Source organism: Puma concolor, chromosome A1 (assembly GCF_028749965.1).
Source record: "Puma concolor isolate L17-30 chromosome A1, mPumCon1.1.hap2, whole genome shotgun sequence".
NCBI classification, from domain to species: domain Eukaryota; kingdom Metazoa; phylum Chordata; class Mammalia; order Carnivora; family Felidae; genus Puma; species Puma concolor.
This window is the reverse complement of record NC_141667.1, coordinates 175,212,593-175,282,760: the sequence shown is the minus strand read 5'-3', so window position 1 is coordinate 175,282,760 and position 70,168 is coordinate 175,212,593. Positions and strand designations below refer to the sequence as shown.

The 70,168-nt window shown below is 41.1% G+C and overlaps 1 protein-coding gene across 1 annotated transcript; it reads right to left on the bottom strand.

Moving 5' to 3' along the window:
- Positions 1 to 28,556: 28,556 nt before the first annotated feature.
- Positions 28,557 to 64,188, bottom strand: DCT (dopachrome tautomerase). The gene is made up of 8 exons (XM_025924362.2): positions 63,356 to 64,188; positions 54,062 to 54,361; positions 52,120 to 52,220; positions 51,820 to 51,986; positions 49,404 to 49,583; positions 47,603 to 47,738; positions 34,600 to 34,801; positions 28,557 to 31,166 (listed from the first exon to the last, which is right to left on the bottom strand). The coding sequence occupies exons 1-8, from the start codon at positions 63,744 to 63,746 to the stop codon at positions 30,994 to 30,996; spliced, it is 1,650 nt and encodes a 549-aa protein (XP_025780147.2). The 5' UTR covers positions 63,747 to 64,188; the 3' UTR covers positions 28,557 to 30,993.
- Between the last annotated feature and the right edge of the window lie 5,980 nt (positions 64,189 to 70,168).

Sequence of the window (70,168 nt, the reverse complement as noted above, 5' to 3'; positions counted from 1 at the left end):
TTTCCAGCTCGAGAGCCACCAAGATGCACCCACGTGTTTGTCTATTCAAACAGACATTCACCCTTCATTTAGTACAGATGCATTTCCATTCCGTAGACACATTTACTTGTTTACGTAAACAGAGAGCCAAATGCATTTTGTTGGCTCATCAATGCGGCACACGGTGAAGCCAGGAGGGATTAGACGCCTGCCTTTACAGTTTGCTTAAGGAGTTCGTCCACTTGCCTACCTCGAAACATAGAGTAGAGCAAGGAAATGGAAATGTACCCTGTGAGCGCTCATGTTCAGACAGAAGCAGGAAGACAGACAGACTGATTCAAGGCAAGCGTTAGAATATTTACCTTGGATGAAGCCATCTGCTTTTCAATAGGAAAAAGCATCCGTGGGTTTTTTTTTAAAAAAGGGGAAAAATGACTTAGAAAGTCGTAGTCATCCGTTCTTTCAAAAGATACGTAATGAGCAATCCATTGTGTGCCACAGCAAGCCACCAAGACTTCTGCTCCCACACAACTTACATCCTAGTGGGGGAGAGACATATAACACGTAAGCGAAAACAAACAAGATGGCATCAGGAAGTGAATTAGAATGGGAAACGGGACAGTGACTAGGAGGAGACTCTCCTGCAGCCTAGCGGTCCAGGAGAGGGTCCCCAGGTGATACTCATGCTGCGATCTCATGACAGGAGGCAGACAGCCACGTGCAGACCTGGGTACAGAGAGTTCCAGGCAGAGAACTATCAAAGGCAAACATCTCTGCCCGGAATGATCTTTGGGTACTTCCGCGTGGCCGGGGACTAGGAAGTGAGCTGTCGGGTGGTGGGAAATGGTTGAAAAGCTAAATAGCAGCCATATTAAGCTGAATGGCCAAAGTCACGGCCCTTTACCACCTGGTAAAGCCAAAACCCTACAAGGATCCATCCCTGCAAGAGCAGGCCTGCTGGTGGCACTCACGAGTATTTCAAGGCACATTTTAGCAAGGAACTATGCTAAGATCTTTATGTACTTGATCTTGATAGGATCTCTATGAAGTAGGAATAGTAATGCCCATTTTATACTGAGTAAAATGAAGCACAGTGAGCTTGCCTAGTCACAAAGGTGAGGCCATATGAACCGAGATCTGTAATAACTAGGGAGAAAAATAGCAGTATGTGAGGACAATTTGGGTTTTTTATTGTAAGTGCAAGAAAATTATCCAAGGGTATTCTGAGAATTGGCAACAAGTGTGTAAACAGGAATCCATAGATGTTGACTTGCTCGGAGGGCATATATTAAAAATTTTGCGCTGAGATGCGGTGCCACTGAGTTGCATTCTGTCTTCTATTTTTTCAAAATTAAAGTCCAAGTTAATAAACTACTGATTCAGAGTTCTTGTGAACTTAAGGCCACGTGAACCAAAGTGTGATGCCAAGGGCAGGAACGCGTGTATCAAATCTGCTTTCGCTCTGTCAGTGTGGCTTACACATCATATTCACAAACAGCAAACCATCCACAGTGCTTAGCCCAGTTCTCAGGGCCTCCTCCCATACATTAGCCTTGTCTACCATTTATTTATCTGTGTAGGCGGTCAAGTAAACCCTAAACATAAATCAAAACAATCTAACAATTAGTTCAAACAGTTTGGCTGCTTTGTTCACTAAACTGACTGTTAATAGATCTTGCAAAGTTTATGACATGAAAGATCCAGCCAAATCAAAGTCCTGGCAATCATTTTCACAGGTAAAATGAAGACCAGGTCTCCGGGGTGTCTCAGTCGGGTAAGCCTCTGACTTCAGCTCCGGTCATGATCTCAGGATTCATGAGTTTGGGCTCTGCATCGGCTCGCTGCTCTCAGCACAGAGATCCCACTTCAGATCCTCTGTCCCCCCTTCTCTCTCTGCCCCTCCCCTGCTGGTTCTCTCTCTCTCTCACTCTCTCTCTCTCTCTCAGTAAATAAATAAATAAATAAATAAACTTTAAAAAAGAAAGAAAGAAATACCCATGGACAAGATACCCTTGTGCCTTTCTTCTTCATAGAACTGAAGCTCCTTTTATCGTGGGATCCCACCACTTCCCACTGCCCTCCTTATGAGAGAACTGGGGTTATTGATTACAGATTTTTATGCCTCTTAAAAAGGTACTTTTTCGACATCTCATAATGCTAAGCGAATGTCAAATCAGAGGGTGTTGTCTACAAACACTGTTTCTCTTTCAAGATATAAAATACCTTACTTTTACATAAAGCATTTCACCCAAAAGACAGCTTTAATCTTTTCCATGCCTCCATGAAGTAGACAGGAATTACTACCCTTATTTTATAGATCAGAGAAGCTACCTTGGTCTTCTCAGTAGGTCTACTCTGTCCCTTTTTTCTTTTACTTTGTCCCACACCTAGTCTACCCAAATCTTAAAGGATCTGATGTAAATCATTTGAGCTTTTATCAACCTCTTGCTAATTTATAGAACCAGCCCAGTAGCTCAGCCACAGGAACCTGAGTCTGGTAGAATGATACCCTAACAGTTTTTTAATTCATCTCTGGTCCTGAGTCACATATTGTGAATTGGTACATACTGAGTCCCTGCACGTGAAAAATTAGATGTCCCCAAATTATGTCAAGCCAAAGAAATGTCACCGGAACGGCTTTATTAAAAGCTTGTTAGTGACATAGTACTGATTTTATTGGGTTTTGTTTGTATGAACCACTGCACGTGAATAAGCATGTTAAGGCTACTTTTCTATGCCAAAGATAAGCCCAGGTTCTATGCATTTGTTTGTTTTTGAGCGTGAGGGGCTTTGTTTTAATTTTAAAAAGACTATATTTTACATTGAGTGTTGTGTCCATAGATGGAGAGCAGAGCCATGAGAAATGTGCAAGCAAAATGATTTCTCTAGAAAAGAAATAAAAAAGACTTTCTTACATCCAAAATCTTTCTTCCCTTAAAGCAGTCTTATTATCTTTCCCCTCCTTGTGCCTCACGAGCAGGGAGGGTGGTGTAGCTTGGTGGAGGAGGTAAAATGAAGAAAGAGAAAAGAATAGAAATCTAGTACCCTTGAAACACATGATGCTTCCTACATTTATCTGACCATTTCTGAACCTTCACTATGAGTGTACTCTCAAAAGGAAGACTCCCTACAGACAATATAAGATAATGACACTTAATGGAAAACTTGAAAAGAAATCACAGAGAAAAGGGCCAACAAACATATGAAGAGGAACTCAACATCACTAATCAACAGGGAAATGAAAAAACCACAATGAGCTGCCACCTCACACACGGGAGGATGGCCACTATCCAAAAAAAATGAAATGAAATGAAGTGAAATAAAATAAAATAACAATGTTGGTGATGATGCAGGGAAATTGGAATCTTTGTGCACTGTTGGTGGGAATGGAAAATGATGCAGCCACCATAGAAAACAGTATGGGAAAAAAGTATGGTTTTTTTCTCCCCTCAAAAAACAAAACATGGTAATTCTAGCAACACCACTCAAAATTGAAAACAAGATCTTGAAGAGATATTAACTGTCTCATGTCCATTGCAGCGTTATTGACTATAGCCAAGAGTAACTGCAACCTCAATGCTCATCAATGGGTGGACAGATTAAAAAAATGCGTTACATCCATACAGCAGGATACTAGTCAGCCTTAAAAAAGAAGGAAATCCCATCGCACATACAACACGGATGAACCTTGAGGACAGTACGCTAGGTGAAATAAGCCAGTCACAATAAGATGAATACCACACGATTCTACTTTTAGGAGGCATCTAACTCTGTCCAGCTCTTACAAACAGGAAATTGAATACTGGGTGCCTGGGGCTGGGGAAAGGGCAAAGGAGAGTTGTTATCCAATGAACACAGACTTTAAGTCCTGCAGTATGAAAAGGTTCTAAGGGTCTGTTGCACAACGATGTCCTTATAGTTAACACTACTGCATACTTAAAAATTAAGATGATAAACTTTATGTTGTGTATTTTTTACCACAATAAAGATAAATAAGTAAATAAATCAGAATACACGTGCCCTGTTCCCCCAAAGCCCAGGGTTTGGTGTAAGGGTGGGAACACCAAGCAAACTCATACCAGCTGACTGTACAACCACTATGATAAGTGTTGTGATGAAGGCTTCCAGCAAGCACCATGCAAGTGAGGAGAAAGGCAAAGGGGTACAGTGGAAAGAGAACTGGTTAACAAAGGAGAAAAGAAATCACAGAGGAGCTACAGTACATTGAATGAATAAATACCCTTCTCCAGTCACGAGACATAAATAAATAAATAATTGTCCAAGATGATCTTGTTGTCTCAGTATAATAATTAACAGCACCCTTTTTACCAGAGTTGCCATGGTTTGAATGATAAATTATATGGTCACCCCATGTATGAATACTGGCTATTCACAAGATCACTTTACATGGAAACATATATGACACCTTATAATTTTTCAAAATACCCACCTGGCTGAAGAAGTCCTAGGTAATGCTATTCACGACCAAACTTCTGATTTAAATCCACCCTGCCTACTTGTATTGAAAAACATCTGGAATCAGAATGAAGAATCCAAAAATGACTCTGACATTGTCAACTACACTGTATAATCCCACTCACAAGTGTCCAGCTCTAAACATTGGCCAGTTTTCGTCTCAGAACGGACCACGCTTGGAAGTTGATTCCGGGTGACCTCTCTTGCTTCTTAGCAGTTTTGCCAGATACATCAGTTGGTGCTGCCCCAGAAGTTGTGTTTTCGTTCCATTTGCTGCTGCTGGAAAGCTATGATTTGAGGCATGTTTTCTTTACCTGCCAGTCTTAGCTGCCCCGTAACAACTATAATCATTTTCCTTTGTGTTTTGCGTCACATGCACGGTCAATGTCTTGACTGCTGTTGCTAACGTGGCCTTTCTCTACCAGCTTTCTCAACCTTTCTCCTGCCCTATCATGCAGGACACATGATGTTCACATCAAGTGGTACCAATAATTTCCTGTGCATTCAATGCAACCCCATCCTTTCTCTGCCACTCAAATGAGCATACAAGAACGCAAGGAGGCTGTCATGGAGCTAATGAATTTGTTCCCACTCAGTCATTCACAAGTTTGACTCAACTCATTCAATTCTTATTTCTAACCAACTACTTGTAACCTTTCCAATTAATTTTTACACTGGATTTATAAAACCATGCACTTTTCGATTTAACATCTGAGAGGCCATGTGCCAAAGAGAAAAAAGCATGATATAAAAAGTGCCACCTGTTGACACGCAACATATAAAAAGACACCTCTTAGATTGAAGGCCACTGGCAGAAGGGAACATAATTCTTTAAGTCACTCAGCCCTTCAAATGGTACTTCAAGCTCTGTTTTGCAGAAGCACTTATTCTTTTTTTTTTTTTTAATTTTTTTTCAACGTTTTTATTTATTTTTGGGACAGAGAGAGACAGAGCATGAACGGGGGAGGGGCAGAGAGAGAGGGAGACACAGAATCGGAAACAGGCTCCAGGCTCTGAGCCATCAGCCCAGAGCCTGACGCGGGGCTCGAACTCACGGACCGCGAGATCGTGACCTGGCTGAAGTCGGACGCTTAACCGACTGCGCCACCCAGGCGCCCCAAGAAGCACTTATTCTTAAAGATATTCTTTAAGGAGGAGTTGAGCATAAATGTATAGATTTGCGCTGTCTACCAAACAGAGATGAAGGTTTCTATTGGAATTTAAAATACCATATAAAAATATTATATAAGACTTGCAAACTCTAGCCAGAAATCTAAATTCAGTTCATACATTTATATTATGATATATATTGGGAAGACATATAAGCAACCAAGATCTATTCCCTCTCCTCAAGGAGAAAATAATAGCACCTACTAAAAAATAGTAACAAAAGCAACACCAATGATACCAAGGACTGGTACCAATGATACCAATGATATCTAGGAACTGTCCTAAGCCTTTCCCACATATTAATTCATTTTAATCTAAAAATAAATTATTCTTTAAAAAAGTAGGTACTATACTTGTCCTAATTAGACACATGAGGAAACCAGGGCACAGGTTAGCTAAATGACTACCCAATGTCCCCTATAGCTAGAAATTAGAAGATAGTAAAAAATGCTGAAGTCACTATTCATAATAGCCAAGATACAGAAACAACCTATGCGCCCCTCAACAAATGAATGGATAAAGGTGATGTAGTGTATATTTTATGCAATGGAATATCATTCAGCTGTGAGAAAGGAAGAAATCCTGGCATTTGTGATAATGGGGATGGGCCTTAAGGTCATTATGCTAAGTGACATAAGTCAGAGAAAGACAAATACTGTATGAGATCACATATGTTCAGTCTAAAAAAGTTGAACTGATAGAAACAGAGAGTAGAATGGTGGTTACGAAGGGCTAGGGAATAGGCAAATGGGAAGATGGTCAAAGATACAAGATAAGCCAGTTATAAGATAAATAAATCCTGGGAATCTAATGTTGAGCATGATAATTATAGTTAATACTATATTGTATACTTGAAAGTGCTAAGAGCGTAAATCTTAAATGTTCTCACCACAAAAAAAGAAATGTGACTTGATGGGAAACAAGTAATTATGTGACTTGATGGAGATGTAGGCTAAGGCTATGATGGTAATCATTTTGTAATATACAATTGTATCATATCAACATGTTGTACGTCTTAGACTTATGCAATGTTATGTGTCAATTATATCTCAATAAAGCCAGAATAAAAGGGAGAGAAATGAAAAAAAAAAAAAAAACCTCTGAAATCACCAGAGCTGGAAACTGTGTGGTTTCTGGAAGAGGCACATAGCTCTGAATGAATGGAGGCAACGTTCTGTCTGCTATTCAGTAGCAGAAAGGAAGGAGAAAGGCCACCTTCTGGAAATAATGATCCAGTGGGGGCTCCATTGCAGGCAAAGCACATGAAAAATAGTCAACGATCATCTCATTTCCATATATGCTTTCACTCTGCCAGATTTTAAAAATTGTGTTTCCTGCATATACCCTGGGGTATGGGGAAAATGCATACATAGCTCTGCAAGTATATACTTAAAGCCATATGGACATGCCTATAAATATAGATGGCTTAGAATAATTGATCACATGGAGAGCTGGGTGTTCTCCCCCAATTCCCTATACTCCACAGAAACAAACAAGGCAAGATATTGACTGGCTGAGTTCTCATTCGATCTTAAGGTCTTGGTGACATCAAGATAAACCACAGTGGCTTTGCGCTGTCCATGAGATCATCTAACGTCTTGAATGAATTACAAGTTTACAATCCTCCCCCCTCTATTTATTACCCTACGTACAGCACTCCATTATCTAGAGTGCTGTCGGAAAATGCCTTCCCAGCTGCTGAATTACCCTAATCACACTTCTTTTCTTACCTTGCCTGCCCTGGGCTGTGCGGTGGGGGAAGGAGAGATCTGATGTTTTGGTGACAACTAGAAGAAGGTGCTTGACATTTCTCCCCTGCTGTCAGTCAGCGTGACTGCCCAGTCGCTCGCAGCTTCGCGCAGGCCTGTGTTACCCCAGCGTGGAATATGGCAATTTCCTAAGCCGTGGTCATTAACGTAAATACCATTTCTCCCCATAAGCCTCCCTTGAGCTGCTGTGTTCCTTGTGCTTGTTTAGCTCCTGATATTTCATGCCAGATATTTTAGAGACAGTGCTCAGGTGCACATGGCCAAGCAGCTAGACTGCGAAATGCGGTGCTCTCATCCATCAGGGGAAGGAGTTCGCTGCAGGGGTGTTGTGTTTTGTATTTGCTTTACATTCATTATGTGTTTCTTGCTGAGCCTGTCTTTCCCACAAATATTGACGACTTAGCTAATGACCCTCTATTAACACCAACTCATGTTGGTGATGATTCATCTTCAGAAACCACTTAATGAACACTAGTAAAAGATTTTGCTTTCCGGTGATGGCAATCCTGCCAGATGTGATACTGTGTTGTTAGACAAAGGCAGTCCTGAAAAGGTTTCAAGGTAACATTTAAAAAGTAATCTTTTATTAGGTTGCCTAGCAAGATGCCCCCACAAGCCCTTAAAACACATAAGAGGTTTGAGCTCTGATAAAGAATGTGTTACCAGATGGCAACAGTAATTACCCTGTCCCCAAACTCAAATTGTATTTTCCCTGCCTTTTGCCTACAAAGTTGCCAATACAATACCCAGCTTTTCAACTGGAGCACACCATGCCATAATTCCTGCGGCACATATATTAATGAGCAGGTGCTTTTATTAACAATGTAAGACAAGAATATTTCAATCTTGTTGTTACACCTGCTGCCTGATATAGATCATAAAGGACAAGGATAAAATTTAATTTGCAGTAACTCTTTGGAGCCAGAGTAATGCTTGCCCAGGAGTTCCCTGTCAGAGCATCTTGGCTTTTCATTAAGTACTCAGACACTAAATTCTTTTCAACTCTGGTAGAAGCAGCCAGGGAACACTTTGGGAGCTCTATAAAAGGCATTCTCCTAATCTTCAAACCGTTGGAAAGACGCTTTAGCATCTGTTAAAATATTTTTCTCTTCTAATCTGCCTGAAACTAATAGGGAGAAAATTCTGAGATGTTTCTTAATTAAGCAATAAGAAATGGTGGAGGGTGGTCTATGCTGAGTTAATCACAGTTGCAAAGCATGAAAAAAAGGAAAAGAGTTAAGTATCCCTAAATCCTTAGGCATCTAATTTCCCTCTGAATGTGCCTTATTGCTGTTATTAAGAAGTCTTTTTGTATTTCAGGATAGGAAAATGGGGAAAATCCAAATGGGGAAAAGCCCAAGTGCAAGGAAAGGGGGGGTGGGGGTGGGGAGGGCATGCTGTGAGTGATGCAGAAAAAGACCAACAAAATCCTTTGGCCTGGAGACCAGAGGAGTGAGGAGAAGGGAGAGGGGGCACAGCGCAGGGCTTCAGTCTGTTATCATTTAGCTCCACGGCTGCTGGGAGTCGCAGACACAACTACCTCCTTAACCAAGAAGGAGATAACAACGGGAGGAACTGCAAGGTGCCTGACAACAGGGGATGTGCTGGCTTAGCTGAGGAGCGTGAGCCAGCCTCACCTGAAAAAATTCGCTGTGGGATTCGGAGGTAGCATTCATCAGCGCACAGCTGGTGAAGAACACAGTGTGAGAGCAGAAATCTCCTTCCCCCAAACCAGTTTGCAATGCTCTCTTTAAAAGCACCGGAAAGGTGAGCACCTAAACCTCTTAAACCCACTTCCTAGTCCCTATTTTCAAACCAGGATTCCGAATCCCCACAAAGCCCTTAGCAGCAAATCCGGAGCTTACCAGCGGAGCATCTCAACTCCAACCGGCTATCTCTTCAGGCCATTTAAGCCGGGAGTCCTGCCTCCTGTTTATTCAGGCCTGAAGCCGACCCTAGAGACTAACTCTGGAACAGTCTTCCACATTGTTGCATGCGCTTCTCACCCCTGTGAAAAATCTGCCCGGGCCTCGACAGACCTGACTTTACGGAGCGGCTTGTTACCAAGAGCGACAACAGCAAGGGCAACAGCTAAACCCTTATCTGCTCTGCCTCCGTAACCGTGAACTCCATCGTCACAAGAACTGGATGGAATAAGGGCCGCCCTCACACTGCATGTTGTTTATCTTTTCACTGTCATTTGACACTTTGAGGACGCCGAAGCCTGTCAGCTGGAAATCCTGTATCCAAAACGAGCACTGACTGCGTAACTGGTGTTTCCGTGCTTTCTCCTCGGCACGGCACGATTGATCCCCGCGATGGGCCCATTGCGCATGCGCCACTTTGCCTACTTGCTAAAATTTGTTGGAGCCCCCGAATGAACCCTGAAGTGCTCCAATTGTTTGTAAACGGTTGTTTACAGACGTGCGTGTGCACAAAGCAGTGAAAAAATGGAGTTTGGCACACGCTTCCCAGATGAGGTTGAACAAGGTGACACTCTGCTTTCTCATTTCAGATCTAAAAACAAATATCCTTTTTACAGTCTATTTAGTGCTATGTGTTTCACGTTTTTGTTTTGTTGTTTTTGTCAGTGGTTTTGCTGTTTAAATGGCTCTGCAGCCTCGTGGCCAGTGTTGTGTAGCATTCCTAAACCCAAGGTGTCTATGAGGTGTCTTGCAGAGAAATTACATGTGTTAGGAAAGCTTCATTCAGACACGCTGCAATGTTCTTGACTGTGAGTTCAATGTTAATGAGTCAACAACTTGTATTCAATGAGACGGCTCTACACAGACACACACATGAAACAAAACTGCATATTGGTCAGTTGGTGAAAATGTTGTGGCCAGGGGCTCGTAGGAATCTAACCTTGTATTCCCCCAGAGGCAATAATTCAGTATTCGCTAATTCAGTGTTTGCTGCAACTTTGTAAAACCCAACTACTGTGAATAACAAGAAATGACTGTATCATCAAAATTGCTTACTTCAGCCCAGGACCAGATGGTCTCACTGGCAAATGTTATCAAACATTGAAAGAAAAGTTAACACCCATCCTTCTGAAACTCTTTCAGAAAATCAAAGAAGAGGGATCACTCCCAGATTCATTCTATGATTCTATCATTCTATCATTATCCTGATACCTAAACCAGAAAAAAAAAAAAACCACTACTAGACAGGAAGACTACAGGCCAACATCCCTGATGAATACAGATGCAAAAATTCTCAACACAATACTAGCACACCAAACTCAGCAGCACATTAAAAGGATCATTTGCCGTGATCAAATGAAATTTATCCCTGGCATACAAGGATGGTTCAACATATGCAAATCAATCAATGTGATGCCATATTAATGGAATGAAAGAAAAGAATCATAGGATTATCTCAAAAGATGCAAAAAAAAAAAAAAAACAGGTGACAAAATTCAAACATCCATTTATCCATTCATGATAAAAAATACTCTTCAGAAATTAGGCACAAAAGGCACACATCGCAACATAATAAAGGCCATATATGACAAGCCCGCCGCCAACATCATACTCAATGGTGAAAGGACAAAAGCTTTTCCTCTAAGATCAGGAACAAGACAAGGATGTCTGCACTCACCACTCCTATTCAGCATAGTACTGGAAGTCTTAGGTACGGCAATCAGGCAAGAAAAAAGAAATAAAAAGTATCAGAAAAGAAGAAGTGAAACTCTCTATTTCAGACATGATTTTACACATAGAAACTTCTAAGGACTCAGCCAAAAAAACTGTTAGATCTAATCAATGAATTCAGTAAAATTGCAGGATACAAAATTAACATACACAAATAAGTAGAATTTTTATACATTAGTAATGAAATTTTTGAAAAAGAAATAAATCAACCCCATTTATAAAAGTATAAAAAGCAGGGCGCCTGGGTGGCGCAGTCGGTTAAGCGTCCGACTTCAGCCAGGTCACGATCTTGCGGTCCGTGAGTTCGAGCCCCGCGTCGGGCTCTGGGCTGATGGCTCAGAGCCTGGAGCCTGTTTCCGATTCTGTGTCTCCTTCTCTCTCTCTGCCCCTCCCCCGTTCATGCTCTGTCTCCCTCTGTCCCAAAAATAAATAAACGTTGAAAAAAAAAAATTAAAAAAAAAAAAAGTATAAAAAGCAATAAGTGGGAATAAATTTAACTAAGAAGGTGAAAGAGCTGTATGCTGAAAACTACAAGGCATTGATGAAAGAAATCAAAGAAGACAAAATAAATGGAAAGATATCTGGTGTTCAGGGATTGAAAGAATTAATATTATTAAAATGTCAATACTACTGAAAGCCATCTATAGATTCAATGCATCTCTATCAAGATTCCAATGGCATTTTTTACAGAAGTAGAAAAATACTCCTAAGACTTATATAGAACTTTAAAAAACCCCAAATAGCCAAAGAAATCCCAAGAAAGAAGAACAAATCAGGAGGCAACACACTTCATGATTTTAAGCTATCCTATAAAGCTATAGTCATCAAAACAGTATGGCACTGGCATAAAAACAGACAAATAGATCAATGGAACAGTACTGAGAGCCCAGAAATAAATCTAAACATATACAGTGAACTAATATTTTTAAAGGGAACCAGGAACACGCAATGGAGAAAAGAGAGTTTCTTCTTTAATAAATAGTGGTGGGATAATTGGATATTCACATGTAAAACAATTAAACTGGACCCATTATCTTGCAACGTACACAAAAATTAACTCAAAATGGATTAAAGACTTACTGTAAGGGGTGCCTGGGTGGCTCAGTCGGTTGAGCATCCAACTTCGGCTCAGGTCATGATCTCATGGTTCATGAGTTCAAGCCCCACATCGGGCTCTGTGCTGACCACTGGGAGCCTGGAGTCTGATTCGGATTCTGTGTCTCCCTCCCTCTCTGCCACTCCCTCACTTGCACTCTGTCTCTCTCTCCAAAATAAATAAACATTAAAAAAAAAAAAAAGACAATGTAAAACATGAAACCGTGAAACTCCAAAAAGAAAACATGGGAATAAAATTCCTTGACATGGGTCTTGGGGATGATTTTTTGGACATGACACCTAAAACACAAGCAACAAGATCAAAAATAAACAAGTGAGACTATATTAAACTAAAAAGTTTCTACACAGCAAAAGGAACCATTAACAAAGTTAAAAGACAACTTAGCTTACAGAATGGGAAAAAAAATACTTGCGAACTGTTTAGCTGATAATGGATTAGTATCCAAAACATATAAAGAACACATACAACTCAATAACACACACACACACACATACACACACACACACACACAATTCAATTTAAAAATGGTAAAAGACCTGTTTCTCCAAAAAAGATATACAAAAAACCAACAGGTACTTGGAAAGATGCTCAGCATCACTAGTTATTAGGGAAATATAAATTAAAGTCACAATGAAATATCACTTCATACCTGCTGAAATGATTATCATCAAAAAGACAAGACATACCAGATGCTGGCATGGATGTGGAGAAAAGGAAACCTTTGTGCACTGTTGGTGGAACTATAAATTGGTACAGCCACCATGAAAAACAGCATGAAGCATCCTCAAAAAAATGAAAAATGAAACAACCATATAACCCAGCAATTCCACTTCTAGGAATATATCCAAAGGCAACAGAAACACTAACTCAAAGAGATATCTGCACCCACATGTTCATAGCAACATTATTTATAATAGCCAAGACATAAAAATAATCTAAGTGTCCACTGATGGATAAATGCATAAAGAAGTTGTGATACACACACACACACACACACACACACACACACACACACACACTGGGATATAGTTCAGCCATAAAAAAAAGAAAAAGGAAATCCTACCATTTGCAACAACATGGATGGATCTCAAAGGCATGAGGCTAAGTGAAATAAGTCAGGCAAAGACAAATACTGTATGATCTCACTTGTATATGGAATCTAAAACAAAACAAAACAAAACACCAAAAACAAACTCATAGAAAAAGAGCTCAGACTTGTGGTTAGCAGAGGGGATGCAGAATCGGGGGAAAGTGGTCAAAAGGTCTAACCTTCCAGTTATAAGGACAAGGGACAGAATGGACAACTTGACTAGAGCTACCACGGCTCCATGGGATATAGCCTGGTGGTTAAGAGATCAAATCCTACGAGTTCTCATCATAAGGAGAAAACAATGTTTCCTTTATCCTTTTCTTTTTACTGTGTCTATGTGACAAGATGGGTGTTAGCTGTACATATTATGGTAGTCAGTTCACAATACATGTAAATCAAACCAAAAAAGAATTGCTTACTTTGTATTCTCCCTCTTAGCTGAATCTAACCAAACCTGATAACACTGCAGTGGTCCTACGGTTAAATCACATCCATTTTGGGGACGGCTGGGTGGCTCAGTCCGTTAAGCATCTGACTCTTGGTTTCAACTCAGGTCATGATCTCATGGTTCGTGGGCTTGAGTTCCGCACTGTCAGTGCAGAGCCTGCTTGGGATTCTATCTCCCTCTCTCTGCCTCTCTCCTGCATGTGTTCTCTCTCTCAGAATAAATAAATACACTTTTAAAAAAATCACATCCATTTTAGAGAAAAGGTATTCTTCTAGCCTCCTCTCTAGCATCTGAGATTATATAGACTTTTTAAAAAATCTTTTGATCTGGCCCACAACTGCACTCCTCTAAAGTAACTTTCCCTCCATACGTGTGGCATTCTGATGTCAATACATGAGACCACTTGAGGGCAGAGGCGCCCTGCCTGGAGCTTTTGACAAGTTTGGCTGAGCCCACAGCCCTGAGGGTGGAGAAAAGTCAATATCTTGGCCAGCCTATAACTCTGCTCTGACATAAGAGAGTCTGAAGTGAGCTATCATAAGGAATATGCGAATGCATTCGTCTAGAGTCTTGCTGGCCTGCAGATTCCAAAGATGCCCTGCAGGCCTTTGAAGAAGATGGGGAATCCCTCTCTGACCTCAGCCAGCATCCCCAGCAGGCACAGCTACATAATTTACCAGATCCCCTGCACAATGAAAAAGTGTGATGGCCTGTCCAGGAAAAAGGTATAGTGCGAGGTGCTAAAATATAAACTGTTTTCCTTTCTTCCATGATCTCTCTCCCAACTTGTCATGGTATTTTTTTAATTTGCTATTTAACACCGCACTTAAGAAATTAAGCTATAACATGAATTTTATTGCTCATCTTTATACTGTGCATTGACAGTTTTAAATGGAAATATAAGTGCTTTGAACTCTTATGCAGAAACCATTGAAATTACACAATCTGTATTTCCTAGCTTATGCATTTGGGTTTTGTTCTTACCAGAACAGTGAAAACACTGCGCCAAACTAACACTAACTGAATTGTTTTCATTTCGCTTCTCACACATTCTATCAACACTCTGTACCTTCAGCTTACTGACAAGTAAGGAAGGCCGGGAAGGAAAAGGAGCGGTGGGTTGCTCGGGTTTTCTTTTTCTTTCTGTGTCATATTGTCAGAGGGAGTGGTTGACTAATAGAGAAAAGCTATGATGAGGTTCCCTGGCCATTTGTGTTACTTGGAACACCATCCACCCCTTTCTGCATTCAATGAGAGTTCTCATTCAAATGAAAGTGTGGCCCTTAGGCTCATCCGTGTTCCTACTCACCTGTCACAGGTGCAACATGCTTGCTGGTACCCACCTTGTGTCCTGCTGAACTCCCTCCCACACCATGGGTCCACAGGAGGTTTGTGTTCATGGGGCATCCCCAGTGCTATATGCAAAAGCAGTGGTGGCTCATTCGGTTAAGTGTCTGAATCTTGATTTCGGCTCGGGTCATGATCTCACGGTTCATGAGTTCAAGCCCCGTGTTGGGCTCTGTGCACTGACAGTGTGGAGCCTGCTTGGGATTCTTTCTCTCCCTCTCTCTCTGCCCCTCCCCCACTCATGTGCACATGCACACATGCTCTTTCTCTCTCTCTCAGAATAAATAAATAAACTTTAAAAAGAAAAAAAAGCAGTAGCAAGGAACAGCAGGCACATATTATGTGTATCTTCTCCTCTCACATATATGTTGCACTGTCTCAACAGACGTTACGTACAAAGTGCAGGTTCAAAGATAAAACTACTAGGAATTTCAAGATGGTGACAACAGAGCACTATAGTGAGCACGAGGCCCTTCTGAGCACAGGACCCCGTGCAACAGTACAGGTCACAGACCCACGATGCACCCCTAGCACCCAGCCTGGTGTGAGCCATACACCTGGATCCCATGTGTGGCTTCTAGAGTAATATATGGAAAGCATGCACTACCCAGACAAGGAAGTCTTGAAAATAAGGACTCATTTCCTGGAGAATAATGAACCCTTGAAATAGTGAATGTGGTCGTTCATCTGGGGTGGGTGCTGACTATCAAATCAGGGGTCTTAACTTATAGTTCATTGGGCAAATTGCGAGCTGTTACTTTAAGAGGCTCTGAGATGATCTCCTCTATAAAAAAAAAAAAAAAAAAAGAAAAGAGAAAGAAAAAAACTGAAAGAAAATCTGAGGTCTGGGTCTGGGTGAGGAACCACACAGATGAGTTCAGCTCTGGAAATACTTTAGAAAGAGATGAGCACGCTCCTGGATGGGAAGAACGAATATTGTTAAAATGTCAACACTACCCAAAGCAATTGACACATTCAATGTAATCCCTATCAAAATAACACCAGCATTCTTCACAGAGCTAGAACAAACAATCCTAAAATGTGTATGGAACCAGAGAATATACCAAATAGACAAAGAAACCCTGAAAAAGAAAACCAAAGCTGGAGGCATCACCATTCCAGACTTCAAGCTGTATTACAAAGCTGTAACCATCAAGACAATATGGAACTGGCACAAAAACAGACATTCAGATCAATGGAACAGTATAGAGAACCCAGAAATGGACCCACAAACATATGGCCAACTCATCTTTGACAAAGCAGGAAAGACTATCCAATGGAAAAAAGACAGTCTCTTCAGCAAGTGATGCTGGGAAAACTGGACAGCGGCATACAGAAGCATGAACCTGGACCACTTTCTTACACCATACACAAAAATAAACTCAAAATGGATGAAAGACCTAAACATAAGACAAGAAGTCATCAAAATCCTAGAGGAGAAAACAGGCAACAACCTTTTCGAACTCAGCCACAGCAACTTGACAAGTCTCTGGAGGCAAGGGAAATAAAAGCAAAAATGAATTATTGGGACCTCATCAAGATAAAAAGCTTCTGCACAGCAAAGGAAACAATCAGCAAAACTAAAAGGCAACTAATGGAATGGGAGAAGATATTTACAAATGCCATATCAGACAAAGGGTTAGTATACAAAATTTATGAAGAACTTATCAAACTCAACACCCAAAAAACAAATCATCTAGTGAAGAAATGGGCAAAAGATATGAATAGACACTTTTCCAAAGAAGACATCCAGATAGCTCACAGACACATGAAAAAATGCTCAACATCACTCATTATTAGGAAATACAAATCAAAACCACAATGAGATACAATCTCACACCTGTCAGAATGGCTAAAATTAACAACTCAGGCAACAACAGATGTTGGCAAGGATGCAGAGAAAGGGGAACACTTTTGCACTGCTGGTGGGAATACAAACTGGTGCAGCCACTCTGGAAAACAGTATGGAGGTTCCTCAAAAAGTTAAAAATAGAATTACCCTATGACTCAGCAATTGCACTACTAAGTATTTATCCAAAGGATACAGGAGTGCTGTTTTAAAGGGGCACATGCACCCCGATGTTTATAGCAGCACTACCAACAATAGCCTAAGTATGGAGCCCAAATGTCCATTGACTAATGAATGGATAAAGAAGATGTGGTATATATATACGCAATGGAATATTACTCGGTGATCAAAAAGAATGAAACCTCTCTGCCCCTCCCCTGCTCGTGTTCTGTCTCTCTCTCTCTCTCTCTCTCTCTCTCAAAAAGTAAATAAACATTAAAAAAAAAAGGAATTTTGTTGGAAAGTCAATAAGCAGTATTCACAAACTCTGGAAGGCTGTGGCCGTCCTGGAAGAGTTGGGCTCGAGATCGGTGTTGACTTACAGAATCAGATATTCCAGCAGAAGCTAAATCTGTCTTCTTGTGTTAGGTTGGTTTTGTGTTCTCTGTTTCAAAGAAAAGGATGCCTGAAGGTCACCCGGGTGTCGTAGGGAAGGCAAGTCCTGAATGTGGGCCTCTGCAGGAGTGAATGTAGGGACCCATGAAAGGTTCCAAGTTTAGCTTCTTTTGGGACAAGGTAGTGCCATTGTCCCAGGGAAGAAGTGAGATCACACATCTGGTGTTCTAAGGTTTGTAAAGGAAAAGCTGCCAGATCTTGAGGGGAACACTCTCCTTCCTCCTCAGGGAAAGAGACAGTGAGGGAGTTCAGAAACAAGGCTAGTCTGATGTCAAACCCCAGGTTCCCGGGGCAGCTGGTACCCTGGGAGATGCCTTCACAAGTCACTGAAAGAGCTTCACCCAACTGCAGCATGGGCAGTGGAAACAGGACAGTATCCTTCAAAGGACAGCAGAGCACAGACCACTTCAGTAACAAGCAGACAGGATGTGGTTGGAAGGTACAAGCCCCCAGTTAAAAGATACATAAGGGGTGGGGATGAAATGTACATGATCACTGTAATTAACACTGCCCTCTGGTTATGTTTGAAAGCTGCCAAGAGAGCAAATCCTAAAAGTTCTCATTACAAGGGAAAAGACTTTTTTTTCTTTTTTTAGACATCTATACGAGAGAATGCGTGTTAAGTAAACTTGTAATCATTTCACATTATGTCTAAGTCAAATCATCGTGCTGTACACCTTAAACTTATATGGTGCTGTAGATCAATAATGCCTCAATACACTGAAAGGAAAAAAAAACTATAGAGCCTGAAAAAAGAAAAACAAAGTCAAGTAGTTACAACAGAAACTGTCCTTCCCTGCGATGTCTAACATAACCATCTGGCTCCTGAGATAAAAGTTTGCAAACCCCTGCGTCAAAACAACAAATATACCTTTAATACCACAAAATTTAAAAAATATGTGCAAATTCTGGCTTTTATATAATGGCAAGTAAACTAAAGCATAAAGATAACTAAATTCAATTATTATGTCACATGATTAGTCTTGTGGTTGTGGCCACCAACATTTGGATGAGTAATGATAGAGACGTATTACATTTATAAGTTTTTTCATAAATATTCCATTGATGTGTTTAATAAAATTAACTTTTATCACAATTTAAGTAAAATCAATATGTTTTATAATCTAGATTTCTTTATAATACTTCATGTTGATAGTAAAGATTGGAGGATTAAAAATACAATAGAACTGTAGTTAAAGTATTCAATATTTCTGGGGTTCCTGGGTGGCTCAGTCGATTAAGTGTCTGACTTTGGCTCAGGTCATGATCTCGCAGTTTGTGAGTTCAAGCCCCACGTCCCGCTCTGTGCTGACAGCTCAGGGCCTGGAGCCTACCTCAGATCCTGTGTCTCCCTCTGTTTTTGCCCCTCCCCCACTCACACTGTCTCTTTCTCTCTCAAAAATAAAGATTAAAAAAAAATTTTTTTTTAAGTATTCAATATTTCAATAAGTTTTCATAAAACTTGCAAAGTCAGTGTGAATTGTAAATTCTTTTTCATATTTTGCTTCAAAAACTTTTTGTTCTAGAATATTCAAAATGTGCTCGATTTTTAAAATTAGACACCTGATTAATTTCAATTTAAAACTATATAAAAGTCAAATGCGTGTTTACTTTTTAAAATTTAATAACACCTTTAAAAATATTTTTATAACATTAAAAAAAAGGTGGACCACGGTGGTCTGCTGAACTGTTTACAGCCAGCTTTCAAACTCCTCCCGTGGCATCATGGGAATCAATGGAACAGTTAACAAATTGCCAGTGTTTTTTCCCTTGGGAAAAGACAGAAGTCAGACTGAAGACTACATCCGTCCCACCAGGTCTGAGCAATACAGAAAGGAGAGAAACCCGAGATGGAAATCCCAGATTTCTTACTAGTTTTTCGTGTATCATATACCTGGGGAAAAAAGAAACATGATCCTTTCTGGACCCCAAGGTTGCACCCTCAGTCATGCCTACTGCTTTGGGAAAGAGACTTTTTAAAAGGTTTGTTTATTTTGAGAGAGAGAGAGAGAGAGAGAGAGAGAGAGAGAACATGAGCAGGGGAGAGGCAGAGAGAGGGAGAGAGAGAATCCCAAGCAGGCTGTGCACTGAAAGTGTGGAACCAATGCAGTGCTTGAACTCACCAATCGGGAGATCATGATCTGAGCTGAAATCAACAGGAGCTTAACGGATGGAGCCACCCGGCGCCCCAGAAAAAGACTTTCTAATTAAGGTTAGGAATATAGCTTCTGTTTATTTTTTCAAATGTCTATTTATTTATTTTGAGAGACAAGGAGAGAGAGTGCATCTGGGGGAGGAGCAGAGAAAGGGAGAATCCCAAGCAAGCCCCACACTGTTAGCACAGAGCCTGGGGCGGGGGCGCGTTCTATCTCACAAACCATGACTCCACCCACAAAACGTGAGATCATGACCTAAGCTGAAATCAAGAGTTAGACGCTTGACTGACTGAGCCACCTAGGCGCCCTTAATTTTTATTATTAATTGAATTGTTAACAGTGATGAGTGATAAAAGGGCCAAGTTATATTTCCTTTGTTTAAGTTTTGTTCAGTAAGTGTATCATTTGGACAGGGGGAGGGGTGGAAATAAAGTTCATTTTGCTTAGATTTAAGAGTTTAAGTACATAGATATGTACTTATTCTGATATGTTTAATAGCCTAATGAAACAGAATAGTCCAGGGTTATGAGTGCAGATTAAAATTAGCCTTGGCCGAATACCATTTACCTGACAGCCACCAAATCTAATTCTAAGGATGGTAAATATCCAAAGAACTTGAAGTTGAAAGCCCACAGTAAATACATATTCCCAAGGAGTGAAACAATATTGTGAATTTCTAAGTACACCTCACCATTTCCACATAATGTCTGAGCATGTATTTTCAGGATTTTTAATATTCTTTCTACGCTTTTCTTTTGCAGCCAAACCCACAGTTAACCAGCTTACATCCTACTGGGTTTAAATCGATCCCCATTCGATTCCCCTCTTTGACCCAGATGTATTACATTTGTGAAGTTTATCACTAGTGTTATTTTCTTGTTTGTTTGTTTCATTTTCCACTCACTTTTCTAAGATATTAAGGCGTGAACATAGAATTAAATATTCAGATAAGTGAGGTGCCTGGGTGACTCAGTGGGTTAAGCGTCTGACTTCAGTTAGGGTCATGATCTCACAGTTTGTGGGTTCGAGCCCCACGCCAGGCTCTGTGCTGACAGTGCAGAGCCTGCTTATATCTTCTGTCTCCCTCCCTCTCTGTCCCTCCCCTACTCATGTTCTCTCTCTCTCTCTCAAAAATAAATAAATACTGGGGCACCTAGGTGGCTCAGCCGGTTGAGGTCTTTGAGGACTTCAGCTCAGGCCATGATCTCCCAGCTCGAAGGCTCGTGGACTCGAGCCCCACCTCGGGCTCTGTGCTGACAGCTCAGAGCCTGGAGCCTGCTTCGGATTCTGTGTCTCCCTCTCTCTCTGCCCCTCCCTCACTGGCACTCTGTCTCTGTCTCCCTCAAAAATAAATAAACAATGAAAAACTAAGTTAAAAAAATAAAAATAAATAAATAAATAAATAATGTTAATAAAAACAATATTCAAATAAGTACGCAAATAGTGCAAGGAGAAAACCCTAACAGCTCTGTGGAGACTGAGCTGGCTCCCGGTGGGTGGCCCCTACGCGGTGTAGTGCACAATTTTCATTGGTTTGATGATACATGCAAATCCCATGTGCGGTTTGTAAGGCAGTCTAAGGGCATCAATGCATCATTTTCGGAAGAATATGTCCTACAGCAGTCAAATATGTGAAAGACAACAGACGAAATATGGAAGGACCAAAAAAGACCTCTGGAAGGTTAAAATTATAAAGTGAAACACTTTACAGAGAGGCATGTGGTTAGGCAGGGGGAAATCTCTTCATTTCTCTAGACTGTTCTGGAAGCCAGTAAATACCTCCCGCTCCAGACTGAGAGTGGTGGGGAGTTAGTCGGCCCTTCCCCTCCCGCCTCTACAGTCCCCTTCTGTTTCTCTCCTGGCTCAAAGCCAAGCCGAGGGAGCAAACTAAGGAAAAAGTAGGATCTGAGGCTCCCAGGTATACCTGTGGTGAATCCAACTTGAGCCTGACAGTAAAGTTCATGTCTTAGAAAGAGCAGGAAACACGGAACATTTGCTCTGGCTTCCCTAGCAAAAAAAAAAAAAAAAAAAAAAGAAAGAAAGAAAGAAATTGGTAATGAAGCAGAAGCACAGTGTCAATTGCTTAAAGTTCACTCACATTTAACATTTCACACACCATTTGCATTCCTGTTCTCTTTCCACCAAGTGAAAAAGGCAGCGGTGCCCTTTGGGGCTTAGCGGCCTGGTTCCTTCCCTCCCTCCCGGATGTGCCTCTCTCGCTCTGTCACTGTCTCCCTTCCCCCTTTTCCTGCCTCAGCGGTGAGAGGACTCCAGGCCAGTGGAAACCGTCTGTGGCTCAGGGACACGCCGCCCCAGACCGAGCACCAAGAAATCACCCAGGCCCTTCCCGCCTGAAAGAGACACCATCCAACACCAGGGCCCTGGTTAGCTTTGCAGATGCCTTTGCGAACTCGGCAGAGCCTGCTTCTGAGTTTCGGAGCTGTGATCGCCCGTCTCGATCAAGGAGTCTCCCCCACAGCGCTGGTGTCACGTGCCAGGCGTTCCATAGAGACCTGACACATAACTTCGACACTCACTGAGCGGCTTCTCTGTTCCAGGCTGTTGTCGGCCGCATTATGCCCCTGCCCCCAATTTCTGTGGTTGAAATCACAACCCCCCCAAACTCAGAATGTAACCGTATGTGGAGATGGGGCCTTAAAGCAGTGATTAAGTTACCAATGAGGCAACTGGGGCGAGGGGACCCTAATCCAATCTGACTGGTGTCCTTAAAGAGGAGGGAAGTTGGACACATGGCGAGATACCTGGAATGCATGCCCTTGGAGGTGAGCCCATGTGAAGAGGAAGCAAGAGGGGAGTTATCTGCCCGCCATGGAGAGAGGCCTCAGGGGAAAGCAACTCGACCGGCACCTTGATCTTGTGCTTCCAGCCTCCAGAGCCCTGAGAAAACGTCTCTTGTGTAAACCACCCAGTCTATTATACAGGCAGTGTTCTGAAGAACATACATATATGCACTCAACTCAGTCCTGCAACAACCTGTGTGTGTTTGGAGACGGAGGAACATTGTTATTTTTTAATTGTTAACATTTATTTATTTTTGAGAGACAGAGAGAAACAGAGTGCCAGCAGGGGAGAGGCAGAGAGAGAGGGAGACACAGAATCGGAAACAGGCTCCGGGCTCCGAGCTGTCAGCACAGAGCCCCACGCAGGGCTCGAACTCACTCACCGTGAGAGCGTGACCTGAGCCGAAGTTTGATGCTTAACCGACTGAGCCACCCAGGTGCCCCTGGAGGAACATTATTAATATCCTTTTTGCAGACAAGGAAACTAAAGCCCAGAACAGTTTAAAAAAAGAAGTTAAAAATAAAGATTAGGTGGTAAATAAGTGATTGAGCTGGAATTTCAATGCCTATACTCTGGCTCCAGAGACCACATACTGAACGAACCACTATCCCGGATGTCCCTCTGCCTTCAGAGGGGCCCTTCCTTGTGCAGCACTGTTTTTCTTGCAATGTTTAAGGAACAAAGAAAATTTTCTTACTCAATAAAGGAATGGATAATTGTGTCTGAAAAGAAACAAGTAAACCAGCTCCTCTGTTTTCTCACTTTATTTTAAAATTCCCCACAGATGAATTTATCTTCATATTGAAAGAGAAACCCCAGCTCAGATGGGCCTAAATTTAAAAGAAAAAAAAAAGTGCCCCCTCACCTTCAAACTTTCCCTGAAGGAGACAGAATGGCTGTTGGGATTCCAGACTTCGTGTTTTCACACCATGCCACTCAAAGGTGACACCTTGTCTTTCTGCTTTACTTCCCAGAAACCTCAGCAAAGATTCCTTTCCAACGTTGCAGCTTTCAGTTTTATACTCATGACTGAGACACTGCAGCCAGGGGTATGGAATAGAGTAACTGATTTAAGACCATAAGTTTCCCACCCAAAACACAAGAGCTGAGGGTCTCAGGATCGAGATAGGAGAGACTCCTAACACCGTGTTAAATAAGTTTCCAGGGGCTCGGGGGAGGGGGAGAATGAGGAATTCTTTTTCAATGGGCACAGAGTGTCTGTGTGGGCTGACCAAAAAGTTCTGGAAATAGCCGGTGGAGACGGTGAACAACATTGTGGATGCGCTTAATGCCACTGAACCACTTAAAAACGGTTATAATGGCAAACTGTATATTATACATATTTTGCCACACAAAACTAAAGTAATTCAAAAATAAAATTAAAAAACTTTCTTAACGCATTTCACTTCCACGCCCTCTGAAGCCAGTCGGTATTTCATCCCCAGCGTGCCCCTTTGCCTTTGAAATTAGCCCTCGGGAAGCCCCCCTCCCCACTGGGCCAGCGCCGGGCCCAATGGGCTAAAAGGAAACCTGCCAAATGTCAACACAGGAATTATGCTTGGATTGTATTGAACACCAGCCTGTGACAGGGCTCTGGAAATACCATGCTATTCATGAGAGCAGAGAACCCTTATCTTAGACTGCCAGAGATTTCACGCAGGGAAATAATTAAGGTCAAGTCACTGACTGGTGGTTTGAATGGGAAAAAATAGTGGGCTTTTTAACAAATATTTTCCAGTGGCATTTTTAGTGTGGAGAGAAGGGAACAGTTCCAGTGGGGGCAGGTGACAGCTATAAGCGGGGAATGAGCTGAGGCATCTGTTTTGTCCTGTGACAATGTATAGTGAGGTACATACCCAGAAGTCTCAGCCAAACCTTCCAGAGAGCAGGGATCTTGCCTCCCGACAGCTACAACAAAGGTGAGCAGATTGCTCTGTGATAAAAGCCACGCGCCGGTGCATCCTGTCTCCAGCAAGTGGAGGAAAGGTCCAAGGTAGCCATCTAGCTGCAAGGTGAGTTCACAGTAATCTGATGTTCTGTTGGCTGTTGCTTGAAAACAATGAATTGACATCCATTACGCCCTGTGTCAACTTCAGAATGATTTTATCATGCCTGCTCTTGTGCAGCTAAGCTGCAAAATGTGGACTGTGACATACTGAAGTAGCAAAGAAACAAATTTGCATGTTCCTGGGCTGGAAGAGCCCTTTGATTGTGGGAGACTCCCGATGATGCCGTCAAGCTCTGGCAGACAGGGCACTGGGGACGCACCAGATCTCTTCTCTCTCATACAAATCATATTGTATGATAAATATCTTTTGCTGGCTGACAGCAAAAGATTTAGAGTCAGCACAAGATCAAAGAGTTGGGACTATCTCAAGTAAACGTGCTAAAAACACAAAGAAGGCGGCATCTTGATGAGAGGACATTGAGAGGAGAGAAATGCACAGAGTGAAGGAAAACGACCTTGAGTTTATAATATGTTACAAGCCTCGGAATTGTAAAATGCCCAAAACGAAAAGAAAATGTGTAGCTCAAATGAGAGTTTCGGAGACGTAGAGGTTGGAGGTTGTATGCTTGTCACGGCAGAAGAAGAGACAGGGGCACAAGACAGTACTGTAGGATTATGACTGAGATTACATGTCTGTCTGTGTTCAAGGCTGGTCACTTGTTGCATAAATAGGTCTGTGACTTAAAGCTTCAACACATATGGTTTTAGCTCAGTGTGCCTCTTTGGTGCCAAGTGCAAGACTTTTGAAATACAGATACTCTTTTAAGAAGAGAAGAATGGATCACTGTCAACAGTCAAGTCAAAGCTTGTTATTTAAAGAAGCAAATAAAAATATTGGAAACGAGGCTTTCAGTGGAAACGTTAATAATAAATTTGCCACTTTGAGAATTAGGTTTCCAGCAACATGTGTCATATAATAACATATTTATCAATAGGGCACATATTAATGATTCCCTTCAAGAGAAGCCTTCATCCTCTGGCAGCTAAGTGTTTCAAATCTGACTCCGCAGTTTTGTTTTGTTTTGTTTTTTGCCTTTTTCCTACTCCCCACAAAAACAGCTACCATCACTGTGTCTGGAATCCCCCTTCGAGAGAACCACCAAAGATAGAGAAAACAGGTAGATTCAGCTGAAAAATTTTGAACCCCCACTTTTCTCATGTAAACAAAACCCAGAATAAGGTGGGGTGGGGGGAAGCCTTGCCCTGTATTTCTCCCTCTAATCTTTACCTGGGTATACATACTGGAAGGGGAAGCTTTACAAAACTAGATAGAAAGCTTGGTTTCTTGGGGCGCCTGGATGGCTCAGTCAGTTAAGCATCCGACTTCGGCTCAGGTCATGATCTCACGGTTCGTGGGTTCAAGCCCTGCGTGGGGCTCTGTGCTGACAGCTCAGAGCCTGGAGCCTGTTTCAGATTCTGTGTCTCCCTCTCTCTCTGCCCCTCCCCTGCTCACGCTCTGTCTCTCAAAAATAAGTAAGCACTGAAAATAAGTTAAAGAAAGCTTGGTTTCTTTACTACTTAAGTCCCTTTTTCAATCACCTAATATAAGCTAAGCCACTTGTGGGCACCCAAATAAGTATTTGCTGTTGGTGCCATAGTACAAACAGTCTAGTCTTGAAAAGTGAATTTTCCATAGTGAAGGATATTTCCTGACCCTGTTCACACCCTCACCCAAACTCAAGTATTTACATCTGGTTTCAATTCATTGATCCAGTATTTTTTCAGAAGACCCCTAACACCTTTTCCAAAATTTACCAGCTTCTCGGTAACAGTTTTTAATTGAAAAAGAAATTTCCCCAACCTCCAGCTGTAGTATGATCCTATAAATCATATTGTATGATAAATGATAAAATATCCCCTGTGTATGTTTGACAAGCATAAAAGAATTTTGCCCAGCAGCTGAAATGTTCCCTGAAACTTTTATAGTTTACTGTTGAACATTTAACATTTCAAAATCTGTTAAAAGGGAAATTCTAAGAGCCTTAATTATCATTACCTTGCCTCCACAGGAAATAATTTCCTTCTAAATATTGTGCTTTATCTGTCCTGATTTCTGAATTCATGGCAAATCTTTTAGCGTCTGGATTGTTTTGTTTTGGTTTTCCCCACCCCAGGCAATTAACCACAGTACAGAAAAAAAAAAAAAAAAGCTAGGACTTTACCACACAGTGCGATTTTCTAATGAAACACAAGAGGGCAGTTTTTGCTTTGTTGTCAGCCTAATTCTACTCTGCTGTTAATCAGGACGGTCTGCTAATTACAAATTCAGAAATGCTTAATAACATACAAAGTTAATGAGTAGTCAGAGTGGGTACTCTGGCAGTGAAATATTTACTATTTTAATAAAAGACAAGCTTAAGTCTTTCTATGAGGCCTTGTTTACAACACAGAGCACAATTCCATGTGGGAGATGAGGTGATAGTTATAGCAGAGAATGGCTTGAGAAACGGCCAAATCAGTCATATTAATTATATTCATGAAGTCTGACTTGAGTCGGTGGGGCAAATAACACAAGTGGGTTAACGGTTTCTGCCAAATGGACATAATCTTGATGAAAATGGAGAGACGTACATGTCTTCAACAGGAACCTTGAATTTTGTTTTGTTTTCTTTTAGAAAACTTTAACTTATCCCATTCCTCATCATTTTCTTGCATGTTGTTTTCAAGATTTCATTAAACTACCTGCCAAAGCGTAATTACATTCACAGGGGTTATCTTCAGCTTGAATTGCCATTGTAGCTAAAGTCAAAGTATCATGCCATCTTTGGGGAGTTTCTGCACAAACTCCTGGGTCTATCTGCATAAGAAAGGTACTAATTTGGCCACTAACACCTTCCGCTGAAAGAAAGCTTTTAAGACATCAGATAGTCCAAGGCCCTAAAATGATACCACGAAGTCTTCGCTTTCTATCCTTGTCCCTGTAAATGGTAGAATTGGGGCCTGCCAACAGTGGGGACAAGAAAATACAGCTGAAAGTATTCCCTTGCATTGGGTTGGATGGAATAAAGTTCCATACAGCGTATGTACAACTCAGAATCTGAAAGAGAGGTTGTTATTAATTTCATGGCAGGGATTCAAGATCCCACTATCTTATGTTTTCTCCGCACATGTTAAAACAGATGCCAGAGGCCCGGAATGAAAAGTTCTACTTTGAGAACAGTTTATTCATTAAAAATATTTATAGAGCACTCAGGACGAGCAAGACTCTGCAGAAATAGGAAGAGGTCAACTTGGGGTTTTGCCATCGCACTGAGGAGAGTAATTGTGTCCCCACTGGGGAGCGAATTGACTCTTTATACGCCTGTATCAATTAACCACCCACATTCTCTGCGCACTTAAAATGCTTTGATACAATGGCACTGAAGCTGAACAGAGAGGCATCCAACCTGACCTTTAGAAGCTTAGATTCTAAACATGGAAGCGAACACCACATACTTCACTGACTCTTAACTCCTTTCTTCTGCGTCCCCAACAAAATGATCGCAAGTTTGCAAGAGGATCAGCAAGTTAGCTGCTGCAGGACCTTGCCTCCCCGGTCAGTGACTTCAAGTAGCCACCCTACTCCCCTACCTTACCCCAAGATCAGTCTTTAGACTGTGGAGACATCGAGTGTAACTTGTCACCTGGGAGTAGGCTGCTGTCTGGTTTCTCTAGCCCTGCAGTTGAGAGCCAAGAAGTAGCAATTGCTGAGAAACTCAGACGATAGTAGAAACATCAGTTTAAGAACTTATTTTCAAAAGTGAAGTAGTTATTATGTGTTTTATACACACACACACACACACACACACACACACTCACACACACATATTCCAATATATGTATATTGAGTGCGAAAAAGATGGGAATTGACGTTCACAAATTAAAAAACAATAGCCCCCAACAGATGGACAAAAGTCTGCAAAACGTGTTTTTTTTTTCATTTTTCTCTTTAATAATTTTTTTTTACTTCTTGTTAATATGAGATTAAAATTACTCATTAGGATTACTACAATTAACAATGTTAAATCCTAAGCAGAACACAAATTAATAGCAAGGAATTTTACAATTAGAAGAGAGTTTCATTCACAAAGGAAAGGTAGCTGTTAGGTTTAATTTCACTTCAGAATGTTTGCTTTATAAAAGCATTTCTTTCGAAACCATAATTCATTTACATACAATTTTTCTAATACTGAGGATAGAAGCATATACAGTGATCTATTCATTTTCTTCAAGGTTGGAGTTTTTCCACTGTCATTGAGAAATACAACCGTACAATGCTTCCTGGTATTTTCTGACTTTATTTGCATAATATTCAATGTAAGTAAATACCAACTTTTTCATTCCAACAAGTTCACTCCACCTTTAAATTTCATAAAAGGCATTCATCATTGATTTATTGTGATGTTAGAAAATGTTAGAAAATTTTATTCCTCTTCTATGGACTATAAAATTAGGAAATCGTTTCTCTTAGGAAGACATTATAAAACATAATGTTTGTAAAAAGTTGCATTCACTATAGATAAAAGTAGCTAAGTGTAAGTGATTACCCTCTATTTCTACCTCAGATAGATCTTGCTTTAAATAAATCGTGTGGGAATATGATGAATGAAAATTCTGATGTACCTGAAAAGTAAGCTAGAGGTGGTTATTTGCTTTGTAGAATTATTCATATAGTTCATCTATAAGAAGTAATTTCCCCTGGTACTTTTAACATATCATTGATTTAAACGTAACTTTTCAGAAACACACCTACCATGCACAATTATGTCTTCATTTTAACGTGTCTCTTTTAGCTTAAAAACAGGATGTAAAACTGTGTTCCTCAACAACCCCAAGTTCGGAGAGTAAACCTTCCGGACTAGAGTACGTTCATGAAACTTTGCTGAATTTTCCATAGATACTGTTAAAGGCAGGAATGAGATCTATGTGTGGCTGTGGTTAGAAAAGGTCCACAAAGGACCCTGGGCTACCTTGATTCTCACGTGCTGAGCCCACTCTCAGATATACCTGTAGCTTTACGAGACTCAGGCTCAAATTCAGTTCAGAATGGGCCTTGTCCATTTCTCTGGCTTTCACAGTCTCATTCCAGGAGATAACACTGCGTCTTGATGAATCTTACACCCTTTAGCACCACACCCCCCTATGTAGAAAGTATCTAGCTCCAGGGTCCTCTTCCCACCCATTCTTCACACACATCCATTCCAGTAAAGAGGAGTTGAAATGAGTGGACACACAGGCTACCTTCTAGAACTCTGGCCTCACTCCTGAAGCACAGGTGCCAGATATGAGCAGAGGAAATTTACCTTGAAATCTCAGTAACTGTTAACTTCTCAGAAGTAGGGGTCATCTTGGTAAGTCTGTGTATCTTAGTAAAGATTGTCCATTCTTATGTCTCATGATACAATGATTACTTAGTGGAACACAACCATTTAATTCTGCATTGCCGCATTTTGTATGAATGGTTTGCTTTTAAAATGATAAGACTTAATTGATTAGCATCCATAGGTCACTGTCAGTACAGCGCAGCATTAGTAAATCTAAAGTCAACTCTTAAAAATAAACCAACGGCATTATACATGAATAATTTCTCATCTGAGAGGCTACTTGGTAAAGTAATTCGTTCAGGATCAGCCAAATGAGACCTCAGAGTAATGAAACTCTAATCAAATTGTCCCATATCCAGGATTCTAGCCTCACAGCCTTTTCCAGTCAGACTTTCCTCGAAGAACTGTTTCTATACTTGTTAGTAGACTTAAAACAGTGTATTAATTAGGAAACTCTATAACTTAACCCTTCATCTATTTATCACTATAGGATCAATGTTTATCCAGCTATGGAATCTCATGATATGTCTACTGTTAAGAACTGCAGGTTTTGACAAATTCTGGAAAGTCTAATTTATGAAAGAGAATCAAACTGATCATTCATTCATTCAGTCAGTCATTCTCCATCCTATTTGGAAAATAGGATCTTCAAGCACATTGTAAAGGCTACAGAAGAAAAGACACAGCAGGCCTCAGAAAGACAATCAGGAAGACACCTAAAAGCATTGATGTTTAGAGCTAAACTCATGGAGACTCAGGAAGCACCTGCCCCCCCTACCCCCACCCCATTACAAATGAAGACACTTGGGCTAAGAAAAAATCGAACCACGATCTTGCCCCGGTCTCAAATTACACTGACCTGCAAATTAAAATGAACCCACTCTATCAATTGTGTGTGTGTGCGCGCACGTGCATGTGTGTGTGTTCTCAGAACATGAGGAGGCTTAATCAGTGTGGAAGTTATTATCAGATACCATAAATTGTTAGCTCTACCTTAGTTTGGTGAGAGAAATAGCCTCAAACATTCCAGTTTGAGTCTGTTAAACAAGTAAACCAGCAACTACAGCTAAGCGTCTTCTGTGTTTGGGATAATCACTACAATAGGAAGAACCGTGTAAAACATCTTCAACTAAAGGAGGGACAGCGAGGATTCGTTTGTACATCAGCAGGGTCCTACGGCCGCTTCTCTAGGGAAAGGCGTGAGCTCTCTAGGCTTCTTCTGTGTACTTCTTGTTGCTTAAATGTGTCTCCACTAGGGGTGTGTAGCCTTTTCGAAGTCTTCTATACTGAAGGAAAAACAGCAGCACAAAAAGGCCAACCAGAGCCACCAACATTCCCATAACCACCAAGAGGGTTGTGGACCAACCTGGAGTTTCTTCAACTGCAATAAAAGCAGAAAAGAAGGGTCGACAATGGGGATTTTCATCAGCTGAATACTCTTAGAGAAGAAAAGAATACACCAATTTGTTTTTCACGTGCATTTTTTGTTGATAAAGCAAAACTCTACCGGCCAGGATAAAATTTATCTTTCCCTTCCCCACCAACACTTTGTCATATCCAGAATTGTCTTTCTTGAGGAAATGGCATTCGATTATCTACATACAGCTGATTGCATTTTTAAATTTCTTACGACAAACATTTGTACAGAATAAACCCTCCAAGGAAGTATATAACTACTTTCGTGAGTTAGAATCTCATTTGTTAAAGTGTATGCTAAAATAGTATCTGGGGAACTGCAAAATATACAGCCCTCAAATGGAGAATTTCAACTACTTCTCTACCTGTTAATAGGATGATAAATGTGTGAGACAGGTCAGATTGGCTATTATAACAGGAGACATTCAATAGCAGAAGCAGATGAAGTTTGCACCCATTTAAATAGTTGTGAATGTAATCTGAATCTTCCACATGATAGATCTAATACTTGACTTAAATCTATTTTATAAGCACTCTCCACAAAATTAATGGATTTCATGTTAATATACTTATGCCAGTTTGTCATTTCTTTAAAAATCCCCTTCTCCTTGGTCAGCTATTCTTTTTTTTTTTTTTTTTTATTGCTTGTATTTATTTTTGAGAGACAGGGAGGGAGGGGCAGAGAGAGGGAGACACAGAATCTGAAGCTGGCTCCAGGCTCTGAGCCATCAGCACAGAGCCCGACACGGGGCTCGAACTTGTGAAAGGTGAGATCATGACCGAGTTGAAGTCTGGCACTTAACTGACTGAGCCACCCAGGCACCTCATTGGCCAGCTATTCTTAAATCCGATTTCTCTGACCCGGGTTCTTACTCTACATCCTGCATTTGCCTAAATGTAAAATCCTCCTTCTAGGATTTTCCTCCAATTCCACAGATGGCCCCTACTCACCCTGAAGCAATTTCTCCAAGAAGATTGTCGGTAATTTTTCTCCTCCTGCTACCATCCAACATCTGTTGCCAGAACCTTATTCTTAAAACACAGATTTTATTCTGCCATTTCTTTGCTCATGAATAAAAAATGATCGTTCTTTTAAATTGTGGTAAAACACATATGACATGTATTTAACCATCACAACTATTTTTAAATGCTCAGTTCTGTGGCGTTAGTGCATTCACACTGTTGTGTGACCTCACCACCATCTATCCACAGGATATTTTTCACCTTGCAAAACTGAAATAATATCTCCCCAATCCCCCAGCCCCCAGCCCCTGTCTCTATACATTTGACTACTCTAGATACCTCATATAGGTGAAATCATACAGTTTTTGCTGTTTTGTGACTGGCTTATTTCATTTAGCATAAGATCTTCAAGATTCCTTCATGTCATAGCATACGACAGGATTTCCTTCCTTTTTAAGGCTGAGTAGTGTTCCATCGCATGCATAGGCTACAATTTGTTTATCCATCTAGCCCTGGGTAGACATTGAGTTCTTTCTTTTGTCGATTGTGAGTAATGCTGCTATGAACAGAGGTTTACAAATAGCTGTTGGAGTATTTGCTTTCGAATCTTTGCTGGATCATATGGTAATTTGATACTTAAGTTTTTGAGAAACTGCCATATTGTTTTCCGCAGAAGCTATATACCACATTACATTCCCCCCCAGCAGTACAGGAGGGTTCCAATTACTCCACACAGCCTAAGTGACACTGGTTATTTACTGCTTTGTCTGTAATAGCCATCCTAATGGGTGGAAAGTGGCAGCTCATTGTGGTTTCTGCCTAGCTTTTAAGGTCCCCAGTAATCACATCCGAACTTAATGCGGGTAATCTTCTCCCCAAGCCTTCTTCTCCGACCAAGCGTCTTCACACAGTCCTTTATACAGACTGCACCTTTCACAGCTCTGTCCCTGCCCTTCTTCAGTCGAAAATGCTCCCTTCTTTCCACCTCACCTTCAGAAGATCCCCCACATCTTTGAATCTGATTCAAGAAGCCTTTCCCAAATCTTCCACTCCCTTCTCCGACCTTAGGTTACAGTTATGTCTCCTCAGAGAGGATTGTAAATTTCTTTGTCAGACCATTAAGTGAAACGTTAATTTGTGTCTTCTAATGAGTTAATGCCTTCTGGGCATATTTAGACTCTCAATCTATACCTGTTAATTAGCTGATGTCAGAGGAAATGGAAGAATGGGCAAATGCACATCCCAAACTTTTTGATTATTACTATGTTCAATTCCAGAGAAAAAAATGAAGTTTCAAAAAGATATCTCAGCTGTCCAAAGAAAGGAAACTTCAAATAAGTAAGGAGAACAAGTAGGCAAAGTTGCAGGACTAGAAGGAACAACAAGGGACAGGTTCCAGGGCCTGAAAGACTCTGAAGTCAGAGAGAGATGTGAGCTCAGAAGTCATTGTGATTACATCGTAGGCTGAGATTTAGGGAAGAGAAATAGACACAAACAGGGAAAACTCACCAGCAGATGGGCTGTGTGTTTTGGGGGATTCTTGACAAAGTAAGATATTTTTTTATCGTTTTACCTTTTCTCTCTCAGCCTGTCCTAAGATGGTTTAAATGGCACGTGGCGCCATACTGGGGTCTCAGCAAATAGAAAAATAGGTGCCTGTGTATAGACACTTATCAAAATATCCTCCCATATTCTGACAAGTGGGAAAAGCTAATAAAAAATCTGAAGCTTAAAAACATGACTTAAAGAACGGCGATGAAGAACACAGGTGAAGCCCCATGTAGTCCAGTGCGTTGGCAGGCCAACATCAATCTCATAAACCCACCCAGCACGGGTGATATGGGCTAACTGGAAGCAATTGGTGTTGTCACAAGATAATGCAGGAGTGGATGAACAAACAACACAATCCTGTCTTTAATAAAATTTTGATAGTGTATTCATCTTTTTTGCATTAACTTTGATTTCTGAAAAATATTGCATTGCATTATTATTTATCTCAATTCCTGAATTTTTTCTGTCTCCCCTTGAACTCTGTGCTCAGGGCAAGTACTGCACTTGCCTAACCCTGCATGCAGCCCTTCTTTAAGTGACGGCTAAATCCTGCTAATCCCTGTCCACATGGGCCTAGTGCATTTTGATTTTATTGGGTAGACCTTTCAAACCATGGCTGGTATTTTATGGATTCAGATTACTTATTTATTACATATTATTATTTATTAATTCAGTCATCCAACCAGTCTCTTTTCTGATGGTTAATTGGTCATTCCAAGGCACATTTTGCTAAATATATATATATATATATATTGTAGAAAATTGCCAACTGACTTAACCAAACCTGAGTACATCAGTGTAAGGTCTTGATTTATATTTTAAAAAAGAAAGAAAAGTTCTTTAGAAGATGCATGAATTACCCACTTAAAAGTTGCATTCATTACCTGGTAGATCGATGGCATAGCTGTAGCCAAGTTGGTCTGCAGTTAAAAAGAATTCCACATTAGTCACGGGAGGGAAGAAAGGAACCATGTTGTACATCCGATTGTGGCCAATGGGCGCCAGTTCCTGAGGCCAGGCATCCACAGGAGGATTGGATCTTTTCATCCACTCATCAAAAATGGCATCAGTAAAGGAATGAAGTACCTACAAGACAGTTAGACACATGGCATTTGACATTGACCTGTCTGTTCCAATCAGGCCAATCAGATTGGAGCTTTCTTTAAAATGGAATGGTGTTCTTCTTGACATGAGGAACTTCTTTATACCCAACTTTATCTTAGTGGCATAACCACTGATATTTTTAATTCAGTTTTCAAGGCTGCATGGCATCTCTCCAAACAGGATCATAAACCTCTTTGTCAGTGAACAAACGAAAGTTCATTTGCAGATTTAACACTCATTTGGGAACATCTGATGCCTTCAGTAAATAAGTGTTAATTATTAAGTTGAGAATAAAGGCAAGTATGACAAGATAGATATCCTACTCAATATTCAGAAGCTTTGGTTTTAACAGAAGAGAAAGAGGCTGTGTTTAACAATGTTGCAACACAGACAGGAAGGAAGGAAGGAAGGAAGGAAGGAAGGAAGGAAGAAAAAGAAAAGGAAGGGAAGAAGGAAGGAAGGAAGGAAGGAAGGAAGGAAGGAAGGAAGGAATAAAGAAAGAGAGAGAGAGAAAGGAGAGAAGGAGAGAGGTGGAGGAAGGAGAGGAAGGAAGGGGAGAAGAAAATCTTCAAAATAGGTTTTCAAATTATTCTCACCAGGTCCAATCTTCTGTATACTCATTTTGTAACCCTCTCATTTGGATTTTGGGTGTTATGCTAGCAAAAGAGAATCTAAAAAATGTTGTGATGTGCACAGTGCTCATTTTTATTTCCTCAAGGAAGCTATTAAAGTCCTTTTCAAATACAGCAATTATTTCATGTTTTAAAATATTTAGTAGCAAAGTTTCCACATTTATAGCCCCAATTTTGCAACAGGACATAAACGTGAGAGTTCAGCTCAACCTTTATGCTGGGTTCCTCTTTTTATTCTCAGGCTGTAAGTTCAAGGACTTATGGACACTGTCCCCTTCTTTTCCCCTGGGTCCCAAGTGACTGTCATCCGAGAACCTGTCACATGGGCGCAGGGAGGTACTTACTCCAATAAATGCTTATTAAATGAATTCATTCACCCAACCACCATTATTCCTTGTACTCCAATTAGAACACTAGCCAAATTTTACTATAACTTGTTACTTATTTATCTATTTTCCTCAATAAGACCCTTAATTCCTAAAGGTCAGAGATCAGGTCTTTCTACCTTTGAAGCATGACCTTAGCATGCAACCTGGACAGAGGTGATGTTTAATAAGGAGTTGTTGCCTAAAGACTGTGCCAGGCAAAGTAGTTTTATCTTTTGTACAATTCAACTAAACTGGCCCCTTTCTAGCTGGTGCTGTTTCCTCAGCTTGCAATGCTGTTTCATCTGTTTTCTGACATCGGTTCATCAAGGACCAATGCAATGGTTCCTGCCCTCGAGTATCTTCCCTCATGGCTCCCAGTCTGAATTCATAGCTCTTTGCACTTAGCACCTTTAACTGCATTGCCCTCTTGGCTTATGTTACTGTTGTTAATTTAGTCAATAACATTTTCAAATCTTACCCAAGGTTCCTGGTGGTTAGCTGTCCCTATGAGGCAACAGTGAGAACTTTCTGCCTGTATTGTCTCACATGGATACACAGAGGGTAGTTAAAGGAATCAAGTCATTTACTCAAGGGATAGTTTTTTCCCCTGAATGGATTTTTTACAGTTCATGGCAAAGACAATCATCTTAAAAACAAAAACATCAAATGTTAAGACCCAGGCCGGGCTTTTGCAGAGATAAAAGATTTTTGTGAATTCTGAAGTCTCAGCTTTGAGTAGCAAAATTGAAGTTTCAAAGAAATAAAGGTGTAAAGTTTAAAGCAACAGCTTTGGAAGACACGTGATTTTGCAAATGATCAATGTTTCCTACAAGTAGAGTTTAGTAAAAGTCATCTTTGAGAAGGGGCATCAGCCCTGGAAAAAGGACTATGTGTTAGCTTTGGTGTAGGTCCCTGAAAAGGTTCCTCATGTCCTGGGAATTCTGGATAAGGTTAGAAGGTTCCCAGGGAGAGAAGTTGTACTTCCTCCTCTATCTGTAACCTGGGGAGCCTGCCAGGCTTAAACACAGCTTTCACTGCAAGTATGGAGCCCACGCAGTAGGGGTGGAATGCCTAAGGACAGCAAGCACTCCTGGTTGCTTACCAAACATCCATTCTCCTCTTCTTCCGTTGTAACTTGCTTTGTATTTTGAGTGAAGCAATGTATCAAATTATCCCTGAGATTGAACTAAGTGTCTCTGGATCTGACTTCTAGGAAAGCTCTTTAAAGGTCATGGTCTCAGCTTAAGAGTGTCCCCCTTTCCCTTTCCATTTGCCTTTGCTGCTTCATGGAACATGGATGTGACGGTTGAAGTTGCCACAGGCATCTTAACAGCCAACTAACAAAGTTAGGAAAAGAGGTCACTCACCAAGGAAGGTAGAGCAGAAAGACAGAAGGGTCCATGATGACTGTGGAGATACTACACCAGCCCTGGACTGCCCGCCACTGGGGCTCTTTTACATAAAGAGAAAAATAATCCTCTTTTTTGCTTGGACTTCTATAACAGGTTTTCTGTTCTAAGCAGCTGAACCAAACCCTACGTGATACATAGAAAAAGTATCTAGGGGTGTACCAGAGTGCATTTTGCAAAGAAAGCCACACAATATCTCGAGCTTTTAGATACTGTCTGAGTTCAAGTCAGAGATCAAACTGTGATTAGGAAAAGAGAGAAGGGATTCTCAAGACATGGAAAGATCCAGATTCAGTACTGCAAGAGGCAAATAACTCTTGGAAAGCACCAGAATTCACCCAGTGCAAAGTGTAAATAATTAAGGAGGAGACAAGACCCTGCAGCAATTCATAATTTGGGGAGATAAAAGAACAGGAGAAAAGTAATAAGGAGAGATTATAGGTCTCAGCAGGGCTATAAAAACATTATACAATAAATGCTCTAGTAGGAGCTATACACAGAGTAGCCAATTTATAGAAAGTAGTAAAAACAGGCGAGTGTGTGCTAACGAGATGCAAAGAATGCGATAAACACAATACCACAAGCAATAACATATCCCCCACAATAAGAAGTCATGCAAGCTGTAGAATAGGTATTTTTGTTAGAATTGTGAACATTGTTCTTGAACAAGATGCCTTCAATTGCTCTTGAGAAGCTAATAGTATCTTTGTTTGACACGAATTAAAAGTGAGCTCGGTTAATCTGTCTTTAAGGGCCAAATGTAATTTGAGGGTAACAAACAAAAGCAAAAGTAAACTAACAGTACACTGATATTGCCTTATGTCTGCTACGGAGATACATAGCTATATTTCCGAATTAAAAATGGAGCGCTTCAGGGGTGCCTCAGCAGCTCAGTTGGCTGACTGTCTGACCCTTGATTTCAGCTCAGGTCATGATCCGAGGGTCATGGGACCAAGCCCTGTGTTGGCCTCCTCACTGAGTGTGGAGCCTGCTTAAGATTCTCTCTCTCCCTGTGCCCCTCTCCCCTACTTGCACACACACACACACACATTCTCTCTCTCTCTCTCTAAAAATAAAAAAACAATAATGATAAAATTAATTGAGTGTTTCAGAAATGAGGTTACAAATTTTGGTACACAAACCTAGTCTCTCTTGCTCCAACAAACTAAGGATAGGTACAGGAAGAAAAAAGTTTCACCTTGAAGGCAGTATTGAAGAAAATGTGATTCTGTGGGCTTTCAAGGTAAAAATTTTTAAATGCAACCCTTGCAGAAGAAAGCAATCAATCAACGGCTGTTGTGCTTATAGACATAAAGAAACTGGGATAAAATACAGGGAAAGCTTCTCTTTTTCGGGATCACTGGAGGATAAAGTTACTATCAAACCTAACCTTCATTTAGATGTCTACACGTTCGGATTCCTGCCACAATGACCACAAAGACACTGGTACATCACCAAAGACCAGCACACTGGTGCTGGTGATGTCCAGAAGACATCAGTCATGGTCAAAGTGAGTATTATTGTGACAATGCTCTGCTCGTCTGAGAACTCATATGTAATCCCTAGGAAGTCACACAATAGACCCTGAGTTTCATATGGGAGGTTCCAATTTAGAACTTAGGGTAGAAGGCACAAATAAAAAGTCAGGTTGGGGGGCGTCAGGGTGGCTCAGTCGGTTGAGCAGCTGATTTCGGCTCAGGTCATGATCTCACAGCTCATGAGTTGGAACCCCGTGTCGGGCTCTGTGCTGACAGCTCAGAGCCTGAAGCCCGCTTCAGATTCTGTGTCTCCATCTCTCTCTGCCTACCCCCTGTCCCTGCTCACACTCTGTCTCTCTGTCTCTCTCAAAAATAAATAAACATTTAAGAAAAAATAAAAGTTAGGTCGGAATTTCTAAATAAGAGAATTCCTGATTGTAATTCCTAAAAAAATGAGATCTCATCCTGCTTACGACTTTATGATAATATGTATGTATTCTTGCCTTGTTCTAGCAAGAATCTGAAGCAATATGCGATCAGAATGTTGGTTTCACACTTCCCTAAAGAAACCATATGTAACAGGCATGAAATAGTTCAACAACACCCAGCTTCCACTGAGACTACGCCGTGCCACAAGGAGACAGATATGCCATACGCAGCACATTTAGTGAGACAAGAAACAGTCATAAGAAAAAAGGACATTTCAGGGGCGCCTGGGTGGCGCAGTCGGTTAAGCGTCTGACTTCAGCCAGGTCACGATCTCGCGGTCCGTGAGTTCGAGCCCCGCGTCGGGCTCTGGGCTGATGGCTCGGAGCCTGGAGTCTGTTTCCGATTCTGTGTCTCCCTCTCTCTCTGCCCCTCCCCCGTTCATGCTTTGTCTCTCTCTGTCCCAAAAATAAATAAAAAACGTTGAAAAAAAAATTAAAAAAAAAAAAAAAGAAAAAAGGACATTTCAGCACTAATAGTCTTGCAGGCAGTGCTCAGCCAGGATGTTGTGTGTTTTCCATTTTGCTCATACTTCTTCTCCTTATCCTTCCCTAGCCACTCTCTCACTGCATCCTGAGCAGACAGAATGGAAGACATCTTCGGGCATTTTGAAGGAGTCCCATAGATAGTCCACATATACTTGTATTATAGCATTGTATGCACAGTATACATAAGCATACTTAGAATATATATAGCATAATTCATTTAAAAGCATGTATTTAAAAAGAAATATCAATTATGTATAGTGACAGATGTAACTAGACTTACTGAGGTGACTGTCTTGTGATATATACAAATATTGAATCATTAGGTTGAACACCCGAAACTAACTTAATTCTACCTGTCAGTTATATCTCAATTAAAGAAAAAAGAAATATCAGTTGAGCCCTTGAGGAAGAAAGCTTATATTTCAAGGATTAAACTTGGAACACATGCAAACAGAGGACTACAAGAGGTTCTGCTATTAGGACGACAGCTTTAAAAGAAGTCATTGTATGTCATAAGCAGGTGGGAAAGAGGGAACCACAGGGATGTTAGAAGAGATTCTAGATAAGAACTGAGGTACTCCCAGGGCATGCGTGTCTAAGGGATCACGAAAGCACTAGGAGAAAGGAACCCACATCAATGGTCTAACCACCTTAGATTTACGTAGAAATGTGGTTTGCCATTATGCTACTTAATTTCACCCATAATGAAGTGTATATAGTTCATTTCTCAGTATAGGTTGAGTTCTCAATAGAGCACGGGTTTATCCATATAAAGTATAGAGTTGAAAGGAATTTCTTCAGGTACCTTTTAGCTCCTGCCAAGTTCCAAAGCCAAACTATCTCCCAGACTGAGGGAATAGAAACCCTGCCACCCTGGGAGGCCCAGCTCAAGCGGATGGCCAGCCACCAATACCTCGGCTCTCATAAAACTCACCAAGATGTTACACTACTTAAGAATTAGCGACTTTATCTGAGACGTTTAAAAATACATGTATTGTATAAATAAGTGTAGCATTTTAAAAACTGGAACATTTAATCATGATAAAACCAATGCCCTTTCTTTTCAAAAGCCAAGCAAAATTATTCTAACTTGCCCTTCACCAATTAGTGTTAATTCCTATTAACATGATCTAACAGGACTAAATTTCTTCAGCTATAATAAAAGCTATTGTGAAAGGATTAAATTAAGATTGTCTAAACTGACAAAAAGCAGATTGTAGCTAGAAGACTCAACATGGGGAAATTTTTTTTCTTTTCTATAGCATTTTTTAAATTTTATTTAAATCCAAGCTAGGCAACAAATATGTCATAATGGTCTCAGGAGAATTTAGTGATTCATCATGACATATGACGCCCAGTCTCATCCTGACAAGCGCCCTCCTCAATGCCCATCCCCGATTTAGTCCTGCCCCTACCCAACACCCCTCCAGCAACCCTCAGTTTGGTCTCTATATTAAGCATCTCTATGGTCTGCCTCCTTCTCTGTTTTTATCTCATTTTTCCTTGAACTTGGGGAAATTTTTGAGTAGGAAACTTATCTAAAGATCTCTGTTCAGCCACTTACTGGTTCATACACTCTTGTACACATTTTTTTAGCCTCTCTGACCTTCGTTTTCCCCATATTTAACATGAGGAGGGCAGTCTAGTACACACAGTTTTGTGAAGTTAGAGATTGTGTTTGCATGATGCCTCCTATAGAGACTGGCACATTAACAGATGCTTAGCAATGTAAACAGTCTCCTAACAAAACGTACCGAGCACCAACTTAGTGCCAGGTACTGTTCTAGACGCTGGGTGTGGTGTCAATGATCAAAGTGACTTCCCAAACCCTAGTGAAACCTAGAAACAACATTTTTGTATGAACAGAGAATTCGATTTACGGGACAACTAAAATGTCAGAAGAAGATGTGGTATTTTGTTACTGACTTACATAGAGAACAGATCGCTTTCACTAATTCTCTTATGAACCTTTAGTTGTTCTTTTTTGTCTTTCCAAAAGTCATTATCCTACAAGAGCAGATAGATCACAAAAGGAAACGTAAATTCATGAAAAGATTCTGAACTTCATTATGCAAATTAAAGCTCACTGAAATACCATTTTCACCTATCCCATTAGCAAAGATGAAAAAGTGGAATAGCACACTGGATTAATGAGAGAGAGTTGGGGAATTGCCACTCTGCTGCATAGCTGGTTGGAGGGAAAATTATTCAACCTTAAGGAGGGCCATTTGGCAATATCTAGTGACCTTTCAAATACACTTATTTTTTTTTAATTTTTTATTAAATGTATTTATTTTTGAGAGGCAGAGAGAGACAGAGTGCGAGCGGGGCAGGGGCAGAGAGAGAGGCAGACACAGAATCTGAAGCAGGCTCCTGGCTCTGAGCGGTCAGCACAGAGACTGATGTGGGGCTCGAACCCATGAACTGTGAGATCATGACCTGAGCCGAAGTCGGATGCTTAACCGACTGAGCCACCCAAGCACCCCTCAAATACACTTATTTAATCTTTGACCTAGCAATTCTGTTCTCACTTACCCTACATGCTCATGCACTGTAGCATTGCTTGCAAAGCAAGAGACTAGAAACCACCTACATGCCCATCGATAAAAAGCTGGTGAAAAATTTCAGGATAAATCTGCACTGTAGAATACAATATAGTCATAAAAAAGGAATGAGAATGCCCTTCATAAATGGATACAGAAAAATTTAGAATAAGTATAAAAAAAGAAAAGGAAAGGAAAAAAACACAAAAAAAATGAATTCACAGAATGTTTATAGTATGCTACCATTCAGATAACATATTTGTATATTCATAAAATATATCTGGAAGAATAGGAAAAAATGATAATGGATAGCCTAGAGAGACTTCATTTCATTTCATGTCTTTTATATTTGAACCCCTTATGAGTATTATCTATTTTTAAATTTTTAAATGAAAACATTTAGGAAACTATGTAACAACCTAAAATGTGTGCATTATAATTGCAATTGTGCAAACATAGACTATGAGAGGAAATAAGCAGAAAATTGAGATGGAATTATGGACATGTAAAAACTTTTTTGCCAATATTTCTGTAACTATAAATCATTAGGAATCATAAGCTATTAAAAAATTTAAAGTTGACATAAAACAACAATAATTTAAATACTCAAGGTATTAGCCTAATTATGATTTTTCTTTCATAAGAAAGATAAATTAAATGGATCCATTCTTAAGTGCTTCACTCTTGGGAAGAGAGAAGCAAAATGTCCTATATACATCTTTTTAAAATTTTTAACTAGGGGCACCTAGGTGGCTCAGTCAGTTGGGCAGTTAGGCATCTGCCTTTGGCTCAGGTCATGATCTCCCAGTTGGTGAGTTCGAGCCCTGCATCGGGCTCTGTGCTGTCAGCGCAGAGCCTGCTTTGGTTCATCTGTCCCCTTCTCTCTCTCTCCCCCTCCCTTGCTCCTGCTTGCTGTTTCTCTTAAAGAATAAATAAACATTAAACATTTTTAATAAAAATAAATTAAATTAAATTACATTTTTAACTAAACGCATACTAACTTAGAAACATTTTATACTTGTTATGACCTATTGATTAGGTCATGATGACCTAATTAATGACCCATTAATAAGGGAATTAACTTCATGCAGTCCATTAGATTTTTGTTTGGGGAAACTCTTTTCTCTTTTCTTGCTTTATATTCCTAAATTAATGGAGCTATCTTACGCAACCATTACTCACTGTTAAGAAACGCAAATGATGATAAGACTACTTATACATCTTATCCCCTGTAGAATTTTCAGTGTATAAGGTGACAAACACATGAGCTGTGCAGTGAGTATTGTATGTGCAACCTATGAATCCCCCAGCCACTTGAAATTGAAAGTATTAGTGCTTGCCAAATGTACCTTTCTAAAAGGATAACATCCAAATGCAGCCCTACGAATAATAGCTTTGAAATTGGGAAGAAAATGTTAAGTCTCTGACATAGTTTCTTTCTTGGCAAGTAACTCAGCTACTTAACTTTAGGGTCTATTGGATTTCCTCCCTCCCCACCCCGCCGCTTAGATAATATCTAAATTCAGTATTGAAGACAGCACTACTTAGCATTTCCGTGACCTAATCTTATTTTCCATGATAAATGTGTGCATTTCCGTCAATTACCTTATGAATTATTAGAACTTCAGAGACTGGTTCAGAGTTTTTTCCTGTATTTTAACATTATATCTTTTACTCGTTATTGTGATCACATACAACTTTGTACCTCTCTTGCTTGAAGAGATTTCATGAAAATAATTTTAATAAGTGTGGTATGCAATATATTTGCATAAATTGCCTCATGAATTTGAAATTCTAGAAGCTATCACTCTTTTAATTGAAATGCTTTAACCTGGATCTCAATATGTGAAAAAATTATTTAAGGCTGAATTGGCTTCAACATGAAACCCTAGGTAAGTAGCCTAAAGAAACTGTGAGTTCTGGAACTCATGCCCAAACATTATTCCTTCCGTGCCTGCAAAGAGAGGCTTTGGCTTTCTGTCTATTTACATGCACATGACAACAGATACCAAAGAAAAACAGAATTTTAAATATTAAAGGTAGTAAAAGTAATGAAGATAAGGATGATTAAACATCTAGTAACTTTGAGCTACATGTAAGTCACAGAATTAGAATTCCTCATCCTTAAAGCCATAATGTGAGCTCCCAGCTAGAGCAGGAATGAAACAGACTAAGGAGATAGTCTTACAGAGAAGGGACATTTAATTCCTTAGAGCAGGAGTTGGCAAACTAAAAGCCTGTAGGCCAAATGAAATTCACCACCTGTTTTTTAAATAAAGTTTTATTAGAACACCACACTCATTCATGTACTGTCTATGGCTGCTTTCACACTACAGTGGCAGGGGTGAAGTAGTTACAACAGAGATCATTTGGCCTGCAAACCCTAAAGCATGTGTTATCGATAGGGCCATTCACAGAAAAGTGAATGAAGCCCTACATGCTTACTAGGCATCCTCCAAAGAGGGAGATAAGAGGTAACAATCCTTGAAACTTAGGATGCTGAAAAGCAAATTACCAGCATCGCCTTTATTTCCTTTACTAGGAGAGAAAGGTCATGTGGGGGTGTATAATCCGTAATCAGTCAGAAGATTCTACTGTTCTCCCCCTAACATTTTGGAGTACTGGGTAAGGAGTGGTGTCGCATTTTTCCTCATGAATAGGGACAGTGTGTATGCATTATATTGTTGAAAACGTATGCTCTATAAAATCCTATTTAGAGAAATACAGGATCGGTAACGAGATGTGAAGTTATATACCAGAGAAGGGAGACACAAGAACTCCTTGGCATAGGCTGATGGCTGAGACAAGAGCCAGAAAAATGATGTGAAATATGAAGTCAGAACCCATGAATGAGGCAAGCATCCTACAGAAGAGCGAAGACAGCTGTGGAGGCTTTAAACAGAAGCCCCCACCTTGCTGGAGGTTGGGACTAAGAGCCAACATTTCTGATGACCCCTTTGTGTTTTCCTACACACAAATATGAGGGCAGAAATGCTTTTTGGGAAAAAGAAACAGCTCCATCTACTGCTCTGTATCCAGATCTCCTATAACTCACCCTTGCCAGGAGTTCATCCTTCCGGGAGCCCAGAAAGCTATCTAGACCCTCACACCATCATGCAAGCTTAGAGCATTGTGAGCTATACCTTTACCCTCCTTTATATCTCCTTTTTTTTTTGTACCTTGGGTGGAGTAAAAATAATAAATCACCTCTGAAATAACTCTGACTTTGTGCTTGTCAGTAAAATTGCCTTAGGGCACAACTGTCTGCTATGGAGAACAAGATAAAAAACCTTAATTAAGGTTTAGCAATTCAAAGCCAACATATAGTTCTCTAATTCTTTCCCAGCAACAACCATGAAACACATTGTTATTTTACGATAACTGTTGTGTTGTACTTGGCAGTTTCTAAAGCAGCTTCATATTATTCTAATCTATTAAGTGTTGCATTAATGAGCACACCCTCCTCCGACACCAGATCGAGCCCCGTGACCTGCACTTTGCAGAGTGCTCCATATAATTCAGTAAGACTCCCAAGGTTGCACAATTCAGGACTAAAGACAACTTACTTGACTTACAATCCATTGTTCTTTTTGACTATGCCATGTGGCCTTCTAGGAGTCCAGAAAAACAAACTGCTATCAACTGATGGTTTCAGGATACACTGTGATATGGACTGAATTACGGCCCCCTCAAATTCATACGTTGAAGCTCTAACCCCCAATGTGACTGTATTCAGAGATGGGACCGATAAACAGGTAATTAGCGTTAAATAAGGTCATATGTGTGGGGCCCTGAGAGGATGGGACTGGTGTTCCTATAAGAAGAAACACTAGAGAGCTCACTGCCTCTCTTTCCACTTAAGTACACATCACCAAAAGGCAGTGGTCTATAAGCCAGGAAGAGAGCTTTCACCAGGAACCAAATCATTCAGCACCTTGAACTTGAACTTTCAGCCTCCAGAACTCAGCAACCTGAGCTGGCTAAGACCCATTGTTAAGATTAATACTAAGGTGAGAAAAACTCTAGGAAAAAAATAACATAAAGTTATTGCTACAACATACAATCTACACTAGATAAGAGTTTAAATTCAAAGCACTGGCAAAATAAAAAAGGAACGGTGGTGAAATTTCTTCTTCTAATTGCTTAGAAACTCTCTCTCCAGGACACACAACCCTGAAGACGGGGTTAAAATAGTAGATGGTCAGTTAAGTATCTGTAAAGCAGAGACACTGCTTTAGGGGTTCAGCAGCTGAGATACAAATGTTTAAGATGTCTAAAGCTTCTACACCAATGCTGGCAAGCTGTACTTGAGGGGCGGAAAAGCAGCCTCTGGACAACCTGGAGCTGACCTGGCACGCTCAGAGAGGCCCGGGTGTTCTGCCGAAGGTAGAACAATCATGGGACATCAACATCAGACAAAGTCACCCTGTGACCCTCCGTGATGGATCAGGACAAAACCAAGGCAATTCTGCACCAGCGTCGGAGTGCAGACAAAAGTGAACAGTGTCCAAACCGCAAAATACCTAACATGAACTTTAGCCCTTTCCTGGCTAATACGAGCGACTACCACTGCTCTCTCAATTACTAAAAATTGTTGGGAGGGGCGCCTGGGTGGCTCAGTGGGTTAAGCGTCCGACTTCAGCTCAGGTCACGATCTCGTGGTCCGTGAGTTCGAGCCCCGCGTCGGCTCTGGGCTGATGGCTCAGAGCCTGGAGCCTGCTTCCGATTCTGTGTCTCCCTCTCTCTCTGCCCCTCCCCCATTCATGCTCTGTTTCTCTCTGTCTCAAAAATAATAAAATAAACATTAAAAAAAAAAGAATAGTTTAAAAAAAAAAAGGAGCAGCTCATTTATAGGCAGAATGCTTTGCAAAATCAGGGGGCCCAGGACCAAACGCCAAACAGGGCCGTGGACTTGTGTGCTGCTCCGAAGTTGCCAAGTGGTTGGGTTCCATGCAAGGGTCATGGTGGTCCCACCGTTCATCTTCAACACCACTCATCTGATCATTGAAAAATTATTTCCATTTTACTAATTTATTATATAAATTATGCTAAATTGTGATATGATTTATAATATCATTATGCTAACTTATGAATCCACCTCTGGACTATAAACTCCTGTCTGGGGTCATTCCAAAGCTAATCATCTCTAAAGCATGGGTTTCTAAAGAGGGGACTTTAATTGCCATATAACCACCTGTGTGGTGTAGAGTAAAATGAATTCACATACGAATACATCCCAATGTTCACACAGAGAAAACACACACACACACACACACACACACACACACACACACACGAAACCTTAATCTTTCTGAGAAGCAAATACATACAACGTATTATCTAGAAAATTTTCCATCTATTCTGAGCCTTTGAACATACCACAAAAATGGGATCATTGGCAGCAGAGTGTGGCAAAGCGCTTGTCCCGTTCAAGAAGGAATGAACCAAGTTATGCAGGCTCATCATTTGAGAGTCCAGGATCCCGTTTGCTTTATCAAACCCTTCCAGGGCATTCCTGAGAGAAATCAATATGTCAGCAACGAGAGTCACGATTGATAAAGGTCTCTTTTTATCGTTTCCAACCTAAATAATAGTCTTCTAACTTGAGACGGGGCAGGGAAAGGGGAAGCTCTGTCACAGCTCATTAACTGCAACTTAGTCCCAACCTTTAATAATGATCTTAATAAGGGGAGGGAACTCTTGATCACTGCTACTACTGCACTGCTCAGTGGGATTACACCTCTTTTATGTGTACTGTATGACCAATTTTTACCTTCATATCTGTGTCCCATGCCAGGCTATGAACTCTTAGAAGACACAGACTGTGTTTTCTTGTGATTTTGATTGCCAGGGATCAATACCATGCCCAGCACACGGCCAGCGATCAGAAATATTTTTTGAATTAATATAAAATCTTATATTCCCATTTCTCAACTAAACACACCTCTGGCTTGAGAGTGAGAAATAAGTATGGATGTAAATAATATTTTAAACAAAGATGAATAGGGCTTCAAAAAGGCATGATGGATAGATTCATGGTCTGTGATCAGTTATATTCAGCCTTTGAAACATAACTCCAAATTTTTCTTACCCTTGTCTTTTTCCCCTCCCCATTTTGCAGGAAATTCAAATTGTCTTCATCCTAACTCAAGGATCCTCAGATTTAAGCGTACATGGGAATCACTGAAGAAAAACACATATTTCGTGCCCCACTTTCAGAGTTTCTGGTTCAGTTGGTGTGGGCTGGGTTTCACAATCTGTCTTTCCAACCAGCTCCCAAATGATGCCCATTATGGTGGTCTAGGCACCACACCTTGATAACCACTCCTTTAACTCAAATCTATAAAGGTTACACTCCATTTCAACAGCATGTTTACTACAGGAAAAAAATGAATGCATACTCCTTCTCAAACCGTCTTAGGTGTCAGCTTTTACATGACCTTGGACACTACTTGAGGTCTGTGTCTAATGCCAATGCAGACTCTGAGCTCTGTTGCACTTAGCACAGCCTCTGCGTTTACATTCAGTTTACTCCTGTCCAGCCCCAAATAACACATCGGTTGTATAATTTACACACGGTTAGAGAGACTCTGGTTTGGAAGACCATGAATCTATCCACCGTGCCTTTTTGGAGCCCCATTCATCTTTGTTTAAAATCTTATTTGCATCCGTACTTATTCCTTACAATTCTTAAAGTCTTTTTAGAGGGAGAGAATTATTAGTTGGCCTTTAAATTTCAAGTATTGTAATGTCATTGCTGTGCTATAATTTGAGTTGAATTTAGTCTGTAATACTCCTCGGAGATCTTAGACCTCACTGTTACGGTCTATGGCTGATAAATTTAAAAGAAAAGAAAAAGAGCACGAGCAAATGTTTTTAAATACTATATTTAATGAAGTACCCTGGTTCTGAAGACAGTGCTTATATATGTGCCATAATTAGAAATACAAAAGATGGTTTTGAATAGCTAAGTTAGAAGATATTAAAACCACACTACCCATTAGAGTGGGTGGATGATGAGTTTCCTAACAGTGGCTCCTTGTTATCCTTGCTCATCAAGCCCTTACTTAGCTTTGTAAATGACTCCCAACACTGGATTTCCTTCCAGTTCATTACAACTGCAGGCATGAAAATCTAAAATATTGTAAACTGCCAGTCTAACAGAGCTCAGAGCACCAACCTGAAGCTGAAGGTAGAGTTCTGGAAGAAAGGGGGATTGTCAAACTTCTTGAGAGACAGACAATCTTGCACGTCTTTTAAAGTTGGCAATTTCTCACTGTTTCTTCCCACTTGATTTCTTCTCAACAGACCTTCGGAAGTTCCGTTACACAGGGTGACCCGGCGGTTATAATCATCTAGGCTAAGGGTTGTAAGGAGAGTGAAAATAGTATGTTTTAATTTGTGGCTGCTATCGTAACTTTGGGCCAAGCAAACCAAGCAAAAACTTAGTCATAATAAAATCTTATTATAGTTACCTTACAAGGGTCAAAAATATGTGGTAAAAGTACTATCTCCAAAAGTAATTATGGATTAAAGAGTTTCAAAAAACCAGATGCATAAAATATGCATATATATATGAAGATAAAGTACCATTCCATTGGAAAGTAAGAAAGTTTATAAGCAAGATGGTGACTCCTAGGAGATGCATTTGAATGATGAGTAACTGAAGAGAGAGCAGGGTGACCTGTTTTATACCCAGCTAAGCTAGTATTGGCAGAAATGGCTGCGTAAGGCTAGGAGAACATTTTAGGCAAACTGAAGGCAAATGAAGGGCACCGGAGTAAAAACAGACAAAACTAGGTAGAGGAGAGATATTAAGAAAAAAGTTGCATGAGAAAGTGTTCCAAGATGGCAGGGATAGCTATGTGGTAAACACAGAGGCTGAGAAGGTTCCACACCCATAAAAGATTACACTTTACAAGTTTGTTGTGGCCTAGAATTCCACCAGTAGAGCATTATTTCACTGCAGGAGATAAAATATCAAAGATGTTTCTGTGTGGGTTTTAATGGGTAAGGGGATAGTCCTGGGTCTGTGAGAATAGAATCAGCGCACACATGAGGATGAAAGAGGCCAGTACCAAAAAACAAGGCAGAAAGGCCTCCAAGGCAGCATTTCCCAAGTGTGTGCCAGTGACACAGTCTGTGAAGTAAGTGTGTCAGAGTTGGGTGAGTTTAGGCTCCCTCTAAGAGTACACTTCCATAGGAAAGTCTCGGAGATGTTCTAAAATGTAAAACCTTTGTAACTCAGCATTCCTTAAATGTGTTTGATTGGACCACCTATTAATTCCCCAAGGAGCTATGAGAAATGGGGCTTTATGGGAGGGATTATGGCATCATGTCAAAAAGCACTTCTTACATCCCTGCATGTTGTAGGGCACTCTCCACAGGGCTGCAGGAAAAGCTCAGAATGGAGGAGACAGGATCCCTGCCAGCTTGACCTGCACCCCTGCAGACACATGCACATCCACACTGGGGGAGTTGACAAGGAAGCTCGATGCCATGGAGCAGGAGAAAGACACAGGGCGGGGGAGCTAGAGCAGTCTGGTTAAAAACAGGAGGATTTGGAGGAAATTGGTGAATAAAGGAAGGCAGAAGAGCCTTGTGGGGAATTTTTCCTGAGATGTGTGCCAGGGAAAAGAAACCAATCTAAGGGATCATGCAGGACAGGGTTCCCCATGGGCGGCAGGTTGCTCATCTGCTTATGTGTTCTTCAGTATTTCAGAGATCATTCTCCTCTGCCCCATCCCTGGTCCCTCTCAGCTCACCATCGCCCGATGGTCCAGCCATACCAGACTGCTTCCAGAGACTTCTATAGCTTCATACATAATGTTCCCTCCACCTAGGACACACTCACCACCCCACCCTACATCTGCTTAAGGCTGTGCCTCCGCATCTTAGAGGATTTCCCTGCCTCTCTTCTTGGCTTTCCACTTACACCTATCATGATACTTTTCACGCTGTATTGTAATTTGTTTACACACGATCTGCCTTTGTAAACATAAAACCATAGTCAAAAGGGAAGCTCTTTTATCCATCCTTGTATTGCCAGTACTATTTCGCTGCTTGGAATATGATCAGTGCTTAAGAATGTTTGGCTGAATGCAGAAACTACTTCTAATTTTAAAACAGTCGATCTAGGGGCGCCTGGGGTGGGGGGGGGGCTCCGTTGGTTGAGCATCTGACTCTTGATTTGGGCCTGGGTCATGATCTCACAGTTCATGGGATTGAGCCTCGCATCTGGCTTTGCGCCGACAGTGTGGAACCTGCTTTGGGTTCTATCTCTCCCTCTGGGCCTCTCTCCTGCTTGTGCTCTCCCTCTTTCTCTCACTCTCAAAATAAATAAACATTAAAAAAAAGAAGAAAACACTTGATCTAGAAATTATGACCAAGCACATTCAATTTCATACCTGCATTTTTTTTTTTATTAAGGGGCTTAGAATTTTTAAAAATCCTACCTCCTTCAGGAAAATAATTTTCAGCAACACGGAAACAGAACTCAACACACATTAGAAATAGAAATATAAAGTACCTCTCCATCTCTCAGACACAAGAAAATGTGGTCTCTGTATTTCCATTGCAGGTATATATGCCATTACCTATCACAGATAACTTCCCAGGTGGAGAATCTTGAGTTCTGACTAATTAGAGTTGGATCATCTTGTCTTGCTGCCCCAAACAGCTGGTCTGTGCACACGTCACACTCGTTCTTCCCAGTGGCAAAGTTCCAGTAGGGCAAAGCAAAGGACTCGTTGCCAATAAGGCGCTAAAAGCAAAGGGCAAGCCTAGTTATTTAACTCATAATATCAAATACAACAAGAAAGAATGGAAAGCAAAGACTGTTATGGGTCTTGACCAAATGCAAAATTAAAAGTACCCAGTGCATAGTTTTGACCAACCTGGAGATCCCTTTCCAGCCACAGCAAATGGTACCGGTGCCAGGTAACGAAGGCGGGTCCTTGGTGTGAGAAGTCTATGGCCTTGTATGGGCGCCCTGGTCCTAAAGCAATTGGGAAACATGCTAAAGATCGTGGAATAGAATTTTTCAAATGTCAAACCCTTACCCCATTGGGATGGGTCTACAGAGCCAATAAGTCCATGCTGTTTTAATTGAAAAAAATTGTTTGGTTTTGTCATTTATCCCTCTGAAAGCAACAACAGCAACAACAGAACAATTTCGGAAGCAACTAACACTTTTAGGATAAATTCTTCTTCATCTCTCAGAAGTTTGATTGTCAACAGAGATCGAGAGAAATTCAGGTCACTTTCAGCTTTGAGAGCCCTGACATATATTTAATTTTTAAGCAACATTTCATTAAGATGAAATAAAGGTATCCAAAGGAATAGACCACGAAGCCCTCAATGAAATACGTTTTCAAAAGACATTTATCAACCTGTTCCTTATAAATGCACACAGTCATAAGCGAGGGATTAATTAATAGTAAAGTAACTTCAACGGCACTTAGTCCTAATTCAGGCATTTATGAAACTGGGAAGAACTTTCCGTCCTTTTGGGTTTTGCCTCAGCCATTGATCAGTTAAAACCACTAGCTGACAAGCATGGTCGCCAAGACTAGAAGAGAGAGAAATACATCCAAACCAATTTGGCTGGCCATTGGAACTGCCAATTGTAGTGAAAAGCTGTGGGCAATTTAATGAGCTCCTTACTGCCTGTTCTATGCTTCTTCGTCTTTCATAACAGCTTTTAGTGGTTATGTAGAAACTTTAGCTAACTTTAGTTCTTTTTCAAAGTGCCTATCATAACTTCAGAAAGCTGAACAGACACAAATATAAATTTAATTCCTAGATCCAACCAGAAATTATAGTCTTCTGTCCCTCCAGAGAGACTACTCTTTCATAAAGCAAAAATTCCTCAGAGTGATGACGGGAAAACTACACAGGTTTAGAGCCAGAAGAGCCTCCTTATCTATCGATAAAGAAAGACAAATGCTTACCCGAGAGCAAGATTTTAAAGGACTCACACTGAGGAAAGAATGGTTGTCACGGATGATGGCTACATCATCCTTTTTAAGTGTTTCAATTCAGAACGCAGTTTAATATTCCCCAAACTAATGACGCAAAATCCAGCAATAGGGAACCAGTGATAAACCCAAAGACAGGCAATTCCCATGGAATCTGACTATGCAAGTGAACTTGATGTCTTCGTGTGCCCTGACCCTAACCAGGGACCCCAAAAGTGGGGGTGATAGGTAGAGCCAATGTTTCAGAACTGCACCGAGCAGAACTCAGAATGGATTCACACCCCCCTGGAATGTACTGATGTCTGCGGCATTCACTGACTCAATCCCAGCTGGAGTACACCATATTATGGGCACCATGAATGATGAGGATCTGAAAGTCTAAAGAGTAACACATGCGAGTTTAATGAAACGCACTCTCTCCGGACACTCTAATTCTGCACAGAGAAGCGTCATGTGCTTTAGCACATGTTCAGTTAATTCCTCTAATTTGAAGAAAAAGGTCAGAGAGGGCTTCCATGGCCAGATTTAGAATGTTTTCTTCTGGAATCAAAAGGAATTTGCCTCCTCCGCTCCACCAACTCTTGCCTTTGAGGGGAAATAGCTTCACAGAGGAGAGTTTAGACTTTGAACCCAAAACACGAACTCCAGGAGGAAACGTTTTCGAAAGTCAGCCAACGTACTGGTAGAAACTGCTCCATCCCAACTTCGGGCAGCATTTTGATAATCTGATGACTTTCATAAGCCTAACCCTTCCCTAAAGGTTGTTCTCTTGTTAATTCACCTGCCTGATTACTTCCCGCCCACCCACCCCCAGCCCCAAACCTATAGGAATATACCCTAAGCTAAGGGGAAAACCCACCTAATAATGTATCTCTCACAGAGTAATAATGGAGCCACACAAAGAAATCATAAATGCTGGAGTTGGCGATCTGTGGCTGGGTCCCATTGGGCCCCAGGAGGCCGAGCCAGTGTTGTGTGGTGATCACATAGTCAGGGTGTGTGGTGTTCTTTGCGAGGTCTAAGGCGTCCAAGAACTGCTCTCTCTCCTGAAGAGTCAAGGAATGGATATTCTTCCGAACAACAAGGGGTTTCCTTTCGTTGCAATCATGGCCGGTCCAGCCAAACCTGCAGAATCCACAGTGGTACCCATAAAAATGTCCTGGTTTATATTCAAAAGAAAAAAAGAAAAAGGAGAGACAGAAGAGGAAGTCAGTTTATGTAACATGGAAGAAATTTCAGAATCTGAACACTGGGATAGTGAGGAGAAACTGAAGGTGTTTACAAGAAGGCAAGGAAAACCGATTTCCTTCCCTTATTCTCCTCTTGAAATGTTGCTATCTCCAAGTGAACCGAGTGCTAGAGAGTTTTGTAGAAATAGCCCCCGCAGGGGCGCCTGGGTGGCTCAGTCAGTTAAGCCTCTGACTCTTGGTTTCGTCTCAGGTCATGATCTCACGGTTGGTGAGTTCAAGCCCCAAGTGGGGCTCTGTGCCCGGGCATCGTGGAGCCTGCTTGGGATTCTGTCTCTTCCTCTCCCTGTCTCACATGCGTGCTCGTGCACCCTCTCTCTCTCTCTCTCAAAACAAACAAACAAAAAGAAATACTCCCAGCAAAGAAACAGAATATGAAAGGTGTCACATGCTGTTACAGGTGGACTGTGTCCCTTCAAAATCCATAAGTTGAAGTCCTCACCCCCAGTTCCTCAGTGATGACTGTATTTGGAGCTAGAGTCTCCAAAGAGGTAATTAAGTTAAAATGAGGTCATTAGGTGGCCCCTATTCCAACACGACTAGTGTCCTTGTAAGAAGAGGAAATTCAGACGGCAATAGGTACAGAGAGACCATATGAAGACACAGGGAGAAGACAGCTGCGTACAAAACAGGAGAGAGACCTCAGAAGAATCTAACCCTGACAACGCCTGGGACTTTGGGCCTCCAGACGGCAGGACGGTGAGTTTCTGTTTGCCACCCAGTCCGTGGCACTCTGTTACTGCAGTCCTAACAAACTAATACACATGTGCCACCTTCCAAGCTCTCCTTCCTCTCATGCAGGCGTCCCCCCACCCCGTGTCCTCCCCCCACGCCCCCACCCCCAGGCTGCACAGCCATCTCCGACATGCACGCTACTGAACCCCGCCTTACACGTGCACGCTGCTGAGCCCTGCTATCCTGTGGCACACACAGATGGGCCGACCCAGAGTGGTTCGCTGATTTAGAGAAGGAAGGGAATATACACCAAGCTCAGGGCAGAACCCAAATAAATAAGCTGGTTGCCAGGAACTCAGGTGAAATCTAACATTAACAAAGCTGGTTTATTTCACAAAGGAGACAGAGTTAAGACAAAATCAATGGAGGCTGGCAGGTCATAAAGGTGAATTAGCTGCCACGTTATCGAGAAGTGCAAATCACTGCAGGGCTCCCCGTCTGTGGCACAAATGTCTCTGCTTTATCAACCCAGGGAATGAGTACTAGTCCTATGAGCTAAAGAGTTTTCTGATCGGCATCTACGGTTGAAATTATTTCAGCTTGTTCTTGACTTTGCCCTTTTTAGCCTCGATTATTGCCTTTGGTATGACCAACACCTCATTCCCTAGGTGGTGGTAAATTAGAGGGTGAATGTTGTAATATTTCTGGAGCAAAATGGTGAAGCAAAAGGGGATCATAATGCTTATCTCCCAGGGCATGAGAGAGGTTAGAGAAAGCATTAATGTGGGAGACCAACTCTGCTCCCCTGCCCCTCCTCCCCCTCCTCTTTCCCCTATTCCTCCTCTCCTCCTATTCCCCGTCCTCCCAGACCTTTTTACTTGCTTCCCGTTCTACCTGCAGCACTTTTCCCTCATCATCTCTTTAAATTCCTCTTTGCCTGGTTATCCACTACTGGTTTCAGCCTCACAGCGGGTGGTCTACGAGGTCATCCTTGACTCCACATGTCAAGGTCAGATGTTTCTGCACTGAGCAACCCTGGTGCCACATATTCCCCTTTCATTGCATTTATCACAATTATTGACTTGCTTCAGAGACAGGCAGCTAGAAGGCAGTTATCCTGCTGTCTAAGCCTGTGGCTGGCCTTGTACAAAATGACTGTTGAAGAAATAAGAAAAATATAAAGCCAAATTATCACAACGTACACTTTAAAAACCATACACTTTCGGGCACCTGGGTGGCTCAGTCAGTTGAGCGTCCAACTCTTGATTTCAGCTCAGGTCATGATCCCAGGGTTGTGGGATTGAGCCCTCTGTTGGTCTCCACGCTCAGTGTGGAGCCTGCTTAAGATTCTCCCCCACTCCTCTATCTCTTTCTTTCTCTCTCTCTGCCCCCTCCCCAGCTCACGCTCTTTTTCTCTCCATGAAATAAAATAAAACAAAATAAAATAAAACAGAATGAAATAAAATGAAAATTGTACACTTTTATTTGTAGTCATATCTCAATAAAGTTGAATTTCTTTTGAAAAATAATTAAAAACAAAAGCGTATGAAGCATGTAGTAAATAATCCAATACAAGTAAAATTTCTTCTTCCTCTTTCTCCCTATCCTTCTGGATTAAAAAGAAAAGCAAGCCCGGTAAATCATTTGGATGAACTATAAATACCAAAACAGAGGTAAGTAAAAAATATTATGACCATAGTAGAGACAGGATTATTTGAATTTCTAAAGAAAAAGAAAAATTTACAATAGCATGAAACAAAATGATTAGCACTTGTGCTGCGTAAGAAAAAAATGCACAGGCCTCCTTTTCTATTAACCCAATGGATTTTTTAATGTTTACTTATTTTTGAGAGACAGAGAGTGCAAGTGGGGGAAGGGCAGAGAGAGACGGAGACAGGATCCAAAGCAGGCTCTGTGACCTGAGCCGAAGTCTGACAGTTAACCACTGAGCCACCCAGGTGCCCCTACACAATGCATTTTTTGATGGTTAAAGAAAATGTTGTTAAAAATATTATAAGTAGGAAGAATTTCTTAAGGTAATTTATTTGGGTTCTATGCTCCTTGTAACATACAAAATATCCTGTCTATACTCGCATAGTTCAGTTATCTGTATGTTTTAACACTGTATGAGAACATAAATAAAAAATACTAAAAAGAAAAAATCCTACTAGTCCCAAGACCAAAACATGTTTTTGAATGGTTTCAATTAAATTTACAAGTTAAATTTACATTGTCAAGTGAAGTTAAAGTTTACACGGATTACTAGAGTGAAGCTCTTAAATACAAATTACTTATAAATATTTATTGAGCAACTAGTATAGTCCCAGATGCTAAACAACATATTCCAGGGTTATTTTCCCCTAGGGTACCTACTAAAATTGTAGATCTGTTTCAAAACACCTTTCATTAAAACGTATCACCTTCTCTGGCAACGCTCACAGGATTAGAGTATCTTTTGAGGAGTGAATGAAAAAACTGCATCCAAAAAATACTAAATACCCAACTTTCCAGCTGTTTCCCTATAGGCAGATGATTGGAGATGAATATGTAGTCACAGCTTTACAATAGGAGAGTGAGTCCCTCCTTCAAAATGCTAAGGAATAACACACCTAAATTTTCTAATAATTCAAGACATTTCTACATTTAAATGCGTAAAACTTGTCTTTGAGTTTTATTGAAATTGAGTAATTCATAACTTTATGCCATGAGTTGTAATATTCCTGCACTTCCCTTACCACAATTATTTTTGGTTGCTAGAAACAAAATTATCAATAACTAATTATCTCCCCCATTTTTCATTCAACAGATAATTTATTAACACCTACTCCCTAAAGGGCAGGCAGAACTCAGCATGCCTCTCTCTGGGCTCCCAACTTGGTATGTTCAGAGAAGCTGCCATGCTTTGTAACTTTGGACTCAACTTCTCCAGACCTGTCATACTGGGATAAGAGCTCTACTTCATAGAGTTCTTATGGGAAACAAGCATGTTAATATATCGAGCACTTAGAACAGTGCCTGCTACAGAGTAAGTTTTATATTAAGTGTCATTATTAGTAGATGCCACTTAACAAGCAGTATTGGGACTATTTGGCTTCCTGTCTGTCTTCTCCATCCGCTACACTACGGGCACCTTCAAAATCATGTTGGGTTTTCTTCCCTCTTTGTACCTGAAGGGTCTAGCATAACTGGGGCTACATAAACATCAGTTGGGCGGGTAATGAATGAATCAATGAGTAATTGCATAAAAAGCATTGGGCACTAGGAGATACAAATGCAAATAAGGTACAATGCCACCATTCAGGAGATGAAGGACATTGGGGGGATGGGCTAAATGGGTGGGGGGTATTAAGGAGCGCACTTGGGATGAGCACTGGGTATCGTACGTAAGTGATGAATCACTAGTCGGACTCCTGAAACCAATACTACGCTGTATGTTAACTGATTTGAATTTAAACAAAAACTTGGAATAAGTAAACAATAAAACAGAGGGGGGAAAAAGAGGAAGGACGTGTGCGCAGAGAAACACCAACGCAAGTCTAACTACGGGAAAAGTGAAAACGGAGGAACAACCCAAACACCACAGAACACAAAAGACAAAATGATGAATTCTGACTCAGGAGACCGGAGCTGTTTCACAATTATGTTGAGCAAAGACGTTGCTTATTACAAAGCCATACTTGCCTCTGAAAAGCAACACAGAGGTCCTAATTTTCCCAATAAGAAAGAATTGGGGTGGGGGGGAGGGGGGAGATGGGTGAAGGGGATTAAGAAGTACAGACTTCAAGTTACAAAATAAGTAAGTCATGGGGATGTCATGTACAGCATGAGGAATATAGTCAACGTTATTGTATTAACTTTCATTTTGTCGTCTAGGCAACTGTAGGATCACTATGTTGTACACCTAAAGCTAATATATTATATACCAACTGTACCCCAATAAGTAAAAAAAGAAAGCATCTGTCTGCATCTGAGCTCACCTATAACCCAGAAATGTATTCAGTAAAAAAATTCCTTTTCCAGCATATCTCCCAAAGCTCTGCAGTCAGACCCCTTTGATGTTTTGAGCTTCTAAACCTGGTCTAAAGAATTCGTTAAAATGCTGACGACAACTGAAAAATGAAACAACAGGACAGCCCAGCACACAAAATATTTATGTTTCTAATTTAGATTCCCTAGTGGTTTCTCACATCAATTTAACCTGAGTTCATTTTTTCCCCTAATCTACCAATAGCAGCAGCAAAAAATAGAAGAAGATGGGCCTTTTAGAAAAGATTGCATTATCTTACTGGAAAATGGAGAGGGGAAAAAAAATGAAAGGGTCCCTTGATACCAATCTATCTACCATTGAATACGTCCTTGGGCAAAAATTAAATTTAAAAAGACAAAGTCCTAGACCTACTTAGGACGGGGATAAAAATGGAGAGTTAGAAAAACCAAGCCATGCACGTTCCTACATGAACTGTATCAGCTCAACCTCAGAAAGCCATTAGACTAAATAAGCTTAAAGACCACCGATTAGTGAATTTACAAGGAGCTCTAAATAGCCTATTCCTTTTAATTAGAGATTCTATTATTTTAATAACAATACTTCATGCTCACATACAGCCTTTCATCTACAGAGCTCAAAAAGTTTTTACAAGTGTGGTTTCATCATTATCCCCATTTTAGAGATTGGAAAATGGAGGTACTTAGCCTCGTGTACAAACAAGAAGCTCTCAGACAACAGTTCAAAAACTATTCGCTGTGCATGTTTTCCAAAAGTCCAAACACACAGCTGCAATTGCTATGTTCTAAGACTCGTAAGGTGAAAAGCTAGCGCCATCTTCTCCTGAAATTCAGCTCTTCCTCACCACTAAATTTGGCAACTTTTTGGTTTCCATGTATCCCTACGGAGAATAGAGAAGTTCTCTCCAGAGAACTCGAACACATAATTTAGGGGTTTTTCCCCCTTCAGAGTTTGTTTTTATTTCTCTTTCCTGGGTTAATATCATTTACCAGCTACGAGTTCGTGAAGACTGTGGGGTATTTTTTAGTTTTTAACTTTATTTTATGGGGGTAAGAATATTTAACATGAAATCTACACCCTTTACCGCATTTTTAGGTGTCCAGTACATTATTGTTGACCCTTGGTAAATGTGGTACAGTAGCTTATTCATCTTGCATAACTGAAACTTTGTGTCTGTTGACTAGTAACTCTCTGTTTCTCACTCCCCAGGCCCCTGGTAACTACCATTCCACTCTTTGATTCTATGAATTGGAGTATTTTAGATACCTCACAAAAGTAGAATAGTAGCCCATTTGTATTTCTGTGACTGCTTCATTTCCTTAGTATAACGCCCCCTAGGTTCATCAATGCTATCACGTATTGTGTGATTTCCTTCTTTTTTATTTTTATTTTTTTATTTTTTTAATTTTTTTTTCAACGTTCATTTATTTTTGGGACAGAGAGAGACAGAGCATGAACGGGGGAGGGGCAGAGAGAGAGGGAGACACAGAATCGGAAACAGGCTCCAGGCTCTGAGCCATCAGCCCAGAGCCCGACGCGGGGCTCGAACTCACGGACCGCGAGATCGTGACCTGGCTGAAGTCGGACGCTTAACCGACTGCGCCACCCAGGCGCCCCGATTTCCTTCTTTTTTAAGACGGAATAGTATTCAGTTAGACGTATGTACCACTTGGCTAAAATGCAGAGAAATTGGAATCCTTGAACACTATTGGTGGGAATGCGAAATGGTGCAGCCACTGTGGAAACAGCAATATGGAGCTTCCTCAAAAAATTAAAAACAGAACTACCATACGATCCAGTAATTCCACTTCTGGATATTTATCCAAAAGAATGAAAATCAGGATCTTGTAGAGATACTAGCATCCCCATGTCTATTACACCACTGCTTTCAAGAGCCAAGATGTGGAAAAAATCTAAATGTCCATTGACAGGTCAATGATGCATCTAATTTTCCATTGCATTAACAAAGTTCAGGGTCATCAATAGTCTGCTTTCCATAGCTAAACTACATCTCTTTTTTTAATAACCTTTGAGTGACCTAGAAGAATCCCAGGATCCCTATTTACAAAAAGCTATGAGGATACCAGAGAGGAGGGCTTTTGGGTGTTCAAGGTCAGGTTTAGATTCTGAAGACTGCCTCCCAAACCACAAAAACTTCCCTTGGAAGACAAGCAACTCACTCTGGGGGGAGAATAAGCTGAATGAAGGTCATGTGGCTAGCTTTGGGACTCATGACACATCACAAAATGGTGATTACTGTTTATACTAAATTGGTTTCCAGCTCAGCCACTAGGACTTGGCCTGGCCAACATAAGTGGAGCCATCCAACGTTCATATGGAAAGAGCTATGGTCCTCAATGAGTCTACACAGATCAAATCATGGAGGAGGAAACAAAGACCATACACACTGAGAAAACTGCTTCCTTGAACTGGTCTACAGACATGTGATGTCCTTACTGTCTGGACTTATAGGCCAAACCCTGTTTCTGACCTACTGCCTCTCAGGCATATGTTCATCCTCCTCAGAGCAGGAGATCTCTTTTTATGTTAGGAAGCAGGTCACTGTTACCCGAATTTCCTGTCACTTCCGGAGAACTAGTTATAGGCATTTCTTCTGGAAAGGGAAATTAAAATTACCCCTTCTATTCTGCCATTCTCTGTCCTTTCCAGCCCCCTAAAAAAACAAAAAAACAATACACAAAACAAAACAAAACACTTGCTAGCCAGTTCAAAAATATAACGTAGATGATGATAAGAAGTAAGAGTTATATGTGATTGCCTAATATCTTCTGCTCCCAGATTCTATAAATGGGGATGCCCAACCATTGTAAGCCGTGCCACTCTATCATTGGTTGGCCTAGAAATAAGTATTCTAGAAGAATTTTTGAGTCATAGACAAAGAAGTTAGTATGTAGTGTGGTTTCAATCACACAGGTAATATGAAACCTGCTGCTTCTCAGACAAAGGCTGTGAGAATCCGTGAAATAATGTCTATAGAAGCAAATGCTCAATTAGCTTAGAAAAAAAGTGGATAGTATGTGTTCAATATGCTATTTGAAACTTTTGTCACAATGAATACCAGAGGCAAACCTAACGGTTGCTTTGAATCACAGAATTAGCAAGATGGCTACAAAATGATGTGTACAGCCAGAATTTTTTACAAGTTAGAAAAACTAATATCATTCCTACATTGACATCACAGTCCTTTGTACATTTCCTGAGTTTATGTTTTTATGCTCCTGCATAGCTCAATTATCTGTATTTCCTATGTGCCAGCATCATATGAGAACATGAGTGAAAAATAATAATAAAAAGGAAAGCTTCCTATGCAGCTGGATGCTGTAGAACAGTGGCCAAGGGCTTTGCTAAAGTTACCACTTGTGTTTTCTGTGTTTCAAATGCCCTGCCAGCCTTTGAGTGTTTATCACCGCTGTGCATGGCTGCTGAACACAGAGAGGCACTACTGAAAAGGATTTGGGAAGGCTCAGAAGAGCCAGAGGAATAAGAAATGCCCAGAGATTTCAAAGAAATGAGTCAAAAGAGAGACCAAGGTCTGAAAGAGGGACACGGGGCAAATCTTGAAATGCCCACATCCAACCCAGGCAAGAGCAGAAAAAGCCATTGTTATTTTATGACTCTCCTCCCCCAGCTCACTGAAGCTCGGTCCACCACATCCCTCCAACTTTGCCCAAGTGACAACCCAAGCATAACCTTAGCTAGCAAGATGTACTCTGCTTGAGCCCCGTTCAAAACATGAGAAACACTGAGACCAGGACTGCGGAACACCTGCCTTTGACTCCTGTCTTCTAGATGCCAAGGTTACCCACCCCCTCTTCTACAAGCGCAAACCCATTTCAGAAGGAGAGGCCACCAAACCAATCTTGAAAGGACTTGCTCTGAGGTTCAAAGCTGACTCTGGAGCTCGTTAGCTTCCCCTTCCAACAGACAAGCCAATGGCATGTTGGCATGAGTTCACATAACCAGGCTTGGCCCATGGAATATTCATTTGGTTTCTATAACTAGATGTCCTAGAGGGTGTGAAAAATATAACCAAGACATCAGTCTTACCCAGTTCGTTGCCTATGAAAAACAAACTTGGCTGGCCATTTAAAGCCTGGTCTAACACTTCCAAGAGCTTCTTCTCTTTCTGAGAAGGGGCTCCCTTCCCACCTGGGGTCCCCTGACCCGGCTCAGAGCATGCCCGCGTCTTGTCCACCTGCCTCACCTCTGCATCTGCAGGTCCGGTGGAAGAACTTCCTTGGCCACCATTCTCGGTCATCCTGGTTCCGTAGGATGTAAGGACCACTCCAGGGCCTGGTGTCAGCTTGCACCTCCACGCACTGGCCCCGGCCCTCCAGATAGCCACAGATGTTGTCCGGGTCCTCACCCAGTGGTGGGCAGCACTCCTTGCTCACCAGGTTGTTCACGGTCATGCAGACCCTGGGGAACTGTGCCCAGGCTCCAGGCAGGATTCCACAGCCCAGGCAACCGAGCAAAAGCCCCCACCCAAGGGGGCTCATGGCTTTATCAGCAGAAGAACCCGCTCTTGCTTTCCACTCCCTGATTCTACTCTGCCTTTCTCCTTGTCTTCCACTCTTAAGCTCTTGAGCATTCATTCCGTTGATTTTTGGTTTTGAGGGTGAGGGAGTTGATATTGTTTTGCTTGGCGTTCTAGCGCTCTCCTCCTTAAAAAATACCTACAAAAATCGCAGAGCCCACGTGTGTACACGTGTGTACGTGCACACACACAGACTATTTTATATGATCCAAACAGCTAAAACAAATTTAAAGCCATTAGGAGCACCTCTAACAGCCAGATTTAATGAGGGTAGCGCTTCTCACCATCTTTCCCCCGTTAAATCAGGCTTTGTCTAATTGAGTTAATTTACGGGGTACTGCAGTCATCCTACTTATTATACTGGTATTTCTAAACCCCCTCCTTTCCTCTTTAGCCCATAACTTTAATTGCCTTGAACTCAGTTCAAAAGCCAAACACCGTGCTGCCTTTATTCTATCTGGCTTGCCAAACCACGGGGCCTTGTGAGGTTTGTTGTAAGGGCTGGGAGAAGCCATCATTAGGGGGATTAGTATTAGAGAAACCCTCATTGTTAGCACATGACCCGAAGTGCATAATGAAGTCCATACAGTTGCTGGCTTTGTCTCAAAAGGGCAAAACCATCTTCATTATCTGGGCTCATGTGCCCCGGCCAAACTTGTGACCTCAGACTTCCCGGGGAGTCAGTAGATGCAGTGAGTTCCTCGTTGTTGTTAAAAGGCCTTTACAGACAAGCGCGCATAGCTAACTACAATTCACTCCTGACTACTCGCTGACGTGCTGGAAAGACCACTACAGGAGGTCACACAACTTCAGAAATAAAGAAACATTTATTTAGGGCTGACGTACAAGGAATTGCTTTGTTCCACAATTAAGGGCCCTCTTCCCTCCAAATAAGAATGTACTATTCTCCTATTCAGCACATCGAGGCAGCAGATTTTGAAAAATTACACAAAGTAGCATGCCACCAGAAATTCAAAATTATAATGATCTGATTGTAAGGAAGGCAGTGGAACAATTTGGAGCCAGGGGTGGCAAGGGGCAGCTTTTGATTTATCTTAAAGTTAAGCATTGTCAAACTTCAACCTAGAACACAATGCCTCCCCCGTGCTCCTGAGGGCAGCGAGGGGAGCATCCTATCAATAATGATGGCTACTGTTACAGCCTCTGTTTACCCCTTCGTGGTGGAAACAGGACTGACTTGCTGCCCTAAGAGTCTGTGTAGACAGCCAATGTGACACTGCTTCAGACAGTTTCTAAGAATACTTTATATTTGGGCATAAAGATACAGAACGTTCCGAAGAAAATTCCTAAGGTTAAATTTTTTTTTTTTTTTTTTTTAGAAGGAGAGAGCACGGGAGAGGGGCAGGGAGCGAGCGAGCGAGAGAGAGAGAGAGAGAGAGAGAGAGAGAGAGAATCTTAAGCAGGCTCCACACTCAGTGCAGAGTCAGACACAGGGCTCAATCCTACAACCCTGGGATCATGACCTGGGCTGAAATCAAGAGTCAGACGCATAACCAATTAAGCCACCCAGGGGCCCCTAAAACAATTTTTGTATAGATGTTCCTCCCCTGTGTATTTCTGTGTCATGCCCTTGACATTGTGACTAAGTAGCAGTTCTCATCTCTGACTACACACCAATGCCAGCCAACCACCCGAGCCCACGGAAGCAGAATGTCTGAGGGTGTGGCCAGGGCAGTATTTGCTATAGGTTCTCTAAGCCATATAAATGTGCAGCCACAGCAGAAAACCGCAGGGTTAGAATAAAGCACAGTTCCTGAAGAAATGTTGGAACTGAGTCAGCTGAGAGACTCCATGTGTGTTAGTTTCCTGGGGCTGCCTTAACAATTTACCACAAACATAGTGGCTTAAAATAACAGATTTATTCTCTCATAATTCTGAGGGCAGAAGTCCAAAATCAATGTGTTGATGAAGCTGTATTCTTGGAAGGCTCCGGAGGAGAATCTTTCTTGCCTCTTCCAACTTTTGGCGGTTGCCTCCATTCTTGTTTCCCTGGTTTGAAGCAGCATCACCCCAACCTCTGCCATTGTCACATGGCCCCTCTTCTTCTGTCTGTGCCTCTCGTCTGTGTGTCTCTTGTAAGGACACTTGTCACTGGATTTAGAGCCCACCTGGATAATCCAGGATGGTCTCATCTTGACATTCTTAAGTTAATTACATCAGTAAAGACCCTCTTACCAAATAAGGTCACATTCACAGGTTCTGAGATATGGACATAACTTCTTGGAGGCCACTCTTCAACCCTCTATGTCATGAATATGAAACTTGAATAACATAAGAATTGCAATATCTCAGAGTTGGGAGGGTGTTGTTGAACTCATTTATTCATTCCATGTGTACCTACTGACCCACTTCATGTCAGCATCGTGCCACTTTGAGATTCCCTTCTGTGTTTTGTGATGCCTTGGCTCCAAAAATATCAGATTCAAAGTTCTTAGATAATGTCACTGATGGAATCAACAACTCCCATATGGGAATGCCCCCAAGCCTAGGCCCTTGGCTCTCTTTTCTTTCATAACAATGTTTGCTAGGTAATTCACCTAGTCTGGGGCTTTAAATACAGGCTATCGTGACTCCCCAAAATTACAACTCTGGCCCTGACCTCAACTGGGAGCCCCAGGCTCATATAACTAACTTCCTACTTGGTCTCTCACTCGGAGACCTAGACATTTCCCACTTAACATTTCAAAGTAAACTTTTGCTCTCTCCACCCAATTTTCTTCCCCGTTAGTCCTCCTCACCTTAGTCAAGAGCACCACCACCATCTCATTAGTGGTTCTGGATTCTTAGAGTAAAATCCAAGGTCATCATAAGGATTTTACTCCAAGGTCCTTTCCATGCACTAATCAAAGGGTGGGCCATGTATCCACAAACATGTGTTCCTGGTCTGCATCAAAATAAATATAATAAGGAGAGAAACTGAGAGTCAGCATTTAGAAACTATCATGGCAATTTGGCATTGGCACAATGTTCAAGCACGTGATCAGTGGACTCATCTCATTGAAGAGGAGGTCTAGTTAGGGGGTTGCCAAGCTTGCGTGGACGTGATCTGGTAGCATAGGCTGCAGACTAGTCACGTTGGATTGCATGTTGGCCTGTGGCTGAAAAAATTTTTTAACTATTTTTTAAGTTCTTCACCATGGACAGTTCGAGAAGAACTGGCTTGTAAGGTCCTCCACGATCTGTGCCTTGCCCACCTCTCTCTCCCTCTTGTTCTGCGATCACAGAACACAGCAATTACTCTAGTATTCAACCATGTTGCATTCATTTCCACATTGGTCTTTCTTCTGCCACTCCCTCTGCCTTGAATGTTCTTATTCACAATCCTCCTTGTCACCCAGGTTTCAGCTCACACGTTAGGATGTGAGAGAGGACCCTCTCACTCTGTTGTGTCCACATCCAGCCACCTACTCTACTTGGCACTGTTTTCCTTCAGAGCACTTAGCACTATCTAAAATGAACTTATTGGTTTACTTGCTGACAGTCTGTCTCTTCTATTCTGGTATAAATTCCAGGGGAGCAAGAAACTTAGCCATGTTGTCTTTCCCCCATGCTAAGAACAGTGCTTGGCAAAGAGAAGTTACTTGATAACAGTTGATGAGTAATTATGCTCACTTCAATTTTTTTATGTTCATTAGAAGAGTCTCACCATTATAGTGACTGGCTTTATACAAGTTATATGTTATGACTATATAAAATAAATGTAGACTACTAAATACCACTGTCATGTTAAAAGTTCCTTATAAGATTTGCTACACTGCTAAAAATGTCCGATCTAACACTCCACCACTGGTCCCCACCACATCACCACTAACAACAAATTCCCCCCTTACTATTTCTGATGAGATATCCATCACCAGGGTCTGGTTAAACACCTCTAGGGAGGAAATCCCTTTAAGAAATAGTTCTTTTTTTTATTATTAGTAACTTGTTTTATTTTTTATTTTTTTAAATTCACATCCAAATTAGTTAGCATATAGTGCAACAATGATTTCAGGAGTAGATTCCTTAATTCCCATTACCCATTTAGCCCATCCCCCCTCCCACAACCTTTCCGGTAACCCTCAGTTTGTTCTCCATATTTATGAGTCTCCTCTGTTTTGTCCCCCTCCCTGTTTTTATATTATTTTTGTTTCCCTTCCCTTATGTTCATCTATTTTGTCTCTTAAAGTCCTCATATGAGTGAAGTCATATGATTTTTGTCTTTCTCTGACTGACTAATTTCACTTAGCATAATACCCTCCAGTTCCATCCACATAGTTGCAAATGGCAAGATTTCATTCTTTTTGATTGCTGAGTAATACTCCATTGTGTATGTATGTGTGTGTATATATACATGTGTGTGTATATATGTATATGTATGTATATATACCACATTTTCTTTATCCATTCATCCATCGATGGACATTTGAGCTCTTTCCATACTTTGGCTACTGTTGATAGTGCTGCTATAAACATGGGGGTGCATGTGTCCCTTCGAAACAGCACACCTGTATCCCTTGGATAAATGCCTAGTAGTGCAATTGCTGGGTTGTAGGGTAGTTCTATTTTTAGTTTTTTGAGAAAACTCCATACTGTTTTCCAGAGTGGCTGCACCAGCTTGCATTGCCACCAACAATGCAAAAGAGATCCTCTTTCTCTGCATCCTCGCCAACATCTGTTGAAGAAATAGTTCTAAAGGTTAAGAAATTCTTCCTTTTTAATAACTATTTCATATTTAAAATTTAACATAATTTGAATTTGAATATAAATAGTGAAGATTTCCTTCACCAATGTTTCCATCAAAAGCCCTTGGGAAATAACCCACCCCCCCAACCCCCCCAGAATGGGTCCAGTCCATTTTCCATAGAATTTTGTCCCTATCTTCTCTTTTTTCAGACCACATTTCTTCAGTTCCTTCCATTTTCCCTTCATATGACCTAATTTTAAATCCTCCCATTAGCCTGTACTCTTTTTTTCTGGAAAATTCAGTTTGCCATTTGACCTCTTCATGCATGTTTCCCATAAGTTAAATCAATGTTCCTGATACAATCTGAGTAAAGACGACTAACAAATTAGCTCATGGGGTGGGTGGCGCCTGGGTGGCTCAGTCGGTTAAACATCTGACTATTGATTTTGGCTCAGCTCATGATCTCACAGTTCACACGTTCAAGCCTCACATTTGGCTCTGCGCTGACAGCATGAAGCCTGCTTAGGATTCTTGCTCTCCCTCTCTCTCCGTCCCTTCCCACTTGCTCTCTCACTTTCTCTCTCTCAAAATAAATAAATAAACATAAAAAAAAATAGCTCATGAGCTTTGCTTTAGCAGCCATATCGCTCATCAATTTTGTCACTGTTAGCCCAAGCTAAGTCACGTGGCAGTTAAGACCTCAAGAATCTCATTGGCTTGTGAAACAACGTCTACCACCCATCAGCTCTAATTATGCTCCACAATGCCTCCCCTCCCCCCACCCCCACAGGACTCAGGGTAAAGGAGAATCTTTTCCTTACTCCCTTGATACTGTTCATCTTCTGACAAAGAAGTCAGTGATGGGCCACTACCTCGCTTGTTTCTGCTCGCATTCTATTGGCAATAAACAGAAATTTATTTCTCACAGTGCTGGAGCCTGGAGGTCCGAGACCAAGGTGCCACCAGGCTGGTTTCATCTGAAGCCTCTCTCCTTGGCATGCAAATGGCTGTCCTTTCGCTGTCTCGCCTCATGGTCTCTCCTTGTGCACAGAGGCCCTGATGTCTCCTTGTGTGTCCAGATCTCCTTTTCTCATGAGGACACACATCAGACTGGGCTGGGACCCTCCCCAACATCTTCATTTTCACTTTACTTCTTTAAAGGCCCCGACTCCTTGTACAGTCACATTCTGCGGTACTGGGGATAGGGTTGCAACATGTTAATTTCGACAGAACACAGTTCAGCCGGTAACGGGGTCAAAATGCAAGAGTTCACTTTTGTCTCTATTAAACTATATATATATATATATATATATATATACATACATGCATATATATGTATGTATGTATATATATAGGATAGAGAGAGAGAAAGAGAGAGAGAGAGATAAATAGATAGATAGATGCACACATACTCCTGTGTAAGTCCAAAGGTAATAAACAGGCAGCCAAGTCGTTGTTTGTGAGCAAACCAGGGGTGAGAGAAGAATCCAAGAATTCCTGAGAAGTTGGTGTAAGTAATCAGAAATCTAAGGACCAAGCCAAGATAAGCTAAGACGTTGTCACATCATGGGCATAGCTGTAATTATATATTGCCTTATTTACAAAAGGAAAAGTCTTTGCTGGAAACCAAAGAGCAGAATCCAGGAGGAGATATCTCATGGGCAAATTGAGATCATTTACAGCTAGTGGAAGCCATAGAATCAAGGACTATTCTAAGAAATGTTCTGAAACCCAGTAGAGAGGAAGGAGGCTGTGTATCATAGAGCTAAGTAATCTGAAAGTAGAAAGTACCT

Coding starts and splice junctions, on each gene's coding strand:
- DCT (XM_025924362.2), bottom strand. CDS start 63,746: ATGAATGCTCAAGAGCTTAAGAGTGGAAGACAAGGAGAAAGGCAGAGT. Junction 49,584..51,819: donor TGGGAAGTTATCTGTGATAG/GTAATGGCATAT, acceptor TACAACCCTTAG/CCTAGATGATTATAACCGCC. Junction 34,802..47,602: donor CCAATGATCCCATTTTTGTG/GTATGTTCAAAG, acceptor ACTGTCTTGTAG/GTACTTCATTCCTTTACTGA.